Here is a 72,089-nt window from a genome sequence, read left to right as displayed (position 1 = left end):
TTTATAATTGTGTTCATATAGTTCCTGGGTTGGTCTTTGCATATAAATACCCAAATATTTTATTTTGTCTATACTTATTTTAAATGGACTTTCTTTTTTTATCTCTTTCTGCTGGACTTTGTCAGTAATATATAGAAATGATGATTTGTGTGAGTTTATTTTATATCTTGCAATTTTGCTAAAACTGTTAATTATTTCAAGTAAGTTTTGGAATAATTTTCTAAGATTCTCTAAATATATCATATCATCTGCAAAGAGTGATAGTTTTATCTCCTCATTGCATATTCTAATTCCTTTAATTTCTTTTTCTTTTCTTATTGTTAAAGCCAACATTTGTAGTACAATATTGTATAATACTGCTAGTAATGGGTACCCTCATGTTATTGGGAATGGGTCCAGTTTTTTTTCCCATTGCAAATAATCTGATGGTTTTAGATAGATACTGCTTATCATTTTTAGGAAAACTCCCTTTATTCCTATGCTCTCTAATGTTTTTAATAGCAATGGGTGCTGTATTTTGTCAAAAGCTTTTTCTGCATCTATTGAGATTATGATATGATTTCTATTAGTTTTGTTATTGATATGGTCAATGATGGCAATAATTTTCTTGATAATAAACCAGCTCTGCACTCCTGGTATAAATCCTACTTGGTCATACTATGTTATCCTGCTGACAAGTTGTTGTAATCTCTTTACTAATATTTTATTTACAGATTGGTCTGTAATTTTATTTCTCTGTTTTGGTTCTTCCTGGTTTAGATATCAGGACCATATTTGTGAATGACAATGTATCATTTAAATATATTATCTTACACATTTATCATGAGCACAGCATTATGAGATGAATAGGTGTCCTATGAAAAAATAATTTTTTATCATTGCATAAATGTGAAAATACATCCCCCTGATTCCTATACTTGCCTAAGGATAACCTGAGAGCCATCCTCCTTCCATATGGTTGTAATTTCTTTTAGTCTTTTGGATTCAATGATAACAAAAATATCATTATTGATATAATTGAGTTCCTTTATAGTAAATCATTTGTTGGCCAATGAACAAGAGCAAAGTTGTATGGTTATTTTAAATCCCCCCTCCCCCTTATGGACCATCTTGCCATTGTCACTTCAGGAGTAAAAGAGGGCTAAATAGGAGTGAGGGTCATTTTATGCTTTTTTTTTTTTTTTTTAAATTTCATGTGTTACCATGGTCAAAGCATTTGTAACGATGTGTCTGGCCTGTTTCTGAATCATGAAAACATGGTCTATTATGAAGGACAGAACTATCACAATGTAATATCACATTGTAGTCTGTGTTCTCTATGTTGTTGCCCCAGTGGGTCACATTTTTCATCTTTTGTTCCTTAAAGCTTTTTTTCCAGACCTTCCTGCTCCCCCACATGGCCCTCTTCTCCCAGGGTATCAAACTTGAGAGTTGAGCAATACTGTGCTCTCTCCAACCTTTTCAATGTTAACAGCCTCATTTGATGACTTAGGTCAAATGGGATTCCAAAGAATCAGTGTGGAATCAGAGGAAAGGCAAACTGATGCTGCTCACTGCAAACACCATTGTAAAAAGCCCTACTCTTTCCCACTATCCTCTTTTATGCTCCCTTTTAATATTCCCTTAATCTTTTCCAAGTCAGATTTCCTTCACAGGCTAATTGTACAATATTTCAGAGTCCGATTCTTTTTGTACAGCAAAATAACGGTTTGGTCATGTATACTTATTGTGTATCTAATTTATACTTTAATATATTTAACATCTACTGGTCATCCTGCCATCTAGGGGAGGGGGTGGGGGGAAGGAGGGAAAAAATTGGAACAAAAGGTTGGCAATTGTCAATGCTGTAACATTACCCATGCATAGAACTTGTAAATAAAAAGCTATTAAAAAATAAAGGATATCTCAGTGGAGGTCAGGAAATAAATGTAGTCAAGGCTGTAAAATTACCCATACATATAACTTGAAAATAAAAAGCTATTAAAAAAAAAAAGAAAAATTAAAAAAAAATCTTTTCTAAGTCATTATCCCTTCTCTGCTCCCTTTTAATTATCCTTTCAAGAATTTTTTCTTTTCAAAATTAGATTTAAAGGATCTGAATTCAAATCCTGATTGTCACTAACTACTCTGACTTGGTCGAGCACTTCACCTTTCTAGGCCTCAGTTTCTTCATTTGTGAAATAATACAATTGTGACTCCTATTTTTGGGGTTTTCTTGTCAGAGACACTAAAGTGGTTTGCTATTTCCTTCTCCAGCTTATTTTACAGAGGAGGAAACTGAGGCAAATAGGCTGAAGTGACTTGTCTAGGGTCACACAATTGGTGACTGAGGTTGGATTTGAACTCAGGAAGATGGGTTTTCCTGATTCTAAGCTCATTGCTCTAATCACTATGCCATCTAGCTGCCTTCACTGAAGCCTAGATTTCTTTTAAAGATAAAAAATCCTTTCATTGTTCCTTTTATTATACCCCTCAGCACAGTGCCTGAGAAGGAATTGTCTTATTCCTTGCTCTTCACCCTCATTTTAAGATCCCTGTCCCCTTATTTAGTAACTCTTTCTCCTTCTTTAAAGTTTTCTCTGCCTATTCCACCCTCTTGTTGTTGTTTTCTACAAACCTTCAGATCATGTCTTAATCAGTTTAAATCCTCACTCACAGTCTTCTCCCATTTTAACTCCTATTGACCCTACTAGAAACTTCCACTAGGTAACCTGGCCTTCAAATTCTTTAAACTCCCAATTCCCATTCCCTCTGGTTCTAAACTACCCCAAATCCATGCCTGAGTCAACATGACTTAGATCCTTCTTAATACTTTCCCTCAGACACGAAATCACTAAACTATTTTGCTCCAAATACCTAGTTATAGCTTGTGTTCTCTCGACTATACTGTATTCACTCAAATGGTCCAAAATCTTTAGGAATGGCCTCTGAAATCTGTCAGCTAAGAGTTGTATTGACAACTGTGGTAAGTAGTCTGAGATTTAGGTAGAGTTGGTTAGTACTTACACAGTGTGCCCAAAACATTTCTCCCTTCCCCATTCCAATAAAATGCTATTGTACCTGAAATTCCATAGATTAGGGAACAGATGCTTTCTGAAGGAAATAATTTTCCTCTCCAATTTTGAACAGAATTTTGTTGTTGAGAAATGTCCCATCGTCTAATTCATATTTACATCACATATATACGTCTATGTTCTTCAAATGTTTAGATTTTTAATGGCTTTGAGATCAAAAGGAGTAAATTGCATCTGATTCCTGGTCCCTGGGAAAATGATTAGAAAGGTAGTAGAGATCTGATCTCTCTCAAAAATTCAAAAGAAGTGGAGGAAATGTACTGGTGGTCATCTGTTTGAGGTTGCCACCCAGTATGTTATTAGATGCTTTATCATTGGGCATGGCATTTTGTGGATCTGTCTGCACTCAAGGTACATACATGTATTAGATGAGAAGCACATTTGTAGCTTTGGAAGAAAATGGACATGAAACAATATCATTTGTAGACACTTTGGATGAAGCATGAACTGTGAAGAAGGAGCATTGAGATTTATAGGTTAGCAAGGGTAAGGGAGGAGGGGAAGAACAGAGAAAAGGAAGTTTTAGTTTCTTATTTTGGTGGATTCCACCTGAATGTGATCCAGCTGCTGATGGAAAGAAGAAAGCCAGCTTATAGAATTTAGTTTTCTGTAGAACTGGTTCATTTTTCTGATATATTTTCACCTAGTAGTTAATAGTCAGCGTTGCATATTCCCTTGATTAGGTAAAAGATGGGATAGTAATTTATGTGTATGTGTATGAAAGAACTATATATAGGTTGCTATGCCATTGATATCTTTTCCCTTCGTGGGATCCCATAAATGTGAAGTGTGAACTACTTTGGATTAGATATGTAGATGTTTCTCTGGATTTTAAAAAACATCCCTTGAAAGATCTCTTGCATCTATTAAACATCTGTTACAACAATTAAGCATAAACTCCTTTAGGTCAGAGCTTGTGTCCTATCTCTCTTTATGTCCTTGGTGAATAGCACAATGTCTTACATACAGTAGGTACTCAATAAATATAAAATTGAACTGAATTATAAAATCTGACTCGTGAGGATGAAGAAGCTGAGAATAGGTTATTAAATTGTAAGAACCTAAGAAAATATTATATAGGGAATAGAATATCAATAGGGTGGGGACAAAAGATTGTTTGCAGTATTGTGGATGTGAATGAAGTAAATGAACTGGAGGTGGAGAGGATTGAATTTTAAGTCTTTCCTGCTTATGTATAAAATGTTCAATGAATTCCCATCAAACTGAGTCGGAATGATTAAAAATCCTTGGCTGAGAGAAATTGAGTATTTGTGATCTAAGCTATGTTGTTCTGAAGAATACTTTGTGTTCTTTGTACTGGTAGAAATGAAAGATCTATAAGGGATGCCAAGGAAATTGAATAAGGTTATAAATAAAGCTAAAAACCCAAACTTCAAGGAGCAGAGTAGTCCTGAGAGAACAGGAAATCCCTTTTATCTGGGTGATGCAGGAATGAGTCAGCAGTCAAATTAAGTAGAGATGGTCCAACAACAATTTTTCTCAAAATTTCTCTTTTTTCACATCTCAGAGGAGATTAATTTTGAATTACAGCATCTAGGACCCTGGAGGGGCAGCAGGTCAGCCTTTTCCCTCTGGCTTTCTCCCATGGTTCTGGTCCAGTTGGAATACTCAGCTGCTAAGGGAGTAGCAAAGCTGAAGATAAGCCAACACTATTCCTGCAGCTAAGGGAGCTCTTCACTCAGTTAAATGTTCATGTTGCCCAAAATAACAAAGCAGTGTTTTAATACATTATAAGTAGACACGTCTTATTAGCCAAAGACATAAGGGTGGGATAGAAAATCCTTGATTTAAAATGATATCTAGAAATGTCATTCTTCTGAATTTGTTAGTGACAGGATCCATCCAGTCTGAGTTCCTTCAAATATGTGACTGATTGCACACATGAAATCAACCCTTTCACCAATATAATTGATTTGACCAAGTGTCATTGAAGAAAGAATATTGATTTTAGAATTTGGAGATCCCAATTGAATTCTTGGCTCTATCCCTTACTATCATTCAATTGACAAGTATTTATAAAGTACTTTTTTATTAGTTACCCTCAACCTGGTTTAGCCTATCTAGCTAAAACTGTCCAGTTTTATTAGGTGTGGCCAATGCTCATTGATCATGCTACAGCTTCTTGGAACCACAGATAAGTGGTCAGTATTAATACTTGAACTACCAACATTTTAGACTTGTGAGAAAAATCGAATTTATAAAATACTTTTACATGCCTTGTCTCATTTGATTCTCAAAGCACCAGTTCTAAAGAAAAAGAAATCCTTTAAAGTTGTCTTCCTTGAGGTAGAAGTTATTATCCCCATTTCACAGATGAAGAAACTGAGGCTTGTACAAGGGTCATGCATCTAATAAGCGTGTGAGGCAGAAGTGAAACTTACTTATTCACCCCAAAGTACTCTGACCATCATACTCATATTCCCCTCTCATCATTACGTTATGCTTATTATTATTCATTACTTATTTCTGTGTCAAATGCTAGTCATAATGAGCATGTCAATAAAATCTTTCAAACAAAGCAAACTGAAAGAACAGGGGTGGAGTTAGGGAGTTGAATGTCTGAATCTGCTGCTCCTGCACATTCCTCTCTGTGGGCAGCTGGAAGGAATCTCAGTTTGTCTGTGTTGCCAAGACCAAGATCATCTCAGTCCCATCAGGATGAACTGATTGCCTCTGAAGAAAGCAGAGGTCTTCAGCAAAGGGAAATAGCTGTGTTAACTTAGAGAATATTTTATCTCACTTTTCCTTCTTTTGAAATGCCTCCACATTTTCCTTCCTTCCCCTTCCTTGCATTCTCTCCTTCCCTCCTCCCTCTCTTCCTTTTTACTTTCTTTCCTTCCTTTCCTCCCTCCCAGCCTCCTTTTTTCCCTTTCTCTTTTTCTTTCCCCTGTTTTTCTTTCTTCCTTCCCTTTTTCCTTTCTTCACACTCTTCATCCTTCTACCTTTCTCTCCCTTCCTTCAAATATCCCCTTGGCTTGATATTCCCTTAACTGTCAGACAGCGGCATATTCCTAGGAACTCAAAAGCCAGACCCCATAATAAATCTCATCTATTAACAAACCTCACCCTTACTTACTTTTATAGAGGGGTGTGTGTGTGTGTGTGTGTGTGTGTGTGTGTGTGTGTAGGGGAATAGGTGAAATATATATTTAATTAGCAGTCAGTCACTATTGGAAACTCCTACTAGTGATATCTTCTAGATAGCCAGATCTTTAGATAAACAAGACACAGATTAATGTGGGCTGCCTCTATGATAGTTTAAAGCTCCCAACTTCTATGGCTAGTCAGTGGTGATGAGAGAAACATTTTTATAGCATATGGTAACTTTTTAGTACTAGAATTTCAGCAGAAAGTGTGGGATCAGAATCAGACCTGCAAAGAACATGTGGTTGATATTATAATATTATAATATGCTTCCCCTGCTTCCTTCTCCACATATCCCTTCATTTGGCTCAATCATTTCTCAGACCTTTTCAAATATTGGTCCATGATTGGTTAGTGAATCCTTTCTCTGCTTTAAAAAAAAAAAAAAAAAAAAATACAGATATTATCCATGGATTCTTAGAGTCTTAAATAGTTGTGAAATTTCTTTTTTTTTTTTTTCCTGCCCATATGATTTAAAAGCAGTAGCTAAAAATTAGGATCCAAAAGAAATTAGCTTCTTGGCACAACATGAATAGCTCTTGGGTTATGAGTCAGAACAGAATTCTTTCCTTAAGTGTAACAGCTAATGCCATCCTTCAGCAAGACAACTTTCTCTAGAAGGATTTCTCTGATCCGGGAAAAAATTCTCTTTTTTCTGTATAAAACTTATTTGTATTAATTCTCAGGTCTTCCCAAATCAGAATTTATTATTCTTGTTTGTGTCCCATGTTCAAGCAGTTAGCAGATCTTATAGACTCTACCTGTAGAACATCCCTTATATTTGTCCCCCTCTCTCCCGTTATGCCTTAACTATTTTACTTCAGGTCTTCATCACTGCTTTCCAGGACTATCGCAATAGCCTCCAAACTTATCTCCTTGAATTTAATCTCTCCTCTCTCTAACAATCTGTCTTCCACAAAGCTATCTAATTAATATTCTAAGAATCACATAGATTTTTACCATGTCCTTACCCTATTCAGGAAGCTCTAGGGGTTTCCTACTGCCTTTAGAAACAACAGAAATTCCTCTTCTTGGCTTATAAAGCCTTAATAATTTGGTTGTAGCCTATCTTTACAGATTGATTACAAATTTATTTCCATCATTCACTGTATGCTTTAGCCAAATTTGCCTTCTTGCTAGTTTCTATACATGATATTATATTTCTTCCCACCTCTGCATCTTTGCATGGTATATGCCCTTTGCCTAGAAATGGGCTTTCTTCTCTTTTGTACTTCTTGGAACTTTTTTGAGATTCAGTTCAAGTGCTATATCCTTCAAGAGGTAAATGTACCCTTTCTAAAAGGGAATTACATCTGGCTGATTAATTGATTTCAACCAGTCAAACAAAGAAACATAGATAAAGTACTTATAATATTCTTTATTTTTAAAAAAAAATGGTAAAAATAGTTCCTGCCATCAAGGATCTCACATAATAATGGAAAAAAACAGGCAAAAAAAAAAATGTAATGGAAGATAACCTCAGAGAGAAGGCTCTAGAAGTGAGGATAAATCAATAGCATTAATTATTTCTGCAATGTATGCTGACTTCAGAATACTGTCATGCTAATCATAAAGAAGTAAATCCAGGCTGAGCATCAGTGGGTGGGGAGAGGCCTGTTGAATATGCCCATCAGTTGGGAATGGCTGAATTAGTGATGGTATATGAATGTAATGGAATATTCTTGTTCTATAAGAAATGATTAGCAGGATGGTCTCAGAGAGACCTTGAGAGACTTATATGAACTGATGCTGAGTGAAGTGAGTAGAACCAGGAGATCATTGTGCATGGCAACAACAAGATTATATGATTATCAATTCTGGTGGACATGACTCTTTTCTTTTTCTTTCTTTTTTTTTTATTATAGCTTTTTATTTACAAGATATATGCATGGGTAATTTTTTTAGCACTGACCCTTGCAAAACCTTCTGTTCCAACTTTTCCCCTCCTTCCCCCTACCCCTTTCCCCAGATGGCAAGTAAACCAATACATGTTAAATATGTTAAAGTATATGTTAAATAAAATATATGTATATATATATATTCATACAGTTATTTTGCTGCCCAAGAAAAATCGGATTTAGATATAAGGTAAAAATAACCTGAGAAGGAAATAAAAAATGCAAGTGGACAAAAACAGAGGGAGTGGAAATGCTATGTTGTAGTTCATACTCATTTCCCATAGTTTTTTCGCTGGGTGTAGCTGATTCTCTTCATTATTGAACAAAAGGAACTGATTTGGTTCATCTCATTGTTGAAGAGGGCCATGTCCATCAGAATTGATCATCATATAGTATTGTTGTTGAAGTATATAATGATCTCCTGGTCCTGCTCATTTCAGTCAGCATCAGTTCAGGACATGACTCTTTTTAACAGTGAAGTAATTCAGGCCAATTCCAATAGACTTGTAATGGAGACAGCCATCTACACCCAAGGAGAGGATGGTGAGGACGAAGCATGGATCACAACATAGTATTTTCACTTTTTTTTTTTTTTTTTTTTTGCTGCTGTTTGCAGCAAAAGCAGTTATCTTTTTTATTTTTTCCCTTTTGATCTGATTTTTCTTGTGCAGTATGATAATCATGGCAATATTTATAGAAAAATTGCACATATTTAATATATATTGGATTACTTGCTGTCTAGGGGAGAGAATGAGAGAAGGGAAGGAGAAAAAAATTGGAACACAAGGTTTTTGCAAGGATGAATGTTGAAAACTATTTATGCATGTATTTTGAAAATTAAAAGTTAAAAAAAAATATGAATCAGACAAGGTACATTGAAATAACAGGCAAGAGCTGATGGTTCAGGTTCATGTGGTTTTGGAACAGCCCCTGGAGTATTGGAGAAGATCCTGGAAATGAAAAGTTTAAAAGTCTGAATCTGGAACTGATATAGGACTTAGATTAGGACTGATCCAGGGTTACCAAGAAAGGGTGTTTGTGTGTGTGTGTGTGTGTGTGTGTGTGTGTGTGTGTAAACACACCAATGGGGGCTCGACTTATAGCATTAGAAAGATACTTTCCCGTCCTCCCAGGGATACCTAGACTCCTGAGGGAAAGTGTTGCTAGCCTCTAGAGACCCAGCTTATTAGTGTGTAAGTGTTTGGGATGAGGCTACTATGTGGTACATTTGGAATCAAGAAGACTCATCTTACTGAGTTCAAATCCAGTCTCAGACACTAATTAGCTATGTGAACCTGGACAAGTCACTTAAATAAGTTTGCCTCAGTATCCTCATCTGTAAAATGAGCAGAAGAAGAAAATGGCAAACCACTCCAGTACCTTTGCCAAGAAAACTCCAAATGGGATCAGGAAGAGTGGGAAATGATTGAAATGACACAACAAAAAAGTTGGGATAAAAATCCTTAGAATTTTTATATAGGCAAGTTATAAAGTCAATAAAATGCCAGTTAACATAGATAATGAAGCTATGTATGCATTTTGTGTATTGAGGAGAGATATAGGCATTTTATATTTACTATTAAAATTCTGTGATTATTTTTTCAGATTACTAAGGTATAATTAGCTCAACTCTTTAAAAGACTTTAGGATTTTCATCTGAAAAGAGTTTCTGAAACATGTTTGAATTCAAATAAGGTTCTTTTCTTTCCCTAGTTATGAGGTGAGAATATGTATCATTTGTTTTCTGTGGAGATTAACTTTTCAACACCTACCCTGTGCCCACTGGCACTCTCTATGTGAAGAAAAACATTAGTTTAACCTTAGATCTCTTGAGGGATCACATTTGTTCTGATCTTCCCCAAAGGGCAGAATCAAGAGCAACAGTGGAAATTGAAAGAGATGTTTAGGCTTAATATCAAGAAAGGGAATGTAGCAATTTGAGCTATCTCAAAATGGAATGGACCTACCACTTTAAGAGGTAGTGGAATCCTCCATTCCTTAGGTCTCAGTCAGGTACTGTCAGATCAGAGGTCCTCCAAAGTTCTTTCCAACATGGATTCTAGTAGGCAAGAATGCTAGGAGGCAAAGTGAATAGAATGCTGGGGCTGGTTTTCCTGAGTTGAAATCTGGCATTAGACACTTACTAGCTATGTGACTCTGGACAAGTCACTTCTCTCTATTGCCTCAGTTTCCTCATCTGTAAAATGAACTGCAGAAGAAAATAGCAAACCTCACTAGTGTCTTGTCTGAGAAAACATCCAAAAGTATCACAAAGAGTTGAACATGATTGAAACTTTTGAACAACCACAATAGGAGGAAGTGTTGGGTTTAATAGAAAAAATTACATTGTAGTGTCTTGTTCTTTGAGAGATACAAGGTAAATAAAAATAAAAATCTGGTGATACCACCCTTGTTTCAGACTGTTTGAGTGCTAGGAATACCTGATTTTGTCTTTTAGAAGGAAAAAAAAAACCTGAATGAGTCAAGATACATATTTCCTAGATCACTCACTGTAAAGCAGGGTTAGAGTCCACATACAGGCTTTGAACTTTAAAGAAACTATTTTATGGAGCCACCATACAAACAAAAAGCACTGGGCTCCCTCCATTTAGATGTCAGTTTCCTGCTTTTTTTCTAAATCATAAAAACCAAAGTATTTTCAAAATTTCACAAAACTTCAGTTCTAGCTCATTCAGCTTTTGAAAGCCACCTGCCAGATAGAAACCCTAACAGCTAAGGTATAATTAGCTTGACTAGTCATGAGGTTATGCTCAAGTTTCTCCCAGGACAAGATTCTATGATATAGAAATAAATGGCTAATATTCTTGATTCCCTGAATTCTTCTATTAAGACCTTATTTTAGACTCCTTACTTTTATTGGTTTGTAGTGTGTGTGTATGTACTTATATGGGAGGGAGGGGTATGATTAAAGAAGAGAGTCCTTTCTCATCACAGTTCAAAGTAGTTTTCTAGTCCTTCAGCACCATAGCTCACGTGACACTCCAAAGGCCATCTTTATAACTGCTTTCAGTGGGGTCCTTACATCATCAGAGCAACAGTGTAAGAGAAAGAACACTGATTTGGAGTAGGGAGCCCTAGACTAGTACCTTAGTTCTGGTACTTAGTAAGTCAACCTCCAGGATCAAATACAAAACCCTCTCTTTCATAACCATAACCTCTCTCCTCTATTTTTCTAGACAATATGCACACTTTACACATGTGACACCCTTTCCCCCCTCCCAACCATGTACTCTTTTAGTCAATAACACTGACAAAGAAAGGCAAAATACTCTGCTCCTTAGGAGCTCACAGTCTAAGGAGAACAGGAGGCAAATAAATGCATACAAGCAAACAAGCTATTTACAGGATAAACAGAAATAATCAGCAGAAGGAAGGCACTAGAATTAAGAGAGGTTGGGAAAAGTTTCCTATAGAAGGAACTAGAAGAAAGCCAAGGAAGCCAGGAGGTAGAGAGGAAGAGGGAGAGTATTTCAGGCATGGAAAATTGGGAGATGTTATGTGAGGAGCAGCAAGGAAGCCAATGTCATTGACTGAAAGAGTACATGGTAAGAAGGATGTGTGTGTGTGTGTGTGTAAGGTGTGCATATTGTCTAGAAAAATAGAGGAGAGAGGGAGGTTGTGAAAGAGAGGGTTTTGTATTTGATCCTGAAGGTGATAGGAAGCCACTGGAATTTATTGAGTAAGAGGGGATGACCTAGAGTTTACTAGCTATAACACATTTGGCAAATTAATATATTAAAAGGGGAATAACAATACTTAACACTACCAATTCATAGAGTTCTGGAAAACAAACAAAAACAAAATCCACAGCATTTTGTAGACTATATCAGTATGTACTTTTATCATCTGAAACTCAGGCTATCTGAAACTGAATTGTTCAAAGTACAATAATAATTTCTTAAAGGAAATTATGCTGTACATTTCTGCAGTGAGGTTGTAGCTTTTTTTTTTTTTTCTGCTGCTGTTGTTATAAATCAGAAGTAAAACCAACTCTTTAATCACTATTTTAATACAGCTGACAACTTCATCTTTCCTTATCCCACTACCAAATGACCAACACTTACCCTTGAATTCATCTTGTATATCTAAAGTAACAAGCAAATCGGGTTGGCAAGTGTTTATTTTTATTTTCAGTAGTATTTTATTTTTCCAAATACATGTAAAAATAGTTTTCAACATTAATTTTTATAAGACTTTGTGTTCTAAATTTTTCTTCCTTTCTTCCTTACCTCCCCTTCCCCAAGAGAACAAGCAATCAGATATAGATTAAATATATATAATTCTTTTAAACAAATTTCCATTTTGTCATGTTGTGCAAGAAAAATCAGCACATAATGTTGTTATTACTATGTACAATATTCTCTCGGTCCTGCTCACTTCATTCAACATTAGGTCATATAAATCTTTTCAGGCTTTTCTGAAAATCATCCTGTTTATCATTTCTTATAGAACAATAATATTCCATCATATTCATATAGCATGACTTATCCAGCCATTCCTGAATTTATACAAATCCACTCAATTTTGAGTTCCTTTGGCGAGCATTTATTAAATGCTTACTTAGTTCCAGACACTTTGCTAAGCACTAAGAATATAAATACAAGCAAAAAGAAAGACAAGTCTCTATTCTAATTGGGGATATAGTGGTGAAGTAAGAAGAGTCAAAAGTGGAGCTGGAAAAAGAATGAAAGATGATAGATTTGGGCCCTTACTGGAAATGGAGGTTCCAGGCAGAAATTATCATTGGGAAGAGAGGGCTCTAGGAATGAAGGGATTTTCCAACATAAGAAAGCCACAGGGGAAGAGGAATCTTCCAAAGTGAGAAGCCAGCTGAGACAAGGTAGCAAATTCCAGAGCATCAGAAGCAGACATGGGAGAGGCAATTAATCAATGCTATTCCCCCATAAGCCTACTCAACCCTCTGTCCCTTCTAATTCATTCTTAATTTTTACATCTATCAACCAAATAGAAATTGCTATTAACTAAAGATCTGACACAAAAATAATGACAGGAAGACTGAAGCTTAGGTGAGCCAAAGCTTTTGATGATCTTTTTAGAAAAAAAGGTGCCCTGTTGGTAGCAGAGAAAGATTAAGGAAGGGATAGTATCCCTGCTTGGATAAATAGAATAATGATAATAGTAAATGATGATAAAAAAGCAGAACTACTCTGATAAAGGCCTCATTTCTAAAATATATAGAAAATTGACTCAAATTTATAAGAATACAAATCATTCTTCAATAGATAGTCAAAGGATATGCACAATTTTCAGATGAAGACATTAAAACCATTTCTAGTCATATGAAAATACTCTAAATCATTATTGATCAGAAAAATGCAATTCAAGACAACTCTGAGGTACCACTACACACCTCTCAGATTGGCTAAAATGAGAGGAAAAGATAATGATGAATGTTGGAGGGAATGTGGGAAAACTGGGACACTAATTAATATATTGTTGGTGGAATTGTCAACTGATCCAACCATTCTGGAAAACAATATGGAATTATGCCCAAAGGGCTATCAGACTGTGCATACCCTTTGATCCAGCAATGTCTCTACTGGGTCTGTATCCCAAAGAGATCAATAAAAAGGGGAAAGGACCCATATGTGCAAAAATGTTTGTAGTCCTTTTTGTAGTGTCAAGAAACTGGAAACTGAGGGATACCCATCAGTTGGAGAATGGCTGAATGTTATGGTATGTGAATGTAATGGAATGTTATTGTTCTATTAAAAATGATGAACAAGCTAATTTTAGAAAGGCTTATAAAGACCTACATGACCTGATACTAAGTGAAGTGAATAGAACCAGAACAACATTGTACACAGCAACAGCAAGATGATCGATTCTAATGGATGTGATTCTTTTCACCAATCAGGTGATTTAGGCCACCTCAGTAGCATTATCTTAGATGATTAAATTAAATTTTACTTTGTCCTGTCTATTAGATCAATATTATCTATAAACTTGATGAATACCTATGCTTTTATCCAAGTCACTGATAAAATTAAACAGCTCAAGGCCACTCACGGATCTCAGTAAGCCAGAATGCTTGAAAAAAAAAATAAAAAAGACTTCATAGAGTTGAGACTTAAGCTGAGACTTGAAAAAAGGTAGGATTTAAATAGAATGGAATTAGGAATGGGTGGTTTGTTGACCAGTAATAGACATATCTGGCTAGAAAAAAAAAAAAAGGTTTATCATTTTTATATTCAAAGGTTCTGATAAAGACCTCATTTCCAAAATATATAGAGAATTAACTCTAATTTATAAGAAATCAAGCCATTTTCCAATTTATAAATGGTCAAAGGATATGAGAATTGTTAAGTAATCGGTAAAGAAATTGAAACTATTTCTAGCCATATGAAAAGATGCTCCAAGCCATTATTAATCAGAGAAATGCAAATTAAGACAACTCTGAGATACCACTACACACCTGTCAGATTGGCTGGATGACAGGAAAAGATAATGCTGAATGTTGGAGGGATGTGGAATAACTGAGACACTGATACATTGTTGGTGGAATTGTGAATACATCCAGCCATTCTGGAGAGCGATTTGGAACTATGCTCAAAAAGTTATCAAAATGTGCATACCCTTTGATCCAGCAGAGTTACTACTGGGCTTATATCCCAAAAAGATCTTAAAGAAGGGAAAGGGACCTGTATGTACAAAAATGTTTGTGGCCCTCTTTGTAGTGGCTAGAAACTGGAAACTGAATGGATGCCCCTCAATTGGAGAATGGCTGAATACATTGTGGTATATGAATGTTATAGAATATTATTATTCTGTAAGAAATGACCAGCAGGATGAACACAGAGAGGCTTGGAGAGGCTTACATGAATTGATGCTGAGTGAAATGAGCAGGACCAGGAGATCATTCTATACTTCAACAACAATACTATATTATGATCAATTCTGATGGACATGGCCTTCTTCAATAATGAGATGAACCAAATCAGTTCCATTTGTTCAAAAATGAAGAGAACCAGCTACACCCAGCAAAAGAACTCTGGGAAATGAGTGTGAACCACTACATAGCATTTCCAATCCCTCTGTTTTTGTCTGCTTGCATTTTTGATTTCCTTCTCAGGTTAATTTTACCTTATTTCTAGTCTGATTTTTCTTGTGCAGCAAAATAACTGTATGGATATGTATACATATATTGTATTTAACATATACTTTAACATATTTATTTATTTATTTAATAGCCTTTTATTTACAGGATATATACATGGGTAACTTTACAGCATTAACAATTGCCAAACCTCTTGTTCCAATTTTTCACCTCTTACCCCCCCCACCCCCTCCCCTAAATGGCAGGATGACCAGTAGATGTTAAATATATTAAAATATAACTTAGATACACAATAAGTATACATGACCAAACCGTTATTTTGCTGTACAAAAAGAATCAGACTCTGAATTATTGTACATACTTTAACATATTTAACATGTATTGGTTTACTTGCCATCTGGGAGAGGGGGTAGGAGGAAGGAGGGGAAAAGTTGGAACAGAAGGTTTTGCAAGGGTCAGTGCTGAAAACTTACCCATGCATATATATCTTGTAAATAAAAAGCTATAATAATTTTTAAAAAAAGAAAATTTCTAAAAAAGAAAAAAAGAAAAAAGGGTTCGTTACTATCTGTGCAAATCACTAGGATACTAGTGGGGGGAATATTAGGAATACCCATGATTCTATACTCATTATTAAAAATTTACCAAAATAGAGTCACCTAGATGGTCCAATGAATAAGAGCATTAGCTTGGAAGCCAGGAGAACCTGAGTTCAAATCCAGCCTTAAAAATAATACTTCCTATCTGCATGACTCTGAGCAAGTCACTTCATCCCAATTGCCTCAAACAAAAACAAAAAACAAAAAACAAAACCAATCCTCCCCAACTTTTCCTCCACCCCCCCCCCCCCCCCCCCCCCCCAAAAAAAAAAAGGAGAAAGTAAATGTTAAAGACAGCTAGGAAGTATCTGAGGCTGAATTTGAACTCAGGAAGCCGATTCTGCTTTATTCCAGGCCCACCCCTCTATCCACTGTGGTACCTCACTGCCCCTGAGCTTAATCTAATTTTCATACAAGGGAAAAGAATAGAGTCTAAAAATAGGCCATTCATGTTGACTATGATTCCTGGGGAAATTATAGAGTGTTCTCTTAAAGAGATGGTTGGTAAGGTTAGCAAATGTCCACAGAAGGAAGGGGTGGTCATCTAGAAAGGCTAAGAATGATCTTCACGAGGATAGTAAACAAACCCTTTTTTCTTGGCAGACATGTCTGCTACTGGTCTACAACCCATCCTTTGCTATTTATACTCTATCTACTTGAATTCTATCTTTCCTAGCTTAAGTCTTATTCTGGGGAGCCTTTTCTTATTGAGATCCATGCATGCCCCAGGATTTTTAATTTTTATCAGTGACTTGGATGAAAACATAGGTATTTATCAAACTTGTAGATAGCGTGAATCTAACAAATGGGACAAAATCAGCAGTATTTAAGATGAGCCTAATCTAATAAAATAATATTTAATAGGGATAAATGGAGCAACCAGGTAGCCCAGAGATAGAGTACATCAGACATTTTCTGAAATTCAAGTCTGGCCTTAGAACTTATGGTTTAGTAGAGGAGAAAAGACTCAACTAAGAACTCTAATTTGAGGGGAAATGTATAAATACAGCTAACTGGCACAGTGGATAGAGCACTAGGCCTGGAGTCAGGGAGACCTGAATTTGAATCCAACCTCAAATAGTAATTAGCTGTGTGATCCTGGGTAAATCACTTAATCCTGTTTGCCTCAGTTTTCTCATTTGTAAAATGAGCTGAAGAAGGAAATGGCAAACTATTTCAGTATCTTTGCCTAAATGGAGTCATGAAAAGTTGGACATGACTAAAAGAAACTGAACAAAAATGTAAAGCCTGACACTGAAGTTCAAAGAATCAAAGTTACATATATAAGATGGAGAAAGTAAAACTAAACAATCATGAAGAATATCTGGAGATTTTAGAGAACTGCTAAATTCAATTTGAGTCTTCCTTGATCTCCTGGTATAAGAACTTCCTCGATTAACCATCTGCCAATTCATCAGATAAAATGCCAGGGAATTGTCTGAGATACAAGGATCTAGTACAGCTAATAAATGTAAGCAGTAGAATTTGAACTCAGTTCTCCCTGATCCCCAAGTCCACATACTCTGTTAGCACAAAAGAAAAAAGAAGGAGAAGGAGAAGCCAAAAAAGAACCAGCAAAGCTATTGTAATAGTCCTGGCTTGTGATCCCATGATCTCTCTTCAGGGAGTTGTAGAGAGGTTTCTTGTTCAGGTACCAGTTTGATTTGATGGCTTGTGAGGTTCCTTTCAATTAGGTGATTCAGTATATTACCACTGACACTAACCAACTTATTCCTATTTGCCAAGACCTACCAGTGAGAATTAACGAAGTTTAGCGTATAGTGGACCTTAAATAAATATATGGTTCTGTGGCTAGGTTATGATGATAGATTGGGTTACCATTCATAGAACAGAATCAACTTTGTCCAGTAAAACCATGCTTTTAAAGGGTACTCAGCAAACATAAGCTGGGGGTGGCAATAGATGCCCAGGATATATTAGCAATTTGAATCTTGTGGAACTCTTTGGAGGCTAAAAAATAGAACGAGTCCTAGAGCGCCAAGTGCCCCAATTATAGTCCACCGTGTTACCAAAGGATTAGTTAGCACTCACTTTGATTAGCCAAGTACTTTATAATCATTTACTAATTGGTCTTTACCCCACACCAACAGTCACCATTGATATGTGGAAAATGGAGTATTTAAACTGGGAACAGGCCAATTGTGTGGCTTTTAAATGCAAATATAGGTGTAGTCTTAGAGACCAACATAAAACAACTAACATTGTTATGCTTTAGAAAATGTTTACATTTTACCAAAACACAGAAGTTAGATGCAATATTGATAGGTAAGCATAACCAGAAAAGTAACTCAAGGACAAAATTAATTAGGATTTAAAGAGCATTAAGGAGTACAAAGTAACTATGCGTGCAGCTGAGAATATAAATACAAATATAAATACAAAGAAATACAAAGAAAATACAAAGAAAAAGAGCAAACAGTGCCTGCCTTCAAGGGACTTACATTCAAAATGTATCTTTAATTGGTATATTCAAGATACAAAATGAGGAGAAGTAGATACAAGATTACTTTAAGTTAGAAGACAATAGCAACAGCAGGACAGGAAAGCCTCAAGAAGGAAATGGCATTTGAATCTTAAAGAAATGACTAGCTTTGGGTTTTTCCAGAAATAGGTATGTCTTTCCACCCTTAGTTTTCCACTCTTTTTACATTTTATACTGCTCTCCCATTTTGCGGTCAGGTGATCTAGGCTTCATTCCCCTATTGCAAGCATTTGCACAGGCTGTCACCCCCCATGCCTGGAGTGCTTTACCTCCTCATTTCCATCTCCTGACTTATCAGCCCAGTGACCCTGGGCAATGCACAGTCTTAGTTTTCTTCTGTATAAAGATGGGAATAATGATACTACCAACTTCAATAGGGTTGTTGTGATTCTCAGGGGACATAATATATGCAAAGGGCTTGTTATTGCTATCATTTTCTATGTTATTTTTGCCTTTATATCCCCATGTTCTAGCATAGCTTGGCACACAGGAGGTACTTAATAAATGCTTGTTGGTTGATCTATTAATGATGGTCCCCTTTATATCATACCCACCCTAACAGATCAAGAACCCTAGGAATTTGAGGGTTCTGGACTCAGAATCTCAATCCTATCCTCTGGTTTCTACACTAACCAACTTGTTTCTATTTGCCAAGACCTGCCAAAGAGGATTAATGTTTAGCATATAGTGGATCTTCAGCAAATATATGATTCTATGGCTAGGTTGTGGTGATAGAATGGATTACTATTCATAGAGTAGAATCAACTTTGTTGGGCACAAGAGGTGTGGCAATAGGCGCCCACAGCAAGCAGTAGGAGGAGTTAATCTAAAAGAGATTATCTTCTTGCCCTGAAATGTGACTTGAATTTGGGGCTTTAAGAGACCCTGGTCACCAGCTAGGAAAATGAAGAACTAGAGACCAGAAGTGCTATGGTCTCTTGTCAGATAAACATTTAAAGTAAATATTTTAATACCCTGATATGTGAAGAAAAATTCCATGCCGAATTGTAACAATTATCTTGGGTGCCTGGCAGCCTCTGCTCCCTCTGCCTTCTTCATTTGGATCCCTGTTCTGCTTTAAGCTCCATTGTCTCATCTATTACTCTTTGATTTTGTGAGTTGCTTCAAGTTTTCTTGGAAGCAGGTAGGGAATAAATCTTAAACAAATAATTTTTGTCTTTTATCTTAAAACAAGTAAACACTCAAGTACACACCATGATTCCTGTGGTGATATAATGACTTGCTGGTTTCTTCCTAGTGCTGGTACAGAGCAAAGGATAAGAACATAAAAATGGAGTCTAGATTTCAAGCTGGAAGGGACCTCAATTAATACCTTGTCCAACTCTTTCACCTTACAAATAAAGAAATTGAGGCCTAGACAGGGTGAGTGACAAGGTCACATAAGTAATAAAGGGTAGTATGTTCTCAGATTTTAAAGCCAGGGCCCTTCCCCATTTAGAATGCATTTCTCTGATGGATGGAGAGAAAGCTTTTAGCAAGCAATCAATTAATAAAAAATAAATAAGTAGTTAAGCAAATAAATAAATAGATGAATGAATGAATGAATAAACAAACAAACAAATAAATAACAGGACAGCAGATTAAACTCCAGAGGAGAAACCCTTTGGTCTTGGACAACATTTCTCCCTGGATGCAGATAGGAGAAAAGCTGGCTTTAAAGACAGTGATCTACTGAGATGTCTTCTTTCCATGCCCTTACTTCCAAATACTGTCATTACTCAGCTGACTCTTGTCTGAAATCTTCCAACTAGAACTCATCCCAAGTTTTGTCCCTTCTTCAAATGCAAACAAGTATAAAGGTGAATTCCTTTGAGAATGTGAAGAAGACAGTTAGAAGCCCAAAGTCTCAGCTCTCTCACTTCCTAAATTTGCCATATTTAGCTAACCTTTTAAACTCCTTGAAAATCAATTTCCTCATTTGTTAATGAGGATAATAATAATAATAATGATAATGATAATATAAATAAGTTTTATTGTTGTTCAATCACTTTTCATTTTATGTTCAAATCAATGATTCCATTTGGGGTTTTCTTGGCAATGACACTGTAGTGGTTTGCTATTTCCTTCTCCAGTTTATTTTACAAATGAGAAAAGTGAGGTAAATTGTTTTAAGTGACTTGCTCAGGATCATCATATAGCTAGTATCCAAGACTGCATTTAAACTCAGGTTTTCTTTACCCAGTGTTCTGTGCACTATGGTGCCATCTAGCTGCTCCTGATACTGCACTATCTACCTACCAGGGATCAGAGGAATTAATCTATCTCAAATAATTTGTAGAAAGAAGTGTCAGAAAGAGTGTGGGATTTGGAATCAGAGATTTTGGCACTTAATTGTGTGACCTTAATCAAATCTCTTAAATTCTATGGATCTTTTTCCTTACCTGTAAAATGATGGGGTTGTATTAGATGATTCTAAAGGTTTCTTTCAGTTCCAAATTTAGTATTACCATTATTTAGTCCTCAGTGTGAAGTTACTTTATTTGATTCTTTCTGGACAGCAGAGTTTTGATAGGGGAAGAATTCTGGGTATGTGCAGACACACCCTAATATATTGAACATAATTTCATGTTCCATTTTTAAAGGATGTATTTTTTTTTAAAAGTTCAGTTGTTAATTTTAAAAATTAAGTTTAATTAAGTTTTAGGACATAATAGTAATGCTTAGCCATGCAGTTTATCACAGAGTAGGCACTTTATATGTTTGTTGAATTGTTCTGTAAGCATCTATGTTAGATTTCGTTCTTCTCAGCAATACAATGACTTAAAACAATCTTAAAAAACTTGTGATGGAAAATGCCATCCACGTCCAGTTTGAATGCAGATTTTGAAGCATAACTATTTTCATTTTTTAAATTTGCGTTTTGTTTTTTCTTTCATAGAAAAGGTTTTTCCCTTATGGTCTGATTTTTCTTGTATAACATGACTAACATAGAAATATGTTTAACATGATTGTACAGGTTAGGTATAACCTGTATTGGATTGCTTGCTTTCTTGAAGAGAGGGGAAGAAAGGAAAAGAAGGAGAAAAAAATAGAACTCAAAATTTTTTTCCCCGCTAAGATTTTTTATTCTTTTCTTTTTTAATTTCCTCAGTTACATGCTTTTACATGTGTAAAAGCAACTCTTTAGGGGGTTATACATGTATATTCATTTTTAAAAACATATTTCCTTATGAATCATGTTGGGAAAGAAAAATTAAAACAAAAGGAAAAATCATGAGAGGAAAAAAAAAAACAGAAAAAAAAGAAAAAAAAGTGAACATAATGTGTTGATTTACATTCAGTCTCCATAGTTTTCTCTCTGGATGTGGATGGTATTTTCCACCCAAAGTTTAATGGGATTGCCTCGGATTACTGAACCACTGAGAAGAACCAAATATGTCATAGTTGATTTTTGCACAATCATGCTGTTACAGTGTACAGTGTTTTCCTGGTTCTGCTTATTTCCTCAGCATCATTAGTGGGTTTTTTTTTGGGGGGGGGATTGGTTAGGTAGTTGGGGTTAAGTGACTTGTTTAGGGTCACACAGCTAGTAAGTGTTAAGTGTCTAAGGCGGGATTTGAATTCAAGTTCAAATTGAGCTCAAGGCTGGTATTCTGTCCACTGTGTCATCCAGTTGCCCTAGAACTCAAAAGCTTACAAAGAGCAATGTTGAAAACTATCTTTACATATAATAGAAAATATTATAAAAAAAATTTTGTTGACCTGAAAAAAATGTTTTTATAATAGAATATTCAATAAATGTTTACCCCATAGTGAAATATGCTAACCTGTCAAGGAAGAGGAGTGGAAAGAATATCAGATGCTTATGGACCTGAGAATGAGATGAGGAAGAAGAGAGGAGAAACCAGGATAGCCAGAAAAGGCAATTCAAACGGCTGCTTCATAATTTTGGGTAGGATTCATGTTCCCCCTGGTGTGTTTAAGAGTATAGAGCAATAAAGTCAATAGTTTTATGGTGCCAAAGTGATGGGTTGACTGAGAAACCACTTATCTCTAGACCCATCTTCCAGATCTGTGAGTATTCTCTCCCCCAGTTCGGCTAAAAATGTACTTTGTATGATAATGAGTTTGCATTTCTAACTCTGGTGTGGGTAACTGATTTTCTCTTTCCTCTCCCATCTCATAAGTGTGTGTGTGTGTGTGTGTGTGTGTGTGTGAGAGAGAGAGAGAGAGAAGAGAGAGAGAGAGAGAGAGAGAGAAAGAGATCACCTAGAATAGCTTCACCTAAATAGTCTATGGGACAACATGGCAGCAGGGTAGCAGTACCTTTCTCTGCCTATTGAAGGTGCTATTGGGATGGAGAGTGATCCCTTTGTGATTAAAAAGCATTGTTAAAAACAAACCACAAAACTATTATGGTTTGTAGTTCTCCATAAAAAATAGTATCCAGGGAATAGAGTATATATAAAGTTACAATGTCAGTACAAGCCCCTTGTTCTCATTTGCTCAGAACCTTGAAAGTTTCTTTTTGGCCTCAGATGTCCCAAGGTTTCATTGTAAACCAATTGCAATTTCCCCCAGAAATTTGAATTAAATTGTACTCAGTCTCCAATATGTTCTTTTCAAAGTCTGAGAGTGGGATGAAGGTTGGGGAGGGTATACTTCTGTCGAGGTTTTTTATCATTTAGTTAAAAATTCAATCTATATCAGCTTTCCTTAAGGGCTGTGCCCCATCCTGGACAGGAACAACTACATAACTTGAGTTGAGGGGATGGAGGGAAGGAAACTACTGAACACCCTAAATTTCAGTGTCTTAGAGTTTCATCAGTTAAACTTCTAAGCAACCTCTATCAGTTTCTCATGTATCTGTCTATATTAGTAGTTCTGTGATTTCAAACTAGGTTGGCATGTGTGGGCAGTGCTGTTGGAACACCTGGGTGGCCTTGATGGAATATACTTCCATTCATGTTGCAAAAAATCCAAAGGGACTTTCAACCCAGAGTTTGAAAAATGTTAGAACTGGAGTAGCTAGGAGCTCACATTAATATAGCACTTTGCTATATACCAGCACTGTGGTAAATGTTTTACAATTATTATATATTACTTTATCCTCATAGTAACTATGAGCAGTTGGTGTTATTATTATCATCCTTGAGGAAATTGAGGGGAACAGAGGTTCCTTAAGATAAAAGGGTGCAGTAGAACAAATAGTGGTCTTGGATGGGACCCTAAAGAGAAGCAAGCAATCAAGCATTTACTAAGCACCTACTATGTGCCTCCCACTCTTGAGGTTGTATAAAGACAAAGACTAAAACAATCCCTATTCCCTGACTAATGGAGATATAACATGTACATAAGTGATGTTGTTTGGCCATTTTTCAGTCATGTGTGATTTTTCATGCCTTTTTTGGGGGGTTTCTTGCCAAAGATACTGAAATAGTTTGCTATTTCCATTTCCAATTCATTTTACAGATGAGGAACTGAGCTATGTTTAAATGACTTGCTCAGGGTCACACACTTAGTAAGTATCTGAGGGGTTATTTGAACTCATGCATATGTATCTTTTTGATTCCAAGCCTAGTGTTCTATCCATTGAGTCATATAGCTGCATAAATAATTATATTAATAATAATAATATTACATATAGTGCTTTTTATTTTTTCTTTCTTTTGTATTTATTTATTTATAGCTTTTTATTTACAAAACATATGCATGGGTAATTTTTCAACATTGACCTTGCAAAATCTTCTATTCCAAATTTTCCCCTTTCCTTCCCCCTCCCCTAGATGGCAGATAGTCCAATACATGTTAAATATGTTAAAATCATATAGTGCTTTAAAGTTTATAAAATGCTTTACAAATATCTCATTTTGTGCTCATAACAATGTTGAGAGATAAGTTCTATTATTATTCCTTTTTTTACAGATGAGGAAACTTTGAGACTTCCTCATTTTTTCCAGGATCTCACAAGCCAACATGTGTCTGAAGCTGAATTTGAACTTGGGTTTTACTTATTCTAGGTTCGGTGCTCCTCATACTGGCCATCTAACTGTAAGTGCAAAATAAGTATAAAGTGCTTTTTGAAGGAAAGCACTAGAAGTTGGCAGGGATAGAGGGGAGTTATATATGAGGACATTAAAAAGATAGCTTGGACCAAGTTGTGAAAAGCTTAAAAAGTTGAGTGGAATTGTTTATATTTGAACTTAGAAGAAATAGGGAGCCACTGAAGTTTATCAGGTTGAGAAATATCACAGTCAGATCTATGTTTAATGAAAATCATTTGGCAATGGCACATAGGAAGCACATAGAAATAAGAAAGGACTTGAGGAAGGGAGACAAATAAGGAAGCCTTTACAATAATTTAGGCAAGAAGTAAGATTAGATTGTAAAGTCCTTAAAGTCAAGGATTGTTTTTGTCTTTCATGGTAACCCTAGTGTTTAGCACAGTGACTAGAACATAGTAAGTGTTTAATAAATGCTTACTGACATTATTGGTTAACTAAGGTGATGAGGGCCAAATTAAGATGCAGCTGTGTGAATAGAAAAAAGGAGTGGAATATGAGATGCTGGGGAGGCAAGATAACTGAGGGGACCAGTTCTGACTTTTCTCAATAGTGTGATGGTTATGCAAATAATTTGTCCTTATTGTAAAATAGAAATGATAATACTTATGGTATTTAGCTAGTCAATCAATCAATAAACATTTATTAAGTACTTACTATGTGTCAGGCACTGTGCTAAGTTCACTTACTTGAACTGTGGTGTATTTATGGTAAAATGGGAATAAAAATACTTACCTCACAGATATTATTCCTTCTCACAGATCAATTATTCACCTCACCAATCAGTTGTGAAGAAGCACTTTCAAATTAAACTTTGATGGGCCTATGATCAAAATTATGATAGTCCTCCTTTTAACAATATAGATCATGACCAACATACATTTTCATCCCTTTTAATTCTTGTCCCTTCTATCCTTTTATAAAATTTAATAGAAGATCTATCAAATAGGAGGTCTTCCTCCAGGTCTTTTAATATTTCATGTATGCTAGTGCAACACATGGGTTAGTGCCTTGTTATTTCTTAATCTCTGTGCAAGAAGACCCCTCTTCTGGCCAAATATAGAATCATAAATCATTGATTTAGGGTTTGAGAGGAACTTGAAGGTCATTTAGTCTAATTCCCTAATTTTATAAATGAGGAAACAGAGGCTTAGATAAGCTATATGGTTTGTCTAAAATCAAATAGGTGTTTCTCTCTGTCTCTGTCTCTCTGTCTCTCTCTCTATCTCTGTCTCTCTGTCTTTCTCTTTCTCTTTGTCTCTGTCTCTCTCTATCTCTGACTCTTTCTCTGTGTCCCATCCTCTTTCTCTCTGTCTCTTTCTGTCTCTATCTCTCCCTTTCTCCCTCTGTCTATGCTACTTATTTCTCTTTTTACTTTATCATTCGAAACCCCCTTTTTTTTTTTTTTGGTTACATTATGACAGCTATGTTCTCCATAATGTCTTTTCTTGATGCTTTTCACATTTAAGTTCCCATTGCAAATTAATGACACTTATCTCATAGTCAGCAGTCGGACAGAGTATTAAGTTGGGAGTCAGGAAGACCTGAGTTCAAATCCAGCCTCAGATACATGCTAGTTGTATGACCCTGGGCAATATTATCACTTAACCCTATTTGCCACAGTTTCCTAATTTGTAAAATGAGCTGGAGAAGAAAATGGTAAACTATTCCAGTATCTTTGCTAAGGAAATCCCAAGAAAATCCCAAATTGGATCATGAAGAGTCAGATACAACTGAACATCAAATAATTGTTATTATACCTTGTAGTAGAAGTAATATCCTAACCCTCTTCTGCCATGCAAGTTAGGCAATTATTTATAACTATATAGAGATATATCTATTATCTCTAAATGTAGACTTATCTAGATCAATATCAGATAAGTCTATAGATATAAAGTAATATGTATCATATAATAATCTATATCTATACATAATAATCTCCCCCCACCCCACAAGTGGTACAACTTTGAGTCTTCTCTCCTCCTCTCTTCTCCCCAACTCCCCTCAGGCTTGTTTTGAATCATTCAAATGTTCTTCCGGAAAAATAAAATGTTGAAGTATTTCTTAGTAAGAAAATAGTCATCATTTAAGCCATTTTGCCTAACAATTTATAAAATAATTCTGGATGCCAGGCATTGGTGATAAGTAGACTTATTCTGCAGTATTTATCAGGGACAACTTGGATAGTTTATCTATCTAAGGCTAGATCCTCTCTCACTTCCTGGGTGCCCTGGGTGGCAACAAAAGCTAGAGGCAATCTGTTTATCTGTTTATACAGACTAATTTACAGACAATGGCTAGACCTTAGTATTTCTGAACTAAATTTAAAGTTCTGTGATGGCACAGAAAGGAATCAGGAAATCTGAATGCAGATTGCAGGTCTCAGTTTTTTCATCTGTGAATTGGGTAACAGAAGTTTGTCCATATATGGGGAGGGAATTCTTTTTCACGAATGGTCTGAACTGGGTTCAGTTAAATAAATTTAACAGATATTTTAAAGCCTCTACCATGAGTGAGACTCCATGGTTGGTGCGGAGGAATAAAAAAACAAAAATAGAAAGAGCTTCTGTTCTTCTGGACAATCTCTAAGGGCCTTTCGAGCTCCTAAATTCTGTGTTTTGACTTAGAGCTTTGCAAAACTAGAGCGTCTAGAGATCATTTAGTCAGGCCTCTGTGGGTGTTAATAATGATTAAGAAGGTGATATATAGGTTTTTAGTGTCAGTGGAAAGTGTTTATTGCTTTTTACATATCAATAGACCATGTTTTGTTTATGGACTAAAGAACTAACCTGCTTGTAGTAGAAGTCAAAAATGTTGTTGATAACAAATGATTTATTTTATATTTTTTAGATGATCAGTATAACACAATCGAATATCAGGGATCAATTTATAAATAGCTGATTTTGTTATACAGACTATCTTTTTTCACTGCTCCATTATATAGTTGTATTGCTATTATTCAGTCTTTTTCAGTCACATTTGACTCTTTGTGACCCCTATTTGTGTTTTTGTTTTGTTTTGTTTTGGTAAAGATACTAGTTTGCTATTTTTTTTTTTACTCTAGCTCATTTTATAGATGAGGAAACTGAGGTAAACAGGATTCAGTGAGTCTTCCATGATCACCCAGCTAGTAACTGTCTAAGGCCAGATTTGAGCTCAGGAAGATGTCTCCCTGACTACAGACCTGGCACACTATCCATTGTACCACCTAGTTGTTGTATCCATCTCCAACAAGTTTCCTGTGGGGATTCCAAATCAACTTTCCTATGGAGATTGACTATAAAACTATTGGTTCATTCAAAATCTGCAGAGAATTACCAACTGGTCGTATATTCTAAGCTGTGCTGAAAAAGCTATAAAAGATAAATCTGAACTCTAGAAAGCTAAGACTGCTACCAGCAAACAATCTTTCCCTGGTGACTCATTAAATTTCTTTTCCTTTTAGCTTGGAGATTCATTTTATTTGACCTCCAGTACTACAGACTTGTTAATGGGTAAGATTTTACCCATTACTTCTGGAGACAGGAGCCCAGACTCAAAACTTTCCCAACATTGTTCAGTTGTAAGGTATTCTAGCTCTGAAATTATGTGATCATCCTTGCTACAAATCATCATTGTGGCACCTAAGAATTTGAAGGTTTCACTAAAGCTTTTAAGTGCAAAGGTTTAGGCTATAGGTACGCCTCCAAATAAGACCTGTAATCTATCCATTCTTTTCTCTACAGGGAGCTACATAGTACAGGACTGAGTCTGGAATTAGGAAGGCTTGAGTTCATATCCTGCTTCAGACACATAGTAGCCATATGATCCTTATTTGCCTCAGTTTCCTCAAGCACAAAACACCTATCTCCCAGGATTGTTGTATCAAAAGAGATACTATTTGTAAAAATGTTTAGCACAGTACCTAGCACATAATAAGAGCTTGATAAATGACTAATTCTTTTCCCTTTAACTCTTTCAACCTTTTAGGCAGGCTTGAAGGGGAAAAGTGATCCTCAAAACACCTCATAAAGGAATTGTGTCTAAAGTAGAATGACATAGGGAAGAGGAAGGCTACATAATCTCCAGCCAGGGTGATTCAGATAGGTGGTGGATGTTTATGGGCTATTTTTTAATATTTAGTTTCAGGGCTTTTAAAATATCTTTTAGATGAGTCTTTTTATTTTTCCCTTCCCAAATAAATCCTTGAGGATATTTTGGTTCTAAAAAAAATGGGGCTGGGAAAAGGCCATGATAGATAGGGGAAGCAATGGTAAAACCTTGTCAGATCTGTCCAATTCAATTCAGTTCAGCTAAGGCATCATGGTACCATGAAAACAGTAGCAGATATAGAGGCAGAGGACCCCTGTACAAGACATTGGAATTCTTCCTTATTTGCAAAATGAGAGCATTAGATTATTTGCCTCTAAGACCCTTTCAGCTCTAAATTTTTTGATCTTAGATCTTGACTCTAAGTTCAACCTGACTTAATGATGTCACCTACTAGGATGTGAAACTCTTTGCTACTAAGCAAAGGGATATCACATTATAAAAGGGTTCCTTCTCCCTGGGGGCTTACAGTATATTATGTTCTGAGGATGGGATGGATATAGTTTGGATATTGTTGTTTAGTTGGTTTTTTGTTTTTTGTTTTTTTTTGGATCATATCCAACTCATTGTGACTATTGGTTTTCTTGGCAGAGATACTGAAATTATTTGCCATTTTCTTCTTCAGTTTATATATGAGGAAACTGAGGTAAACACACTTAACCCAGAGTCACACAGCTATTAAGTAAGTATCTGAGGTTGAATTTGAACTCAGTTTTTTTTTTTTACTCCAGACCCGGGGCTTTATCTACTACAGAGTTTCCTCTGTAGTATGTATACTGATAAATAAATTCAAGAAAATTAGAGGACAGAGATTTCACTAGTTACTATGGGCATCAAGAGAAGATTCCAGAAGAAACTGACCACCTGAGTTTAGAATCCTGAAAGGATGGAGTCCAGAAATGCAAAGTGATTATTGTTTCTATGTAATGCTGAGAAAATCCAGGGTGGGTCTAATAATTTTAGCATAATACTGTTGTATATGTATAAAGAACCAAATTCATAGAATCATAGAATGCTAGATCTGAATATGTAGATAAATAAGTTAGACTGGAGTGTGCTGGAGCCAGCTCCTATGGAGGTTTCAGGAAGAGCTTAGAGTTCAATTCTTCAATTAGAGCATTTTTACCTTGGAAATCCAACAACGGGGATTTGTTTTATCATTATATTGATTATCTAAACTTAAGAGAATGATAAAAAAAAAAAAAAAAAGTTCTATTACCATCTCTAGCCTGAAAGAGAGGACATTTTCAGGGTCATCCTTGATTCCTTTATTGACCTATATAGTTTAAGAGAAAGTGGGGAGGAAGGAAAAAGAAAATGTTTCTAGCACTTTTACTGGGAGCTAGGTTTATATCCTTTTGATTAAAGAGCTTAATATTTTCTGAGCATCCTACTAAGGGTGATCATTTGCTAAAAGAGTTTGACATTAATTCATTGGCTGAAGAAATGGCTTCCCCAGTAGGAGAACTAAAAGCAGAGAAGTAGTTTTGCCCAGCTATTGATCCCCCTAGTGTAGATTCTTCTTTAAAGAGACCTGAATGCCAGAATTATAGGTTGTCCCAGGTATCTATAGGTTTCCCTATGCAGGTGCTTCTCTGCTAGATTTCTGAAAGCAAGTGCCCATTCCCCCTCCCCTAGGTATGGAAGTATGGCATTGATTTATCAATTTTGATTATTATTGCTCTTGTCTTCTATACAGCAAATATTACAATTATTTGTTCTTGTCTTCTATTATTATTAAAAAACCCCCTCAACTTTCTAGCATGAATGCTAGTTAGGAATGAGTGAACCATTCCTGTGAAAGAGAAAGTGTGTATGTGGGGGAGCATCAGTGTGTGGAGAATATCACCTTGGGACCACACTTGGATTACAGAAACATAATGTCTAGGGAGAAAGGGCCCAATAGTTCTGTTGTAATCTGCCCAAGTAAATTTTCATCTAATATTATTTTCAGTTCTGGGGACAAATTTTATAAACGATTTGATGCATGTTGAAGGGACTCAAAACCATACATATAAGACATAATAGAAGGAATTTGCCAAAGAACAGATTTTGGGGAAATATGGTAGATGTTTTCAAATATGAGATGACTATTCTGCTATAACACACATTTTAGAAAATGCAAATTTATGCCAATGTGATTGATATATTAGAGAACATTTTGAACATAACTTGAATTTCAAGTTTGTTTCTGCAAAATTTATTCCTTGAAAAACTATTCCACAATATAGTAACTTGCAAGCTGTAAGTTTTCCTATGCCTATTTCCACAAGCCAACTTCAGCTCTTTGTGAAGGTAAAGTGGCATATTATTGTATATCTTTTGGGACAGGATGAGATGTGAGTACAGAAGATCTGGTTCCACCTTTAACCCCCTCACCATGGCCTTTGGTCCAGAGGTTCAGAATTTCTGTCTACCCAACTTTCTGGAACCTGGAGCAAAGGGAATAACAGACAGAGGTCAAGAAGAGAATCACTGTTTACTGTAGTATTTATGTATGTCTTAATTTTTTTTAACATGTATAAAACTGTTATATTTTTAGTAGTTTTCTGCCTTTTTATTTTTTTAATGTTGCACCTCTAATCCATTTTCTTCTATGTGCTTTATGGTTTTTATTGCATAGTATAGTACTTTTGGGAAATATGTATATAATATTTTAGCAGAACTGGTTGTATTCTACTTCCCAAAACCACAACTAATAAGGGGTAAAAGATATTAGATTAATACAAGGAATATCTCCTTGATAATTAGACCTGTTGAGATATGGAATAGAGGTAGTAAATTCCTTGTCATAAGAAGTATTCAAGATGGTCAGATGATCTCTTGTTGGAGATTTTGTAGAAAGAGTAATCTTCTGATAGGTAATTGGACTAAATTTTAGGAACATAGTGTTAGAATTGTCTGGGACCTTTGAAACTTTATGTTCTAAGTTCACTTTACAGAGGAAGAAATTGAAGCTCTGAGATGCTAAATTACTTGTGCAAGATCACCCAGGTAATGACAGGATTTGAAACCAAGTCTTCTGATTTCAAATTAAATATTCTTTATTCTACAGTACACAGTCTCCACAATCCATTCTACTCTTTGATTCCTTGATTCTCATTGTTGTTCAGTCATTTAAGTCATATCTGATTCTCCATGACCCCATTTGGGATTTTCTTTGCAAAAATACTGGAGTGGTTTGCCATTTCTGTCTTCAACTTACTTTACAATTGAGGAAACCGAAGCAAACAGGGGTAAGTAACTTGCCACTATAGCTAGTGTCTGAAGTTGGATTTAAACTCAGGAAGATGAATAGTTCTGACTTCATATACAGTGTTCACTATGGCATTCACAACTAAACTATAGCATCGCCTAGTGGGTCCCTCTATGCTCATGAATTAATCCTATTAACCTGGTAATTTTCTACCTTTCCACATATCCTATGATCCAGCAATCCCTGATCTGCTTCAATTTTTCCAACTGAAGAATTACTTTCTTGATTCCATGACTCTCTGTATTGGCCATTCTGGAATGCATCTCCTTTTTTTAGTTTCCCTGCCTTCTTTCATGCAGCCTTTAGGCTTTTCTGAATTCTATAACAGGTTCTAGTCATATGAAAAGATGCTCCAAGTCATTTTTAATCAGAGAAATGCAAATTAAGACAACTCTAAGATACCACTACATACCTGTCAGGCTAAGGTGACAGGAAAAAATAATGATGATTGTTGGAGGGGATGCGGGAAAACTGGGACATTGATGCATTGTTGGTGGAGTTGTGAACGAATCCAACCATTCTGGAGAGTAGTTTGGAACTATGCTCAAAAAGTTATCAAACTGTGCATACCTTTTGATCCTACAAAATCCAGCAGCCCTTTGGGCTTATATCCCAAAGAGATCATAAAGAAGGTAAAGGGACCTATATGTGCATGAATGTTTGTGGCAGCCCTTTTTGTAGTGGCTAGAAACTGGAAACTGAGTGGATGCCCATCAGTTGGAGAATGGCTGAATAAATTGTGGTATATGAATATTATGAAATATTATTGTTCTGTAAGAAATGACCAACAGGATGATTTCAGAAAGGCCTGGAGAGACTTACACGAACTGATGCTGAGTGAAATGAGCAGGACCAGGAGATCATTATATACTTCAACAACAATACTATATGATGACCAGTTCTGATGGACCAGGCCATCCTCAGCAACGAGATCAACCAAATCATTTCCAATGGAGCAGTAATGAACTGAACCAGCTATGCCCAGAAAAAGAACTCTGGGAGATGACTAAAAACCATTACATTGAATTCCCAATCCCTATATTTATGCACACCTGCATTTTTGATTTCCTTCACAAGCTAATTGTACAATATTTCAGAGTCTGATTCTTTTTGTACAGCAAAATAACGGTTTGGTCATGTATACTTATTGTGTATCTAATTTATATTTTAATATATTTAACATCTACTGGTCATCCTGACATCTGGGGGAAGAGGTGGGGGGTAAGAGGTGAAAAATTGGAACAAGAGGATTGGCAATTGTTAATGCTGTAAAGTTACCCATACATATAACCTGTAAATAAAAGGCTATTAAATTAAAAAAAAAAAAGAATTCTATAATAGGTACTGCCTTTCCTTTATAGATTTCTGTCCATTTACTCTACATATATCTCCTTTGTACTATTTCCCCATTATATGATGAACTTCTTGAGGGCATGGACTTATTTGCCTTTCTTTGTATCCTGAGTAATTAATTGGATCAGTACCTGGCACTCTTTTATAATTATTATTCTGTCATGTTTCAGTCATGTTTGACTATGACTCCACTTAGGGGTATTCTTGACAAAGATACTGGTGTGGTTTGCCATTTCTTTCTCTAGCTCATTTTATAGATGAGGAAACTGAGGTAAACCGAGTTAAGTGATTTGCTCAAGATTACGCAGTAAGTGTCTGAGGCAAGATTTGAATTCAGGAAGAGAAATCTTTCTGACTTCAGGTCTGGCACTCTATCTACTTCACCACCTGCCTGGCTCCTTTGTTGTTAGGGATTAATTAATATTTCTTTTTATTAACTTATTGATTCTAGAAAAAATATAATGGAGCATAATTCCATCCTAAAGTACATGAGGACATTTTAAAGAGTTTTGGGGGAGTCAGTTTTCAATTTTTTTCTGCCAACTCCAGTTGTATCTCTCTTCTTCTCTTCCCCATCCCCGAGCACTCCTTTTTAATATTTTGCCCTGAGAAGGATGGAATCCCTATGTTTGATGTGCTTTTAATACAAAGCACACCATTACTAGTTAATGATCATGAACTGTCATGGCAGTCACTTTGAAAAGGTGACAGTGATGAATGGAGTCAGCAGCTCTGAGGGAGGTGGGTCAGGGAAGAGACACAACCGTTTATTTAAGCTCAAGGCTGATAATGCTTCTGCACATTTAGGAGGGGGCTTTCTCAATCCTGATCTCTTTTAATGGGATAAATAAGGTATAGTTCTCTTCCTCCAGGGCCAGCTGAGGAAAAGCATTTCTTTTGCTCACAAACATCACTCTTTTTGTGATATAGATGCATTTTCATGGCTTCTGACTATTGGAAAATCTACTGGAGAGGGAGGGAAAGGGAGATAATCCTTGTCTCTTTTTGCTCAGTGAGCCCCAGCATCTGGAATTTTACATCTGCAATGTGTATTTACATACATACTCCTCACTTACAGAATTGGAAGAGAGAATCAGTCCCTCCTCACTTAGGAAAAAATACTCTCTGGAATTGCTATCAGGAATTGGATATAAGAACAGAGTATTTTGGATCTCTGCCCCCATTGGTTTCTAAATGGTTTGTATATCAGGGAAAAAAGATTTCCTTTCTAAAAAATAAAAGTAATTTTTGTTTGTGATTGGGTCTTGCTTATTCTCTCAGCCAGTGTTTTTTGCTGGGAAAGGAGCTGTCTTCTCTGTGAACTCAGTTGTGTGGATCCAAACCTACGTTCAATTTGATGAAGATGAAGATGTCAGAGAGAGAGCGGGGCGGTTCCTCTTCTCTTATGCTCTATTGCCTTTCTGCTATGACATCATTATAGTTTTTGTAAAAGAAATCCTTTTATGAATGATTGCCTTGAGTCTTTTGGGCAACAACAAATCAATCCCATAAACAATTTTTAATCTGGTGGGAAAGAGGCAGAGACTACTCGGCGAGAAAGACCCTGGGAAACCTTTTCTAATAAGGGGGAAAATGCTCCATGCAGAGATTTAGGAAGCTCTTCTTAGCTTCCTCTCCGTTCAGCACCCCTTGGACCCTCCTAGTTGCTGGACAGCATAAACATCGAGGTTTGGTAAATAAACCCAGCACTATCATGCACTGTCTAACATGCACTTAAGCTGTGACTGGCAGCCAGCTCCAGGAGGACTTAGGAGTTTCGAGCCAAAGCTTTTGGGTTCAGAGCCTCTGAGGACCCAAGATAAACAAATCTGTTGGTGAGAGTGACCAGAGTGTTAGGTCAGCCCAAGGGTCACCTCTGGGTCAGCCTGCCTGGGAGCTTAGGCTCTGGTTTGTGTTTACCCCTCTGTGTTCCCCTCCCCTCCCCCAGGCAAAGCTAGAGGTGTAGGGGCAGAGAAGGTTGCTGGGAAAAGAATATCGGTATATTTTTTGGAGTCCTTTGGAAATGAGTTGACAGTCATCCAGGCTCCAAGAATCTGGGTAGCTTTTGCAGTCTGGTTTTTCCCAAGTGCTAATAAACAACTCTCTTTGGAAGGGCTGACCGGCCAGATCACACTGGCTAATAATGCATGCTTGGGCAACTGAGGCAAATGAATCTTCTCCAGGGTCCAGCTATGAGTTACTAGTGTGGTCCCAATTCATGGAATCATAGATTGGAAAAGACATTCAAAATAAATTGTTCCTTACCATGTGTAGTTCTGGGTACTTTGGGATTCCAAGAATTTGTTTGGAAAATTATTCAATAAATAATTTAACTGTCAGAAGGTCATTGATACAGACCTGGAAGGATTCCTAGAGAAATTCAATTTCTCTCATATTTGAAGATGAGGGATCTGAGGTCATTAGAGATGAAGGGATTTTGCTTTAGGCCACACAGGTAGTAAGCAGTAGAATCATGTCCCACACCCACAATTTCAAGTTCAGCCATATTCTATAGCACCCTTTAAGCTTTCTAAACTTCTGTCCAATTCCATAAGGGTACATTAAGCATTTACTGTTTGCAAATGACCGATTTTCACAGTTAGGGATATAAAGATGAACAATGATACAGCTCCCTAACCTTGGAGGTACAATGTGTAAACAGGAAAATATGATTCAAAATGTAAAGTAGTACTTTAGGAATATCTGAGTAAATACTTTCATTTTGGGGGAGATAGGGATAGGGAAGGTTTCACAGAGGAAGTAAAACCTAAACTGAGGCTTTAGAGGAAAAAGAATGATTCCAAAAGATAAAGATGGGGAGTTAAGTAAGACTTTTCAATCAAAAGGCGAATTTCCACTTCAGGAGTTCATGAAATAGCTTGTAATCCTGCATGGCTGGATTCTAAAGTGTAGGAAGGAGGATAACTTACACTAAGACTAGAAAGTAAGGGCTAAAGCAAGATTGTACAATGCCTTGAATATCAAAACGGATAGATGGAATTTTATTCTATGGGCATTGGAGAGCTACGGAGAGTTTTCTAGTAGATAATGACCTGGTCACAAGAAATATTAGAAATGTTCATTAGAAACCATTAGGGATTAAAAAAGAAAAAGAAAGCGTTAGGGAAATTATTTTTGTAGAGTAAAGGATGCATTAAAGAGGAGAAAGACCATAGGCCTTAGGAATCCAGTTAGGAAGCTAATCCAATGAGACAATAAGTGTGATTATGAAGCATTTATGTAGTGCCAAGAACTTAATAGGTGTTTAATAAATGATTGTTTTATTCCTTCCTTCTAATAGTAAGGTGAGAAAGTTACACTTTCATTTTTAAAAAAGCTAGCTCTAAGAGGCAGGTAATAGTGCAATGGATAGAGACCTGACTCTGGAGTCAGGAGGACCTGAGTTCAAATTTGATTTTGGATATTAGACACTTATTATCTGTGTGATTCTTTGCAAGTCATTTAACCCAGATTGTCTCACTAAAAAAACCCCAACAAGACAATCTCCTTCCCTCCCCCCAGAAAGGTTTTTTAAGATATGGAGTTAGGAACAGGAAGTTATATTTAAATTTCTTCTTAAAATCCTGTCTTTAACTACTCTTACATGTCCCCTCTGAATTTCTTCCAGTTGAAGGAGAGCTTGAGACCAGAAATGGTGGCTTCTAGACAGGAATATGCTGATAAATGTTTAACACCCAGCTCTCTGGGGTAGAGGAAGGAAATGCTAGACACACTCTTAAATTTAATCTGCATTATTAATCTTTTCCTACCAATTTCCTAAGTCTAGATAATTAGATAAATTTCCTCAACTGAAATTTAACAATGCTTTATTGGAAAAGTCAGTAGGAGCTGGTTCCAGAGAAGGTCATTAGGAATAACCATATTTTATTCTCTATCCTCTTCTTTCTTTAACATTTTAAATGGAAATGATTGCCATTAGGAATTTATTTATTTGTTTGTTTTGGGAAATATGGGTCTTGGGAGGATTGGTGTACTTGGTTCAATCAGAAGTTGATGCAAATACTTGAGAAAAAAAGTCACACTTTAAGGAGGCATGTACATGTTATATATAAATAACATGAAAGTTATTATTTACATGAAAGATAAATTCATTGGATGGTAGATTTAGAATGGGAAATAATTTCTGAAGTCTTTTAATCCAACTCCTTATTTTATGGAAAACAGAACCAAAACCCAGATAATTAAATTGACTTACTCCAAAGAGTCACACAGATAATAAGTGTCTAATATCCAAAATCAGCTAACTAGGTAGTATAGTGAATAGATCACTGAGTTTAGAGTCAGGAAGACTCATCTTCCTGACTTCAAATCTGACCTCAGACACACTGTGTATGATTTTAGGCAAGTCATTTAAACCCTGTTTGCTTTAATTTCTTCATTTATAAGATGAATGGAGAAGGAAACATTCCAGTATCTTTGTCAAGAAAACCCTAAATGGAATCACAAAGAGTTAGACAGGACTGAACAACAATGGCAACAAAAAGATCCAATGGGGGTGGCAAGGCTGAAATTTGAATTCAGATCCTCTGCCTTTAAAATCCAGCTGTCTGGGGCAGTTAGGTGGTGCAGTGGGTAGAGCATCAGAGGACCTGTGTTCAAATCTGATCTCAGACACTTAACACTTCCTGGCTGTGTGACCTGAGTAAATCACCTAACCCCAATTGTCTCAGCAATAAATCAATAAAATAAAATAAAATCCAGCTGTTTTTTTCTTTGTACTGTTTTTCTGTCCTGGAGTCTGAATATTAATTTTCCAATAGATTCTTTTTTAGTTTACAGAAAATATTTACAATGGAACTCATTTAAGTGATGAGCCCATCTGGTGTGTTTAAAATTCTTTGACTTGTAAAAAAAATTAATTTAAGCATCATTCTTTGTGAGAAGAATCAGAAGTACATTTTATACAGTAACAACAAAGTTATGTGAGGATCAACTGTGATAGACTAGGCTCTTCTCAACAATGTAATGATTAAAGGCAATTCCAATAGACTTGGGATGGAAAATGCCAGTTGCATCCAGAGAAAGGACTATGGAGACTAAATGTGGACCCAAGCACAGTATTCTCATTTGCTTGTTTTTTCTTTCTTATGTTTTTTTTTTCTTTTTGCTTTGATTTTTCTTACACAACATGACAAATATACAAATGTGTTTGAAAGGATTGCACATATTGTACTTATATCAGATTGTTTCTTTCTTGGGAAGGGAGGAGGTAAGGAAGAGAAGGAAAAAAATCTGGTATATAAAGTTTTACAAAAATGAATGTTGAAAACTATTTTTACATGTATTAGGAAAAATAAAATACTATTTAAACAAAACAAAAACAAAACACCACATTCTGTGAACATATTGTCCTTAGTAGCTGCTTTCACCATGACCCCCCAGGTGGATCTTTTAGTAGCTTAGGCTGTCTGTTTACTGGAGGATAGTGCCTGCACCAGAACAAGGCTCATTAAACAAAACTCTCCATGCAAATTCATGACTCTTGATAACTATGTCTGAAAGGAAGTCTGTGAGGCTTATTCAGATTTAATTTTTTAAATGCGATTACAGATTTTTCTGTATTTGCATTTTCCCAAAATCTATAGAATTTGAAATTTTGGAAAGAAGTTATTGAATATCAACAAGCCCTGTTCTTTTGTTCTAAGCTTCTTAGTCTTCAGACTCAATAATATATATATATATATATATTTTTTTTTTTTAAGAGCATCATCTCTTATTTAAAGCTTTTCTATATAAGAGAAAAGATCTTTTAGCAAAAGAATGAATGAAAAGAATCAGAAGGGGTTTGTAAGCCATTATCTTTTTAATTCTCTATTATAACTTGTTCTATAAACATTTAAACATTTAACAAGATTCATTTGAGATGACAAAGATTACGGGTGAGCAGAGAAGTCCTGTTTTCTACAGTGGCCTGCTTAAGAAGATCATAAGCTGTGACCATCAAAGCCATCACTGGCTCTATAAAAGACCTTTATAGCTTACATGTATATTGTCCTTTAAGGTTTAACAAAGCCTTTGCATACATTATCTTATTTGATCCTGTTAACAACCCTTTGAAGTGGGCAACAAGTATTATTACCTCCATGTTTCTTAGCAAAGTCAGTCTCAGAAAGATTAAGCAATTTGCTTAGGATCATATACCCAGTAAATGATGAAGACTGGATTTGAACCCAGGTCTTTGAACTTCGAGTTTATGTCCTTCCACCATGCCAGTGGTGCCTCATATGAAGACTGAGGACTAGGGGTGGGTGGTGGGGAGGGTTTTTATTGCAGAGGGTCTTAAAATCCAAATGCACTCCAAACATTGTTCGTTTAGTTTTTATGAACTCCAACAAAATGTACAAGGTGATAATATGATAAGGAACAAGAATATCTTTGGGAGCCTAAATAAATAATGCCCTGAAGAGACAATTATCACTGTTTTTAAATTTTATGGAAGATGATTTGATAGTCTACATGTTTCAATAATTTCTTTTTCAGGTCATGTAAGCAAGGCTTCCAGTGTGTTAAATGGGTTCCCTATGGAAGGAGGTAATCCAGCCACCGATTGTTGGAGAGAATAACTGCATGATGAAATCATAGAAGCTTTCAAGAATATCAGTATACATAAATGGTGTTGTGGTTAATAAAATGTAGTATTGTGTTGAAGTTTAACTGAATTCTTGGCCTCTTTTGTCATATTAATAATATGGCTATATCATGTGAGGATGATATATTGTAAAGCACTGGATCTGAAATTAAAAAGAGTTGAGTTCAAATCTGACCTCAAGCACTTTACTAGTTATGTGGTCCTGGACAAGTCACTTAATCTGTTTGCCTCAGTTTCCTCATCTGTAAAATGAGCTGGAGAAGGAAATGCAAACCACTCTAGTAACTTTGCCAAGAAAACCCCCAAGTAAGGTCATGAAGAATCAGGCTGAAATAATAGAATAACAAACAATAAATTATTGGGGACAGGGGAAAGGTGAAATTTGTTAAAGAGCGGTCCTCATACTGAGAAGTTTAGAACCACTGTACCACATCATGCTTGCTATATTTAGTAGCTTAAGCATACTAGGTTGGACAGTATTTATGATTCCTAGATTCGGTCACTTCTCTTAAGTTTTAAAAGAAAATGGAGGATTCCAGGTATTATTTCAAGATTTCATACAGTGTATGATGCTTAGGATGATGTTTATTATATTCTCGTAGAATTGGGCTCAGCATTTGGATGGAGCACCAAGTGGATTTGCCAAGGCAAATCCATTAATAGAGGGAAGGGTTGGAATCAGAGAATGCTAGTTCAAATCTTGGCTCTACCACATGCTGCCTCTGGAATTTTTGACAAATCATTTCTTTCTAGACCTTTCTTCATCAATAAAATAAAGGGATTCTACAAAATCAGGAGATACACAAACTTGGGTGGGAAAAAATGTCTTTATTTTCATAATCTTTGGTTTTAGTTGTAACAATATATTTTAATTTTTGTTTTTAAAAACATTACTCTGAGAAGGGGTCCATGGGTTTCACCCAATCCACAAAGGGATCTAGGACACACAAAAAAGTAAGAACTCCTAGACTATGTGATCTTTGAGATGCCATCAAGATTTACATTTATTATCACATATGGTAAATTCGTATGATATCTTAACCAAATGACCTTATTTCACATTTACATTTACATTCATGGATGTGAGGAGAATGCAGAAGCAATTTGATTCTTGAAGGGGTGTCACTTTTTGCTAGAATTTGGCAAAACCTTAAATGTGGTATTGTTTCCAGCACTGGTAGCTGCTGCCCATTCACCACCCCCCTATCTTTCCCTTTCCCCTTTGCATTCTTGGCTCTGGGTGGGGAGGCGGGAGAGAAAAAACCCTTATCTGGGATTGTCTCCTAAACAAATGCAGCCGTGTAGAGGTATTGTCCTTTAGAAACTTGGCCTGGGACACTTTACGAAGTGTCTGCAAACATTTAGACACAGAAAACGGACTGCTGTTAAATCGGAGCCCATTGTCTCCATGGCTGACAAGTCTTCTCTGAAAGTGACTTACTGTGGGGGGGCGATAGTGATGAGTGCTGAACCTAAGAGACTCACTCAGTTGAGACCCTGGGCCCCGAGAATTGTGCTGTTGTTTGTTTAAACAACCTGAATGTAATTGTGATTATTTGGGATGCCCTGAATGTTTGGGAAAGTGGGGGAGGAGAGGGCCTGACATACATACCAGGACACCGAGTCTCACCAGCAGGGAATTTGATGACTGGATGATGGGGTAGTTGTCAGGTTCTTGATTGGAAAGCCAGTGGAGAGAATAACCCTTCAAGCTTGAGTTGAAATAAACACACATCAATGGGTAGGACCTCCTAGGATACTGAATATTCAATCTGGTAATTTAACGAGACAGCAGGGAGATGTAGCTTCATTTGGTGAATGGGACAAAGTTAATACTTTGCAATTTATTAGGGAGGTAGATCCTGTGAATTCAATTCAATGCAACAAATATTTTTTGAGCAGCTACTATGTACTATGTGCAAGACACTATGGTGAGTTTGGGGATAAACATAAAACTGTCTTTTTTCCCACAAGGATGTTACACTTTACTAGGGGAATGAAACATGTAAAGTACATACAAAGTTATTTCAAGAAGCAGAAAGTGCTGTGAGGAGGGCAGATTAGGAACCTAGGAAGCTAAAGATCCTCCCCCCCACTTAATAGTATTTTATTTTAACAGATAAATATGAAGATACTTTTCAACATTCATTTTTGTGAGATTTTGCATTATGAACTTCTTCTCTTTCCCTCCCTTACTTTCCTCCTCCCCTAGACAGAAAGCAATCTGATATAAGTTAAATGTGTGCAATTCTTTAAAACATATTTCCATATTTGTCATGTTGGGGAAGAAAAATCAGACCACAAGGGGAAAAAAACCCCACAAGAAAGAAACTAACAAAAAAGGTGATCTACATTCAATCTCCATAGTTCTCTCTCTGGATGCAGCTGGCATTTTCCATCGCAAGTCTATTGGAACTGGCTGGAATCATCACATTGTTGAGAAGAGTCAAGTCCATCACAGTTGATCATTACATAATCTTGCTGTTACTATGTATAATGTTCTTCTGGTTCTGCTCACTTCACTCAGTATCGGTTCTTGTGAGTCTTTCCAGACTTTTCTGAAATCAGCCTGCTCATCTTTTCTTATAGAACAATAATATTCCATTAAATTCATATACCATAACTTGTTCAGTTATTTCCCAATGGATAGGCATCCACTCAATTTTCAGTTCTTTGCCACCACAAAAAGAGCTGCTATAAACATTTTTGCACATGTGGGTCCTTTCCCCTTTTTTATGATCTCTTTGGGATACAGACCCAGTAGTGACACTGCTGGATCAAAGGGCATATACAGTTTTATAGCCCTTTGGGCATAGTTCCAAATTGAAGCTGGGGATCTTTATGCTGGAGGTTAGAAGGGAGTTTATTTCAGACATGTGGGGACTACTTGGACAAGGAAGATGGAGTCAGGAGGCAGAACATTGAATCTGGGGAAATATCTAGCAAGAAAGTTTGGCTAGGAGTGAGAATGATGGAAGGGAAGTAAAAATGACATAAATTTAGATAGGTATCTAAGGCAATTCCAATACATTTTGAATAAAAAATGTTATCTTCAGCCAGAAAAAGAACTGTGGAAGTTAAAGATAACACATTCTATGTTCATTTCTTTTTTCTTTCTTTTTTCTCCCATGGTTTTCCCCTTTTATTCTGATTTTTCTCTCCCAACATGATTCATAAAGGAATGTGTATTAAAAATATATTAATTAAAAATAAATTATAAATTATAAAATTATAAAGGTAGATGAAAGTCAGATTTTATAAAACTTTACATGCCAAGATGAAGATTTTTGTACTTTTATTCTAGAAGTAATAAAGATCTTTTGAAGATTTTAGAATCAACATATCTGTTGATATGTTATGATATGATATATGTTAGGGGCATCAATTTGGTAGGAGTGTAAAGGATGGATTAGAGAGCAGGGACAAAAGAAATAAGGACAATTAGTAGTTTATAATATGTATGTACAAACACATACATCTGTATAAAGATATACAGGATTACTTATGCCACTGTTAGCCCAGAGGGCCTCCTCTTGGGAAAAGGACTCCAGCTCCCAGCTAAAACCAACCCGGATTTAACCTTCAGAGAAGACTGACCACAAAAAGAGGTGTGTCAGGCTTTTCAAGTGCTCTCTGGTTTATTATACCTCTACCTCAGAGTTCTGAGGAAAACCTTTCCAATTAAAGAAATGGCTCAAGTCTTATTGTTTGTTGTGGAATTGTTTCAGTCATATTTGAGTTTTTTCTTTTTTCCTTTTTTTTGGTAAAGATACTGGGGCGTTTTCCCATTTCCTTCTTCAGCTTATTTTTCCAGATGAGGAAACTAAGGCAGGCAGGGTTAAATGATTTTCCCAGGGTCACACAGTTAATAAGTGTCTGAATCTGATTTGAACTCAGGTCTTCCTGACTCTAAACTAGGCAATTTACCTAGATCCCCTAATGTACAAAGTAGTTAACAGATATAAAGCAGTTTATTTATTTCCTCTATCACAAAGGAAATGTTTTAAACATCAAAACCCCATAACCAGGTGTTAACAAATATTTAAAAACATAAGATAAGCACCTATCACACCCATTATACTATCTCATAAGGTAAAAGCATTTTGTGGGACTCTTGAGTAACTATTTCATCTTTGCCGCTATCCTGTGCTATTTGCTCAACTTATACACACAGATCTCATGGCCAGCCAGGGAGGGCATGATGTGGGCTTTTTTAGTCCTTTTAGTTGTAACATCTTTCAGAAGATGGGTCATCTCTTTTAAGAAGTTATTTTGGAGCTCTATTCCTGCTGGGCAACTAGCACCAATTTAGGAACCCCCTAACCTCTTAAATTCATCAAGTTACCTCTATGGATCCATGTTTTAGGTCTGCTTTTCTCTACTTGAATTTAGAGACGAAATTAGAAAACAGAAAAGGGAACCAACACTTGACGTCTAGCCTCAGTCTCATATATGTAAACATGTTCATACTATGTAGGTGCCATAGAAGGTGAGAAATGGGGAGGGGAAAGGGAGTGGTAATGGTAGTGGGGGCCCATTCCCCATCCTTCCATAAGAGGGAGGAAAAGTTTTTTGACTATGCTTTCTACTATACCCTCTGCTGAGAGAGGGGCTCTTCTTTCCTCAGTCACTAATCATTTTTAACATAACATGGAGACACATAAGAACTAATCAAGAGTATTTGGTCGTCCTTATCTATTAGTGCTGAGCAAGAGCAAGGCTCCCCAAGGGCTCAATAAATTATTTTTTTAGATCCTAGTGTCTTCCTATACCCCTCCCTCACCAAGAATTTTCTTTCTTTTATTTATACAGAGCCAGGCTCTGGGTCCCAATTGAGGGAAAATAAAATAGGGTGAAGGATGCCCCAGAATGGCCAAATCTGCTTCATGCCTCTGCATGGACCCCTTCTTGGAGATACAGCTATTTACCTAAAACTTTAAAATATCCACTAGTTTTATTATTTATTTATTTATTTTTTGCTGAGGCAATTGGGATTAAGTGACTTGCCCAGGGTCATACATTAGGAAGTGTTAAGTGTCTGAGGCTATATTTGAATTCAGGTCCTCCTGACTTCAGGACTGGTGCTCTATCCACTGTGCCATCTAGCTACCCCTATCCACTAGTTTTAAGGGGGCAAACATTATATATTATGTGTTATAAGGTATGTTTCTACCTTTATTATCTCTCTGGAGACCTCTAAGTTTTTCTAAAGGAAGAATAAAAGTAAGGTCTGCTCAGGAATGGGAAAGGCTTTGGTAGGTAAAATGAGATAAGGTGAAGGGACATGGACTACAAAAAAAAAAGACTTGCACTTCAACACTCTCTTTGCTGAGACCTTTGGACCCAGGTTAATGCATCACCAGAAATACTCATATGATGATATAGGCCACACTGGTTTTTTAAGACAAAAATTTTAGAAATTCTTTAAAAAAATTTTTTAAAAAAAAAAGGTGTAATTATTATAAAGTTGTATTTGATTTTGATTTTTCATGACCCTATTTGGGATTTTCCTGGCAAAGATACTGGAGTGTTTTGATATTTCCTTCTTCAGATCATTTTATATATGAAGAAACTGAGACAAATGGGGTTAAGTGTCTTGCTTAGGATCACATGATTAGTAAGTGTCTGAGGATGAATTTGAATTCAGGTCTTCCTGAACCCTTTATCCAACCCTTTATTCCCTACTTCCACTTACGTATTTTGGGGTAAGTTCACAGTACCCATGAGAGGGTTACATACTGGAGTTTTCTCTTCTTAGTTCTTGAAATCATGCTTTTAAAAATAGACTCTTCTCCCCTCAGTAGTCTGTTATGGGCCAGAACTTGAAACAAGGTACTAAGTGGAATTGAGGAGACAATGATTAAATCTAGTTTAGCATTGATTTAATCCTACAACAAATAATGATTTCCTAGTGATATCATGATTGGTTTATACTCAGTGTGGAGCACATAAGCTAGAAGCTCTCAGGACCAGAAAGGAAAAGCACAGTAGAAGCTCTCGGAGGCTGAGACAGATTCATTCCATCATCTACCTTTGTGGTGGCTGGAGGCTGAAACACAAATCTTTGGATTTGGAGAGAGCTAGAGGCAGAATCTGGCAGAGGCAAAGGACTGACGTCAGGAGCTCAAGCTCTCGGAACCAAGGAGAGAGATATGCCTCTAAGAAAACTAACCGGGTCCCAGAAAGGAGACAAGACTTTGAAAGAGATAATAAAGGATTTGGACTTTAACCCCTGGCTATTCATGTGGTGATTACTGAACTCTCCTCCAGAGACCCCAAGAAAACTTCAAAAGAGAACATTACAGTAGTCCCTAATTTTTTGAAATTTCACTGCAAAGTTACAGTTATCATCGTGGAATTTTGCAAGAAAGGAGGAGAATCCAAGCTAATTTATAATGTATAGTTGCTTCATTCCTGTGAAGAAGTTATTAAAAGTATTATCCCCATTTTACTGTAGAGGAAACTGAGCCACTTTCTTGTGATTTGAGAACTAGTATATGTCAGGTATGATTTGAAACCAACTCTCCTGATTCCAAACTCAGTCAGAACTCTAGAGTCAAACTCTTTTTTTATGAGAAAAGTATAGTCCTAATGGCTCAACCAAGAAAAGATAAAGCAAAGAAAGAGAACTTAATATCAATATCATTAATAAATATTGTTTAAAATGATTAAATAAAAGTTTAACAATAAAACTTCATCAATTTTATTTATTTGATCAAGTTGAGTGGAAGAATAATTCAATGTTAGGAGAATAAATAGTCATCTAGAAAGCAAAAAATAGCTCAAACAAACTAGATGGAGCAGAACTCTGGCCCAGAAGTCAAGAAGACCTGAGTTCAAATTCACCCTCAAACATTTAAGATAAGTTGTGGTACCCTAGGCAAGTCATATAACCCCAATTGCCTTGCAAAACCCCTAAAAAAAAAAAAAACAGCCACAAAAAACATGATTTTATCAATGAGCAAAGAAGCTTTTAACAAAGTATAACATTTATTTATGCTAAAAACCCTAGAAAGGAGAAGCATAGGACTTTTTTTTTTTTTACTAAGATGATAAAAAGTATACTGATATCTCATTTTAGGAGGACTAACTTGTATTTCCTGTGCCTCATCAGGTTAAGTTTTCTTCTTGGTGTATTAAGGTTTACTATTTTACATTAGCATCAATCTCCTATATAATGTCTTCTAAGATGAATAGAATATTAAAGTAATTTTCTTTGCCCTAATATTTCAACTATCTTGCCTTTCCTTATTAACTTGTTTTATTGAGTGTGACAGAATTTGAAGAATTTTCAATGGTTTCTTTTGCTTTTACTTGACTTTTTTTTTTATTAAAAGTTCAATCACATAAACATTAAGTATATGATGGATATTGAATGAATGTCAATTTGGGAACTCAATATGGAACTAAAACATAAGTTCCCTCATTCTTTGCTGTAACTTGCCATAATTCTAGAATTATTAATGGTAACACTAAGAAAAGAGAAAAAAATTAAAGTTCAAATCTAGGTTGAGAAAAAAAAAACTATCTCTTTATTGATGACATGATAGTTTTCATGGAAAATCCTAAAGAATAAGCATAAAAACCCAACTAAAATAATTTTTAGATGGAAGCAACTGGGGGTAGAAGAGTAAGGGCTGGAGAAAGGTGGAGTGAATGAATATTACTCCCCACTTATTGTCTTCCTTCTCTTTAGCTCTGTCTGCAAGGGATTCACCAGAGCTTAAAATTTGGGGGGCACTTATATGTCAACAACAATGATATTTATTGTCCATGGTGACATATAAATTTGCATGTGTACATGCATATACATATACATATACACATATGCATACAGATACATAACTACTCTAATGCCACATTGCAGAGAGGAGGTAAACCTGATAACAGATTTTTAATGTTGGCCAAGAAGTAGCAACACTTGGTTTATAGCTAGCTAGCATTCAGCTTACAAAGCACTTTACATATATTATCACATTTGATCCTTTTAATAACTCTGTGAAGAAAATGCTATTATTACCCTATTTTATAGATAAGAAACATTGAGGTTCATTGATTAAGGGACTGATCCAAGGTGACTCAGTTACTAAGTGCCTGAGGTAGGATTCAGGCTCAGAGCCAGTGTTCTGTTCTATTTATTGTTTAGCTATCTAAGTTTGGTCATAGAATGTTGAAGATTTTGGCCACAACAAGTCTTGAAAAGAATCTACTAAAATGCAGGGAATTTGTGATTTGTGTTGATAGAAAGAACATCTCTGGGATGAAATCTCAAATCCCTGAAATACTGACTTAAGTACTTTTAAAATAGTTTCCTTGCTTGAAGATGCATCAAGATTCTGCATCTCAGGTTAATTTTAGTATTGTTTCTTATTTTCACGCAGAATTTAATCAAACTATGTGTCTATTTGTCTATATATAGGCATGCATATATTTATAATGAAACCACAAATGGTGTTATATATTACATTTACAACTTTATTGTAGGAAAACCTATAGCTGTGATGCTTTGAGGTATTTGCAGTATAATGTAGTGAAAAAAGATTTGGATTAGAAACCAGAAGATGTGAGTTCAAATCCTGAAATTGGGCAAATTTGTTCATCTCTCTTTATTTTCCTTTTCTTAACTATAGGAAAGGGATGATACCTGCTCCACCCGCTTCAAATGGTGTTTGTAAGAATCCAATGAAGTCATAGGTTCATACTTCAGAACCCTTGAGGATGAGGAAACTGAAGTCCATGAAAGTTAAATCAATAATCTCTAGATTCAGGATTTTTATCCAAGTTTTTTTGCTCCATTGTTATCATTCTTTCCTTCATACTTTGCCTCTTGATAGAGATCAAAATTCTATAAATATTTTGGATACTGCTATTATTACTGTGTACCTTTAATGGTAATATCCTAAAGTCTGTGCTTTCTTTTTTAAACTGAAAAAAAAAATAATGTAAGCAAGACACACTTGTACTATTTGCATTTTCTCTATCACTTTCTTTCTTTCTTTCCTTTCCTTTCCTTTCCTTTCTTTTTTCTTTCTTTCTTTCTTCCTTTCTTCTCCTTCCTTCCTTTCTTTCTGTCTTTTCTTCCTTCCTTCCTTCCTTCCTCCCTCCCTCCCTCCCTTTCTTTCTTTTTCTTTCTTTCTTTCTTTCTTTCTTTCTTTCTTTCTTTCTTTCTTTCTTTCTTTCTTTCTTTTTTCTTTCTTCCTTTCTTCCTTCCTTCCTTCCTTTCTTCCTTTCTTTCTTTCTTTCTTCCTTCCTTCCTTCCTTCCTTCCTTCCTTCCTTTCTTTCTTTCTTTCTTTCTTTCTTTCTTTCTTTCTTTCTTTCTTTCTTTCTTTCTTTCTTTCTTTTTCTTCCTTCCTTTCTTCCTTCCTTCCTTCCTTCCTTCCTTCCTTCCTTCCTTCCTTCCTTCCTTCCTTCCTGTCTTCCTTCCTGTCTTTCTTCCTTTCTTTCTTTCTTTCTTTTTTCTTTCTTCCTTTCCTTCCTTCCTTTCTTCTTTCCTTCCTTCCTTCCTTTCTTCTTTCCTTCCTTCCTTCCTTCCTGTCTTTCTTTCTTTCTTTCTTTCTTTCTTCCTTTCTTTCTTTCTTTCTTTTTTCTTTCTTCCTTCCTTCCTTCCTTCCTTCCTGTCTTTCTTTCTTTCTTTCTTTCTTTCTTTCTTTCTTTCTTTCTTTCTTTCCTTCCTTCCTTCCTTCCTTCCTTCCTTCCTTCCTTCCTTCCTTCCTTTCTTCTTTCCTTCCTTCCTTCCTGTCTTTCTTTCTTTCTTTCTTTCTTTCTTTCTTCCTTTCTTTCTTTCTTTCTTTTTTCTTTCTTCCTTCCTTCCTTCCTTTCTTCTTTCCTTCCTTCCTTCCTTCCTTCCTTTCTTTCTTTCTTTCTTTCTTTCTTTTCTTTCTTTCTTCCTTCCTTCCTTCCTTCCTTCCTTCCTTCCTTCCTTTCTTTCTTTCTTTCTTTCTTTCTTTCTTTCCTTTCTTTCTTTCTTCCTTTCTTTCTTTCTTTCTTTTTTCTTCCTTCCTTCCTTCCTTCCTTTCTTCTTTCCTTCCTTCCTTCCTTCCTGTCTTTCTTTCTTTCTTTCTTTCTTTCTTTCTTTCTTTCTTTCTTTCTTTCTTTCTTTCTTCCTTCCTTCTTCCTTCCTTCCTTCCTTCCTTCCCTTTCTTTTTTCTTTCTTTCTTTCTTTCTTTCTTTCTTTCTTTCTTTCTTTCTTCCTTCCTTCCTTCCTTCCTTCCTTCCTTCCTTCCTTCCTTTCTTTCTTTTCTTCCTTCCTTCTTTTCTTTCTTTCTTCCTTCCTTCCTTTCTTTTTTTCCCCTGAAGAATGATCTGTTTTATTCTGCCAGTCAGTGGATTGACTTGTCAAATGTAATATTCTTCTCTAAAATACAATATTTTCTGGGAGCAGGTTTTTTTGGGGGGCTTCTGGAGACAGCTTTAGTTTCAGTTCAGTAATCACAAGGTGCAGCAGGGATTACAGACAAATTTATTGTCTCTTTCCAAAGGTCTTGCTCCTTCCTTGCCCATTGGCTCTAGCCTAACCCTCTCTGGTTCAGGCTCCTGCCGCTTGTCCTTTGCCTCTTGCAGCCTCCGCAGCACAAAGGTGGAAGATAGAATGATCTTGTCTCCTCCTCCAGGAGGCTTTTGTGGGCTTTCTTTCTGGCCCCTGACAGCTTCCTCCTTTTATACCCTTTATAGGTATATACACCAATCATTCTATCACTAAGAACCATTATTTATTTGTGGATTAAATCAATGCTAAACTAGATTTAACCACTGTCTCCTCAATTCCTCAATTGTGTATACACAATTATTATGCTGCATAAGAAAAAAAAAGAGAAGCAAAATAAAATGCAAGCAAACAACAACAAAAAGAGTGAAAATGCTATGTTGTGAACCACACTCGCTTCCCTCAGTCCTCACTCTCTGGATGTAGACGGCTCTCTTCATCACAAGATCAATGGAACTGATTTGAATTATCTCAGTGTTGAAGAGAGCCACATCCATCAGAATTGATCATTGTATAATCTTCTTGTTGCCATGTATAATGATCTCCTGGTCCTGCTCATTTCACTCAGCATCACTTCATGTAAGTCTCTCCAGGCCTTTTTGAAATCCTCCTGCTGGTCATTTTGTATAGAACAATAACATTCCATAACATTCATATACCACAATTTACTCAGCCATTCTTCAACTGATTAGCATCCATTCACTTTCCAGTTTCTTGCCAGTATAAAAAAGGGCTTTGGTGTACATATTTATACAATTATTCTATCACTTTCTTAAGTCTAAACAATTTTACTAAAACAATAAATTAAACCTTGATTTGTGGTATTTGCCAATTTCTTTGGTGTCAATACTCCCAATGAAAATATAACAAAGGGCTCTCTAGTTAGAACTGGTTCTAGCACATCCTTGCCTGTACTCCTCCCTCTCTTCTCTCTAAAAGTTGTCATTTTTAACAAATAATTAAAAAGAGAAAAGAGGAATAAGAGAAGCCCTGACCCCAAGCAAAACTAATCAAAAATTTTTTTGGGGAAAAAAAGGAACCAACTGCCATTTTATGAAAGTTTTTTTTTTTTTTTTTTTTTTTTTTTTTTTGAATCGAGTGAATTGACTTTCTTCCTATTATGTCTTGCTTAGAGTGAGTTTTTAGCTTCGTTTGTTCCAGTGCCTTACACTGGTGGGTATCACATCTGCAAACAGTGAGACCTAGAGTAAACAAGCCAGCCAGGTGTATGTAATGGGTGGGCCAGAAGAGAAGGTCTGTTCCATTTGGCAGGTCTGTGCTCCCTGCCTGGCAGCAGCTCCTGAAAATGACAGAACTAAAAGGGCTTTTCACAACTAGATCATGACCACTGCTTATTTTAGTGGAAACTGGCAGCATCCTCTGATATTTTAGTCTCAAATGCCAAAAATCTGCCTCCTTCTTACTTCTTTGAAATGAGTTAAGTGAGTTAAGTAAGGGAAATATTTACCACATTGCTCAAAGTAAACAGTGGTGCTGGTGGCACTTTATTATACAAAGACATTTAAACAGTCAAAAAGCTTGCTCTTCTCAGTTGTTTATGGAGGATGAACCCTGAGAATGCAAGGGAAGGGAACAAGCATTTATATAACTCCTACTGTGTGTCAGGGCTGTGCTAAGTGCTTTCATGAATATCAACTCATTTTGATCCACGCAATGACCCTGAAAGTTGGGTGCTGTTATTTCCTCATGGGACAGTTGAGGAAACAAAGCAAACAGCTTGACTTGCTCAGGGTCTCACAGTTAGTAAGTATCTGAGGTCAGATTTGAAATCAGGTCTCTCTGACTTCAGGCCCAGTGTACCATCCATTGTGCCCCATATCCAGACTTGTAGAACTGCCCAAATCCACAGAACCAGCAGGTGTTTCTGAAGGTGACACTTCTAACAGATGGCAGTGACAAGTAGGGGAGTGTTTGAGCCTCAGACTAGGCAGGCAACAAAAGGCCCTGAATGCTAAATCAGGATTTCTGTGTTTAGTTTTTTTTTTTTTTTTTTTTCCTTTATGGGAATTTCATTGTGATAATGCTGAATCTAGGAAGACTGAAGTTTGAATCCCACTTAAAACACTCATTAGAGGGAATCAGATGGATCCCTTCAGACCTGGAGTCAGGAAGACTTGAGTTCAAATGCTGTTTAAGACACTTACTAGCTGTGAGAGTCTGCATAAATCACTTAATCCTGTTTGCTTTAATCCAGGGCAGAAGCAAATAATAAATAACTCCAGTATCTTTTCTAAAAAAATTCCGAGGGGTGTGAAAAGTATGGTCCATGAAGGAGTGGACTCAGCTGAACAAAAAGATACTCATTAGTTATGTGATCTTGGACAAATCATTGAAATTTGTTTGAATCTCAGTTTCCTGATTTGTAAGATAAGGGGGTTGACCTTGATGAGTTCTAAGGTCCCTGCCAGACCATAATTTATGAACTTCTGAAAATGGAACTGTGTGTTGCTGTTTCCATTTAGGTATATTTGGATTGCTAACATAAAGAATTTGTTTTTTAGTTTAAACTAAGGTTAATCTCTGCCTCTCTCCAATGTAAACACCCTCTCCCCCCCCCCCGCCCCCCCACCTCCAAAAATCCTATACAGCTAAAAGGATAATTGTGGATTTTAATCTTAGTAATTTATAATTTGTAAATAACTGGATCATTGGTTTTCATATTGATGAGTGATCTGTAGGTTTGCTGGTCATAAAGATTCTGTTCCAGAAAGCATTTTAATTCAAGTCAACAAATGTTTATAAAGGAGTTTTTATATTCAAACCTTATTTGATCCAGGTGTGGAGGATTTCCTTGAAGTTCTAGAGGTGTACTGGAGTCAACTCAATCCAACTCTCATTAATAATGCAAGTTAAACTTAAAAATATGTTGAGTATCTCTCCTCCCCTTTCCCCCCCAATCTGGTCGTTAAACATTTACCAGCACACCCTTGAGTCCTGAATTGAGTGAGGCAAACCCTTGTCATTGTGGAGATATGTACTTATGTTTTTGTTAGGAAAAAAAACCAAATGGTCTAATGACTATAGCAAAGAAATATAATTAACGTTTTTATGGGCCATAAAGTTCTCTCTAGCAGAACTGGTATGAACATCAAGTGAGATGAGGTATGGAAAGTGTTTTGAAAACCTCAAATCAATCCACAAGTATTTATTTAGTGCCTAAGATGATCTAAGTGGGCAGTTAGCTAATGTAGTAAATAGAGCACTGAGCCTAGTCAGTAAGACCCAAGTTCAAATCCTACCTTAGATAGTTCTTATCTGTGTGACCTTGGGCTACTTAACCCTCTTTGCCTCAGTTTCCTCATCTGTAAAATGAATCAAAAAAGAAAATGGCAAACTATTCCAACATCTTTGTCAAGAAAACTCCAAATGGAGTCACATAGAGTTGGACATGACTAAAATGACTGAACAATAACATGATCCAAGCACTGAGGGAGGCCAAAGGGATTTAAGCATAAAGAATAAAGCCATCTAAAAAGCACTGTGTATGTCAGTTGTTGTTACTATTACTAATGGCTCTCTTGTGTAAAGATGATCATTTGTTAACTGAAGAAAGACCTTGCCTGTGTTACTCCTATCAGTATGTGACTCATGGGAGATGTAGAGCATGTAAAATTTAAAGATGTAGGAACTGAGCAAATGATGATAACTGATGACTTAAGGAATGCAAAGAACTGAGTTCTTACAAATTCAAATGAGTCTACTGGACAATAAAAGTAAATATAGGACTTTAGTTAATCAATTTGTTCATTGTTCTTCCCTGAGGGTGATTTTAATCTTCTCTTGGTATATGTACACATAGAATGCTACTTTTGGTTTTCACATGTTGGATCAAATCCTAGAGTTTTTTTTTTTTGTTGTTGTTGTTGTTTTTGGTTTTTTTGAGTTCTATCCTAGGCTAGTGAAGTCTTTCATGAATGTAAAAAGAAGGAAAAACATTTTTGTAAAGGGACAAACAAAGATGTTTTAGAATCTTAGAACTTGAATCAGGAAAAGGGAAAAAGGGAAAGGGGAAAGATCTTTTCTTTTAGAAATTATTTCCTGGAGAAGATAAGATTTTAGGAATTCTAAATGATGGAAGGGACTTAATAAACTGACGGATAGAAGAGGAAAGGTTCCATGGAAGAACATATGAAGATACCAAAATCTTAAAGTCAACATGTCCAGAATAGAAATTATTTCTTCTCCCCCTACTCCATTTAATAGAATTTTACTTTTTCCAATTACATGTAAAGATAGATTTCAACATTCATTTTTGTAAGATTTTGAGGTCCAAATTTTTTTTCTCTCTTCTTCCCTCACCTTCACCTCCCCCAAACAGCAAGCAATCTGACATAGGCTACACATATACAATCATTTTAAACATATTTCCATGTTTGTCATGTTGTGAAAAAAATCAGAACAAAGGGAAAAACCATGAGAAAGAAAAAATAGCAACAAAAACAAAAATAGTATACTTTGAACTGCATTCGTTCTCTATAGTTCTTTCTCTGGATGTGGATGGCATTTCCCATCATAAGTCTTAGAATTGTCTCAGATCATTGTATTGCTGAGAAGAGCTAAGTATATCATAGTTAATCATCATGTAATTTTGCTTTTTATTGTATACAATATTTGTATTGTATTTATACAATATATTTATTGTATATATTGTATAAAAATAAAAATATTCTTTTTATTGTTTTCCTGAACCTGTTCACTTCAAAGATGTCATTTCTGGGGCAGCACTACTGGTGCAGTGGGTAGAGCACCAGTCCTGAAGTCAGGAGGACCTGAGTTCAAATCTGTTCTCAGACACTTCACACTTCTAGCTATGTAACCCTGGGCAAGTCAATTAACCCCAATTGCCTCAGGGGAAAAAATGTAGACAAAGACATCGTTTCTAACCGTGCCTCACTCCAAGTATATCCTGCTTCCAAAATTCCATATTTCTTAGGTTTCTGAGTTGTACAAAGATAGGACAAGATTAGATAATCTATAAGGTGCCTGTAAGCTCCAAATCTATGATCCCATTGCATATTCTATGGAAGACAAACTAAGACAGGGATCTGGATGCAAATCCTTGAATAGTTCTGAAACAGAGATGAGAACTTTTAAAAATCTAAGATGTTTTAAAGGAGAAAATTTAAAAAAAAAAAATAAAAACAATCCCTGAAAACATAGGCCTGAAAATAGCATCTATCTGTGATAAATGATTCCTTTATAAAACAATGAAGTTTAGTCTATGCCTTGCTTATGTTCAGGGTTTGTGCCAACTTGTGTATGCATTCTGTCGATGAAGGGGAATGTATCTGAACTGCAAATCTTCCTCAGAGTAGGACCATAGACCTGTTGACCAAATAATCTCTAGTTCTGATTTCTTTGGGAATGAGGAAACCCCCTGATACCTTTTCTCCAGATCTTTTGCAGTCAGACCTTTTCTCTTGTCCACTGTCCCAGGAGAACTGGTATTATTTATTTGTCTGATATATAGCAAAAAGGTCTCTGACTCATTTCCTATAAAAATATGGAATAGTAAAATCTCTTTGTTGGAAGGATGACTAGGTATTAATTCAAACTTGCATATTATATAACAATAAATAATTTATGAGACTGGTCCTTGCTTTTCTATACCTTTAACCCTTTCCCAGCCTTATTTTCTTTCCTTTGCATCCTTGACCAAATCTCTCAAAACTTTGCATATATTTCTTACTTACTTATCTGTGTACCTATTGTTCCCTGCTCTCTTCCTGTAGAATGTAAGCTACTTAAGGGTAACAAAAATTCATCTTTGTCTTTATATCCCCAGTCTCTAGTACAGTGCTTTGTGTAAAGTAGACATTTAATCAATGTATTGAATTGAATTGTTTAAGGCTGCTTGAATTTTGTGACTAGAACATAAGTCTTAGATTCTGAAGACTTCTCTTTGATCCCCAGCTTTGCCATTTACTAGTTATATGGTTTTGAACAAGTTGTACATCTTTCTGTGTCTCTATTTCCTCACCTGTAGAGCAAGGGAATTGGATTAAATGATGTCTAAAGTCTCTTTTCACTATAATTGGATTATATGATTCTTGATCATATTTTGATAAATGTAAGATGCTGTGTTTCTAATACATGATTCTATGACTCATGGTCACTTGGCTGGGATGAGAGCTGAGAGGTCTTGCCAAGTCTTCCATGGCATTCCCTTTCTCTTCCCTCTAACCTTCCTTCAAATTTTACTTAAATGGTTGAGGTCACTTCTGAGAACTATGTCTTCTTCCCTCATATCATATTTCTCAGATGTTTCTCTCCTTTCCCTTTCCCATTTCTTTTATGGGGCTCAATTTCTTGATTTCCAAAATGAGACAATTAGACCAGATAATATCCAAGTGGCTTTTAGCTCTACATCACTAATTTAAGTTAGTTATATGTTATGTATTGTTCACTGATATGTATATGAACACATATGCATGTGTGTGTGTGTTTGTATTTCTTGAGAAATACAAACTAATCTACTCCCAGCTTTGCTGCATACCAGTTCAGGACAAACTCGGTTGGTTCCTTGGTTCTGATTTCTTTGGAGAAGTAGAAACTTTTTCTCTGTAATTGATGGTCTGACAACATCACAAGGATCTGTGAAATGTGTTGTTTTTGCAAGAGCTCTCTGTGGGACTAGATTACTGGAAAAGCTGAACTAATTAATGGCTATAATTAGTGGTCTAAATCTAAATTTTGATTCTCAAAGGAAAAATTGCAGGAAGGGACCCTCCTAAACTGTTAATTACAAATAAACAGATTTGACCCAGAACAAAGTGGCCCTCATCATTTCTGGACTAGATTCTAAGGAATTACTAACATCAATAGATTAAATTTTTTTTTTTCAGTACTGGTAATAAAGAGATATATTTTATCTCAGCCTTCTTTTTAGGATTTTTTCTGAAACTGAAATAAAATGAACAATCATGTCTTCAAATTGACTTTTAAGATTATCATTTATTTGTGTAATTTATCAAAAATGCAGTTGGAGAAAAATAGGAAGTCTTGGATGAAGCAATGCATATTTGTGGAAGTAGATGCAAAAGAACAATATGCACAGCATCAGCAGCAATATAAGGAAAGTCATAATGGAGATGCCACAGTGTTAGGATATTATTGACAAAGTTAAAGAACATATCTCTCACTTCTTTTAATTATAAATAATCAAACATCTTTTTATTAGGGAATGAACTTTGTTTACTGGGGGAATATCTGCTGTACCAAAAAATTATCTTAAAAACAATTAATTTTTTAAATGAAAAATGAACTTTTATGAATATTTTATGAACAAATAGAGGTGATGGTGTATAGTGGGTATGGAGTTTGTTTCAGAGACCTTCTCCTTAGGAAAGTCTCAGTTCAAGTTCCATCAGTGACACAAACTAATTGCATGACACTGATCAACTCACTTAAATCTCTTAGAGCTCTAGGTAACTTTTGGTTTTATGTTTTTTAGAAAATTGGAAAAATTAGATTTGTAAGACACACATCTTCTAAATAGAAATTTTAAAGAATATAAATTTTTTATATCATATATTTTTTTAAAAAGTTGAGTTCCAAATTTTTCTACCTTCCTCTCTCCCTCCCTCCTCGATCCCTCCCCTTTTCTTCCTTTCTTCACTCTTCTCTTCCCTCCCTTCCTTCCTCCCTAAAACAGAAAGCAACTTTTTATAGGTTATGTAATTTGCAATCATGTAAAACATTTTCATATTAGTCATGCTATGGAAGAAGATATAAACCAAAAAGAAAAAAATAAAATGAAAATAGTTTGCTTTGATCTATGTTCAGAATCTATTACTTATTAGTTCCTTCTCTGCTTGTGGATAGCATTTTCCATCATGGTTCCTTTGGAATTGTCTGGAATCACTACATTACTGAAATGAGATAAGTAATTCTTAATTGATTATTATAAAATGATGCTGTTACTGTGCATAATGTTCTTTTGATTCTTCTCATTTTACTTACTCATTTTACTGTAATTCTTTACAGAATTTTCTGAACTTCAGCTGCTCATCAATTCTTATAACACAAAAGAATTCCATCATATCCATATACTACAACTTGTTCAGCCATTCCCCAAATGATAGTAATCACCTCAATTTCCAATATTTTTCCAACACAATAAGAGCTGTTATAAATATTTTTGTACATTTAGGCCTTTTAAATCATCTTTTTTGGGATACAGACCTAGTAGGGGCATTGTTGGATCAAAAGCTATTTACAGTTGGTTGCCCTTTGGGCACAATTCCAAATCTAATTAACTTTCTAAGATTGTAAGAGCCAGAAAAGATTCTAATCTGCATTGGTAGAAGAAGTTTCTTCATCCACTTCTCAATATTAATAAAATCATATGTCCATCCTTATTCCTATCTCAATCAATAAATTAAATCAATCAATAATTTTATTTAACTTTTTACTAATACTTAATATTAACCTAATAAATATTATTTATTTAATATAATATTGATTAATATTTGATCAATTTAATAATATTAATTATTATTAATCTACTTAAGTCAGCTAACTGTTAAACAGTTATTTCTGGATGTTAGATAATGAAAGAAAATTAATCATGTCTGTCATATTTAGGTCTTGAAGTTCATTTCCTACTTACTTGTTGGAGATCAAGAAGATGTAATTTAGGTTCTGAGACTTATTAAGTCATTTACTCCGGTATCTTGGTCCCTGGTAACAGGTAACTTGCTTGCTGCACAGACTCTGAGGCTCAATCATGAGTGTTTCTCATACTTATTCTCACCTGACATCCCACAATTGAAGACAAACTCAGTTTTTAAGAAAAAGACATTTTTTGACAGGAATATCTTTTTTTTTTTTTTTTAATTTAATTTTTCCAGATCCTATTTCAGATATTTATACTTTGGAAAATTCATTGTTATGAGGAAACAAAATATTTTGTCATAGCTCATAGCCTAAACCTTCTCTTCTTTCCTTTCACAGGATAGTATATAGGTATGTCCATGTAGTGCTTGGTGCTTCCTACCTGTCCTTATTTTCTCTAGACCAAACCATGGAAAAAACATTTTTGGAAGGAGTGGACTAAGGTGGAGACTGAAAAGCTGCCTCAGAGTTTGTCATTTTAGAATTCCTTTGCTGTATGGTTCCCCTGAATGACTAGGCCCAGTTTCTGTGGAGCTTCAGTGACATGGTAAAATATTGGTGGCAAAACCATAGGGTTTAGACTACCAAACAATGTGACTGATGAGTTAATCAACTATGGCTGTTTGGAGGTTAGACTCAAGTAGGGGGGTGGGGAGGAGAGGTGATTAGACAGATTATAAGTAATAGAAAAAGTCAGAGGCAAGTGTGGAAGAAGAGATCAAAGAAGAGGAATTGGACAGCAAATGAGAAGGAAATAAAGGCAGGTATGATCTGTTAGAGAGCCTTAAAATTCAAGAGAAGATAGAAAGGAAGGGGGGTGGTGATACTTAAAGTCATAAACAGAAAGCTCTAAGGTCATCAGTGGCCCTAAGGGATTATTGGACAGGATAAAGATTTGGGTGAAGAAACAGTGAAGACAAGAAGGTATTCAATCAGTCAACACATATTTAACAAATACTTACCTTGGAAGCTTATCACAAGGAAAGTATTTTAGCAATTTTAATGTGCTAAATAAATATGTTATGAAAGTCTTTCTGTGATATTTAGAGAAATATCTCTTTCTCATAAAGTATAAATATCACAAAGTATTGTGATATTTAGATTAATAAAAAGTAACAAATAATCCTAATATTAGTATAAGATCTAGAAAGTTAAATCTACTAGTTTCCAGATCCAAATAGCTGTCTAAATTCCAACAGGCAATTAAATCACTTAAGGAGAGAGTTGAAGCAATAGATGTTGACTGCATAAAAGAACAACATATCTGAGAAAGGAGAGTTCTGGGCCAACTTAGGTCAACACTCAAGGACCATCCAACACTTAAAAAAAAGCAAAGTTATATAACAATAGCATGGTAAGAATACAAAGATACAATGATTCAGTTGAATACAGCTCTGTTTCTCTTCAGGATATTTAGGCAGGAGGATATATTGTTGGATTTTTGTCAAAATAGAGGAGCCTTGAATGTTTTATGCCTAAGGTGGCAAGAAAGCTGCATTAATGGTTTAAGCCTTAGTTTTTTGGACTAGTTTCATTGTCTTTTAAAGGAAAACTGGAATGCCCTGTGTGGAGTTGATTTTAGTAGATGTTGCAAAGCTAACTTATCCAATCTGGAGTAGATATTGTTCTGACCACAGTAGTTATCAGAAAGGAATCATAAATTTGGAGCTGGAAGTAACTTAGGGCTCATCAAGTTCAGCTCTTCTATTTTGTAGATAAGTGAACTGATTCCGAGAGAGGTTAAATAATACAACTAAAGTCATATAGATGATGAAGATTTGAACCCAAGTTTATTTTTTTCCAGATTCAGAGCTTTTCCTTCTTCACCATACCGTTACCACATACAATACGGGAGAAAAGGAGAAAGAGCTGGAAATCATGAACTAAGTAACAGTAAACCTTCTAGATGGAAGTTTTTTCTCCTTCATTCATTCATTTGTTCGTTTCTTCCTTTCTTCCTTCCTCCCTTTCTTTCCTTCCTTCCTTTTTCCTTCTTTATTTCCATCTTTCCTTTCTTTTTTCTTCTTTTCTTTCCTTCCTTCTTTCCATCCTTCCTTCTTCTTTATCCTTCCTTTCTTTTTTTCCTTCCTTATCTTTCTTTCATTCTTTTCTTCCTTCCTTTTTTTTAATCCTTCTTTAGAAAAGAAGGATAAAAGGATGGTGTGATGACTGCATGGAAAGGATAAAAGGATAAAAAGGATAAAAGGAAAGAAGGATGCTTCTTTTCTTTTTATCCTTCTTCCCTCTCTTTTTTCCTTTTTTCTTTCCTCCCCCCTTCTTTTCTTGCTTCCTTCTTATCTTTGATTTCTTCTTTCCTTATCCTTTCCTTCCTTCTTATCTTTGATTTCTTCCTTTCCCCTTCCTTCCTTCCTTCCTTCTTTCCTTCCTTCCTTTTTCCCTTCTTTATTTCCATCTTTCCTTTTTATTTTTCTTCCCATCCTTCCTTCCTCTTTTTTCTTCCTTTCTTTTCTTTTTTCCTTCATTTTTCCTTTCTTTCTTCCTTTTTTATCCTTCTTTCCTTGTTTCTTCCCTCTCCTTTTCCTTCTTTCCTTCCTTTCTTTTCCCCTTCTTTTCTTCTTTCATTTCTTCTTTCCTAATGCTTCCTTCCTTCCTTTCCTTTTTTTCTTTTCTGTCTGCCTGCCTTCTTTCCTTCATCACTTCCTTCTTTCCTTCCTTCCTTCCTTCTTCCCTCCCTTTCTTCCTTTTCCCCTTCCTTCCTTCCTCTCTTTTTTCTTCTTTCCTTCTTTTCTTCCTCCCTTCTTTCCATCCTTCCTTCCTCTTTATCCTTCCTTTCTTTTTTCCTTCCTTCTTTTCTTTTCTTCCTTATCTCTTTCCTTTATCCCTTCCTTTTTATCCTTCTTTCCTTGCTTCTTTTCTTTTTTCCTTCTTCCCTTCTTTCTTCCCTCTCTTTTTTCCTCTTTCCTTTCTTCCTTTCCCCTTCTTTTCTTTCTTCCTTATCTTTCCATTCTTCTTTCCTTATTCTTCTTTCTTTTTTCCTTCCTTACTTTTCTTCCTGCCTTCTTTCTTTTCTTCCTTTCTTCCTTTGTTCTTTCCTTTCTTCCTCCTTCCCTTCCTCCCACCCTTCCTTTCTTCTCTCATAACTTTTTGAAGTCATTAAAACTACTTGGGGAATGTTTTTTATAAAAACCTTGATAAGAATTCATTTTAATTAGATATTTACATATATGAAAAAATAATAATGTAAACTGTATATCACTTTAAAATAATAGAATTTCAAAATTGGAAAGAGCTTAGAAAACTTGTTCTACTCTCTTATTTTGCTGATAAGTTAACTAAGACTCTAAAAAAGATAAATGACTTCCATTATTATTACTTATTACTCTATGAAAGTCACACAAATTGAAAATGCAAACAGATTTTTAAAAAAGGTTTTGTGAAATTCCTGGCTGATGAGACTCATGACTAAGCAAAATTAGGAGGTGTTAAAGTCTGTCCTGCCTGGGTAAAGTTGTCAAGGAGGAGCAGCTATATTTTGGCTGTGAAAAGAATACTAGATTCCAAGACTAAGGACCTTTGTTCAAAATAACCCTACCCCTACTACTTCCTGAATGACTTTCCATTTCTGGACCTACCTTAATTTCCTCATCTAAAAAGTGAAGGGATTGAACTATACCTCTAAATCCCATGGTTTCTTGGGGAAAATAAGAACACAAAGCTAGATAAGCCACTGGTTTGAACTATTATGGAAATATTTATTATCTTTTGTAATTTCCTCTCTGATTCTTTTTGTTTCATTATTAGAATAGAATTTCCATGATGACAGACTGATTTTGCTTTCCTTGGTATCCCAAGTGCCTAGCACATAGTAAGAGACAGGTAGAGTAGCTTAGGGATGATATTAGATTTGAAGTCAAGAGAACCCAAGTTTCTGGACCCTTTAGTTTCTCTATCTCAGTTTCCTCATCTATAAAAATAGAGATGATAGCATCTATTTCATGGATTTGTCATAAGGATCAAATGAGATACCACAGAAGAGACTTTCCAAATTATGTGCAAGTCAGGATGTCATCTATGATGTTATTGGTCCTCTTAGAAAATAAAGGATGAACAACAACAATATAGCACCATATAAATGTTAGCTATTATTATGATTGATTGTTGACTATTAAGCTGTTTTCATCCATTTTATGTGACACTATTACTAGGGAAATAGTTCCTTCTATTGTAGGCTCATCAACATTGAATAAATACTATGGGAAGCCCAGTTTTTCCTGAGATTCTCAAAGCCTCCATTTTCAGAAAGATGGAGGTGTGGTCTGCTGGACAAAGAGATCAGAAATGTTCTCCTGATTTATGGCTATCAGAAAAAAAAATAGGGCAAGAATCTACCTTTATCACAATAACCTGGAACTCCACCCTGTGTCAATAGCTCGTACAAACAGAGGGACAACATAGTGCTCTTTTACACTGCCTGGTACTGTACACTGGGACTAGTTCACAGGCTGATCAGAAAGAAAAACAGTTTGACGGCCTATTCTGATGGCAAGTAGATAAAGCCCATTCTGCTTAGGTGGTCATTGTTCTCTTCATCCCCTTCCTGTTCCCTTCTCCACCACCAACCAGCACTAATAAATCTAAGATTTCTGAAGGGTTCCATTTGAGCTGGTGTTCTTGTCAACTCCATTACTCAAAGAGAGGATGTGGATTTGCTTGATGAAGGGTGAACTCTGGTCTTAAGCAATAGGAAAGAAGAAAAATGATTTATTATTAACCAAGAAATCTCATTGACAGCTGCTTAGGGCATCTCAATTTTGGCTTCTAAAAGTCACATAATAGCTGACATTCATATATCACCTTATTGTTGACAAAATGCTTTGCCTCCATAATCTCATTTGATCTTCAAGAAAGCTGTAGGAGGTAGGATCTATCACTGTCTTCATCTTATATATGACGAAAGAGAGGCAAAGTTACTTGTTTAGGGTCACACAGCTAGTAACTGGATGAAGATTTACACACAGGTTTTACAACTCCAAATTCAGCCTTTTTTCCAGTAGATCCTGCATAGATCAGAATTTCTTGGTTTTTTTTTTTTTTTTTTTTTTTTGTCTCTTAATCTTTTGTCAGGTGAAGCCTATGTATCCCTTCTCAAAATAATGTTTTTAAATGCCTAAAATAAAATACAGAGGACTGCAAAGAAAACAAAGTATTGAAATTGTTAAAATGTTAAAAAAAAAAAATTCACACACTCTGGATTAAGAAGCCCTGGGTATAAACAGTTTAGCACAAAGAAGATGAGATAGAAAACCATTACTAATAGTACTTTTTGGAACTTTGCAAAAAGCCATTTGTCCAAGTGTATCAGTTGGTTATGCCAGGCTGAGTGATGGATGGTGATTTAATTTTGTATTTGAAACCTCTGGGGACAGAGCTTAATGACAGGGTTTTTAAAAGTGTATTTCTAAAGTAGTCTGAATAATGAGAAAGACTGCTTAGCTTTTTTGGGTGTCTTTATGATGCTAGCTATGTATTTTTTCCCCTTCCCTCAAGCTTGTCTGAAGAAGCCTCTTTTCTTTTTTTTTTCCTCCCTTCCTTTCTCCCTTTTTCCCTCCCTCCCTCCCTCCCTCCGTCCCTCCCTCCCTCCCTCTCTTCCTTTCTCTCTTCCTTCCTTCCTTCCTTCCTTCCTTCCTTCTTTCCTTCCTTCCTTCCCTCCCTCTTTTCTTCTCTCCATCTCTCTTTCTCTTTTTTTCTCTCTCCTGTCCCTCCCCAACTCTCTCTGCGTCTCTCTCTTTCTTTTCTTTCTCTTTCTCTCTCTTTCTTAGGAGGCCATTGAGATTAAGTGACTTGCCAAGGATCTGAGGCTGGATTTCCTCCTGACTCCAGGGTCACCTGGACTCACTGTACTACCCAACTACCCCTAACAGTGATACTTTTGACACTAGTGGTAACAGTATCTGGGCAACCACAGAGGAGATGGGAAGGTGCAATGATAGACCATGGGCATCTTGTGATGGACAAATAGGATTTCTCTACTGATCTGAATCTAGCAGAATAAGTAAAGCTTTGACAATGGGTCTGATACTATTGCAGTTTGGAATTTGGGGCTTCCATGAAAATATATTGAGGAAAAAAATGGGTTGTATTGAATTTTTCTTTGCTGGAAGTATCCATTTGAGAGATGTACAGTTATTCCTTAGTTATGAACCACCAGCTCAGGACTATTCCATAAACATGCACCTTTCCCTGGAGAACAAGTGTTTTCTGAATTGCTACTTCCTGTTCCTGTTGAATAATTGGTTGTTTGTATAGAGTAAAGATGTTTTGCCCACACTCAAAACTCTATTTAATTTAAAATACATTTCCCCATGGAAACAATGTGGGGAAGAAAAAAAAAGGACAGTTAGTTTTCCAGGCTTGCTCATAAAACTTTACTTTACTCATAATGAAGCAGAAGTACTAGACATTTGCAATAGTGTGGTTTTTCATACTATGATTTCCAATGCAAAATTCCATACTCCAGCTACATCCTAGATTAAATAGGTATTATGGGCTATACTAACTACTATGTCTAACCTTAATTTTTTCTTCAAGAAGGAACATTTTGGTTTGCAAACAACAAAATTAAAAAATACTTTTTTGGGGAACAAAATCCATCTGCAAATCAGGAACCTTCTGTATCCAACTGTACTAACTTTACTCTTTTAGAATTAAAAAAAAATTACAACCTTCTCTTCTATTTCTAATTTATCTATTGTATTAAGTTGTTGCATTTGATTTATCAGATAGATAATTTATGCTACAATAACAAATATAAAAAGATAGTGAACAGGAAAGGAATATACAAAGTAGTAAGATAAATAGATTTCAAAACTTTTTATATTCCCCCTCCTTGTTCTGATAAAATTTCCTATTCTCTCTATTCATCTAAATTTCTTTGTTTATCTCCCCTGGTCTACATTTGAACGGAAGTAGAGAAAAAGCAGAGATAGTTCTACATTTTAACACTTAAATGAGCTGAGGAACTAATTAGTGCTCAACTGACATTAAATACTTGTTTGAATCTTGACTGCAGTGTGTTCCAGCTATATGCACGTGTGTTTAGTCAATTCACTGAAACTCTCTGTGCCTGAGTTTCTTAATCTATAAAGTGAGAACAATAATACTTGCATTATCTCATGGGGCTATTATGAGGAAAGTAAGTTGCAAATTGCCAAGTACTACATAAATGTGATTTATTATTTATTATTACTTTCTTGTCATTACCATTCTCCCCTTTTGTTTTATGGAGTTTAGACAGAGATATCTATGGGCAAGTTACTGTTTTCAATGATAGCATGAAATGACTACTTTTTATAACTGAATAAAAGTGTTGGGATATAAACCTGTGATAGAATCAATACACGCAGTTTTAGGACATTCCTAGTATCAGCCAAGGTAACAAGATTGACTCATACTGTGCACTGTTTCCACACAATTGTAATTTCTTTTTCTAGGTCTCTATATTTTCAAAACTTTTCATTCCATGTTGTTTGGAGATTATGTGTTCTTGGTATGAAAAAGTCTATTAGGAATTTAGTTCATGTGATCCAACTATTCTGGGGAGCAATTTGCAACCATGCCCAAAGGGCTATCAATCATACTGTTTGATTCAATAGTGTCTCTACTGGGTCTGTATCTCAAAGAGATCATAAAAAAAGGAAAAGAAACCACAAAAACAAAAATGTTTGTGGCAGCCATTTTATCACGACAAGGAACTGGAAGCTGAGTGGATGCCCATCAGTTGAGGAATGGCTGAATGAATTATGGTATATAAATGTAATGGAATATTATTGTTCTTTAAGAAACAGTCAGCAAACTGATTTCAGAAAGGCCTGGAGAGACTTACATAAACTGATGCTAAGTGAAGTGAGCAGAACCAGGAGATCATTGTTCACAGCAACAACAAGATTATATGATGATCAGCTGTTTTGGACTTGGCTCTATTCAACACTGTGGTGATTCAAAGTAATTCCAATTAAGATGGAGAATGCCATCCAGAGAAAGACTAAATGTGGATCATATTTTTGCATAGTATTTTCACATTTTTTGATTTGATTGTCTATGAAGTATTAAAACTGTGAGTCACCCAAAAGTCAATAGAGAGGTACATGGTGTGCACAAAAAGCCTGCCAGTTCATGGACAGAGAATTTTGTGGAAGGGGTACGCTATAATACCAACTCAAGTCTTTTTATTTACATCTCTTTCTGATGGCAGCTGATGGAACACTGTAGATAGTTCTGGGCTTAAAATAAGAAAGATGTTTAAAGCTAGCTTCAGACACTTACTGTGTGACCATGCACAGGTCACTTCACTGAGTTTGTCTCAGTTTCCTCAATTGTAAAATGGAAGGTAATAATAGCACATGCCTTGCAGGGTAGTTTTGAGGATCAAGTGAGATAACATTTGTAAGATGCGCTTTGTTCAGTGCCTGATACATAGTAGTTGCTATATAAATGCTATTCCCTCCCTCCTCCTGATGGCATCTTTTAAGAAAAGAGGAGTTGATAGTACAGAAACAACACAAGATAACTTGCATATTCTATAGCAATCAATTCAATGTCCAGAGATCTATTGGAAAGTCTCTATCACATTGGGCTGATCCTCACTGGGAGTTTTTGAAGGCAATGCACAAGAACTGCACAGAATGACACAGCATGCATGAGTTATGATCATTGTCTTCAGCAGGAGAGAACCTATATTGAAAAGTCCATAGATCCATGGAAGAATTGAAGTATTCATCTTACCTATCATTTTGTCTACTTCATTCATTCAAATTTATATATTACTTATTTTCATCTTCACATTATAAATATTTTATTATTATTTTTGAGTAAGGGAACATCTTTTTTGAGCACAGTAATAATAACTGACATGTGGATTGCTTTTGAGTTGAGATTCTTCTATTTTTAAAATTTGTATTCCCAATTCCAAGCACAGTGCTTAGCATATAGAGGCACTTAATAAGTTCTTGGCTGTTTGATTATATTGAATTATTAATCACTTTCTTAGAACAAACAATTGTGATAGTTCTAAGGACAGGTGCGATCATCTCTATAGACAAAGAATGCTGATATTCAAAGTATTTAGTGATTTGCTTAAGATAATATTAGTATCAGGGCTCTAAATGGTGCAGTAGATAGAGCACTAGCCCTGCAGTTAAGAGGACCTGAGTTCAAATCCCATCTCAGCCACTTAACACTTCCTAGCTGTGTGACTCTAGGCAATCACTTAACCCCAATTGCTTCACACAAAAAAAGATGATATTGCCACCAATTGGTAGAAATGGGATTCAAATGTAGGTCTTTCTACTCCAATTTTATTTCTCTTTCCATTGTACCAAGGACCTTAACTAGATAATGAATATATTTTGGCACTTATTGGCTTGATTGGTTAGTCCAAACTCATAGAGGATAATTCTCATTGATTATTTATTGACCTGAAGCCAATTACTTGTCTTTAATAGTTTCTTCAGAAATAAAATTATGTTTGGAATTGGTAGATAATTTTGGCTAATCTTGTATGATCTTGTAAACCTTTTAAGCTAACGAATGAAATAATTCAGTAGCCTAAGCTTAGACCTGGAAGCCAGATATTTGAATTCTAGTTCTATTGCAATGTGGCTTTGCTAAAAATGTCTGGTCTTAGATAGATATTGTAAAATGGAAAATAACATATTTATCATCATACTTCCTGGGAAATTGAATCAATAAATATCTTATTTTGAGCATCCCCTCTCTTCCTAGAATTATGTTCATATTCATGAAGTTATTTCACTGATTTCATTACAAATGTCTTAAGCTGGTTTCAAGCTGTCTTTTTTTACTCCCTTACAGGTATAATGAGCTTGCTGTCTGGAGGAGGGGGGAAGAAGGGAGAAAGAAAAATTGGAGTGTGGGATTTTATAGGTGTAAATGTTAAAGGCTAACTTTGCATGTGTTTTAAAAGTAAAAGGCTACCAAAAAAAAAAAAAAGGGATCAATTCTAAGGAAGTTAACATGGACAAATTGTTTATGTTTTTTTACATGGAAATATATACCATATATTTAAGATTGATATCAGCAATTGGGTAGCTCAAAAGAAAGATTGAGGCAGAGTTGCATATGATCTGACTCTAAAAAACAAAATTGCCTAGGAAAAAACAAAAATAGTAATTATGCTATACAAATAAGGTGCAGAGGAAGAATAAAGGTATTAGAGGGAGGAAGAAGCTCATAGTTCTGAAACCCTACTCATATCAGGAATGGGTTAAATAGACAACTCTATATATATACCATGAAGAGTATAACACCTTCCAAAATCTATAAAGAAATAAGAGGAGAAGTTTGGGTGAAGAGGTGAAGAGGGATACAAAGGGTGGAGGAAGAAGACAAAGGAGGGAACTATAGATGGGGGCGAGGTTAAGTAATAGCAAAGCAAATTAAGGAACAGAAATAAATCAAAAGAGCAGGAATAGGAGAGAATGAGAAACACTAATAGGAGAGAAGGAAAAAGTATAGCTAGTAATAATTGATCATGGACAAAGTCAAACTTAAAGATTCGATCAGGAGAAAAATCTACATTATATATCAACCATACTAATATTGTTTTAGATGCATGTTACATATGGGTAAATATGTGTATACATATAGGTGTCTGGGTATATGTAGATATGTATGCATGTTGTTCTATATGTGTGTATATGGGTTTGTGGGTAAGTGTGAATGTATATGTGTGTGTGCATGTGTATTTATAAATATATCTGTACTTAACTATAGCTTTTTTTTTTTTTTTTTTTTTTTTTTTAATTTAATAGCCTTTTAATTTACAGGATATATATATGGGTAACTTTTACAGCATTAACAATTGCCAAACCTCTTGTTCCAATTTTTCACCTCTTACCCCACTCCCCCACCCCTCCCCTAAATGGCAGGATGACCAGTAGATGTTAAATATATTAAAATATAACTTAGATACACAATAAGTATACATGACACAACATTATTTTGCTGTACAAAAAGAATCAGACTCTGAATTATTGTACAATTAGCTTGTGAAGGAAAATCAAAGATGCAGGTGTCATAAATATAGGGACTGGGAATTCAATGTAGTGGTTTTTAGTCATCTCCCAGAGTTCTTTTTCTGGGCATAGCTAGTTCAGTTCATTACTGCTCCATTAGAAATGATTTGGTTGATCTCGTTGCTGAGGATGGCCTGATCCATCAGGACTGGTCATCATCTAGTATTGTTGTTGAAGTATATAATGATCTCCTGGTCCTGCTCATTTCACTTAGCATCATTAACTATAGCTTATTAAGGAAAATTGGGGGATTTGAAAGGGGGGAAAAAGAATAAAGCAAAAAAAAGTATGTAGCAGAAAACAAAAGAACAAGTTACAAAGATGCAAAAAAAAAAAAAGATGGACACTCATGAATATAATTTTCTTCTACTATTATATAACCTTTCTTGAACTGATAGCTTATTAATATTTTTTTAAAATCCTTCCTGATATTCTTCTGGGCACATGACAATGGTCTGTTTTGTTCTGTTTTATTTTCCTTTTTTCTATTTTTTTAAAATAAAAAAAAATAGATGATCTGTAACTGAGTCCAGTTGACTGACTAAATAATTGGAAGGAACTATTGATTACTCACTTGTGCCAGAAATCATGTTTGGCCCTCAATGTATAGGATAGAACATGGTGATTCGAACATACTAGAGTGGTTTGTCATTTCCTTCTCCAGCTTATTTTACAAATGAGGAAACTGAGGCAAATAGGTGAAGTGACTTGCCCAGGGTCACACAGCTGTGCCATCTAGCTTCCCCTTCATAAGTTTATGGATCTGAGTAGTTAAGATCCCTGTCTTAGTTGAAAGTTATCCTACTCTTTCCTCAAATCTCCTTTATCCTACAGTAAAATAATCACACCTAATACTTTTTGCTCTATATGCCTACACATGTTTATTCTCCTCAGATAGACCGTAAGCTTCTTTTTTTATTATTATTATAGCTTTTTATTTACAACATATATGCATAGGTAATTTTTCAGCATTGACAGTTGCAAATCCTTCTGTTCCAACTTTTTCCCGCTTTTCCCCCACCCCTTCCCCCAGATGGCAGATTGACCAATATATGTTAAATATGTTAAAGTATAAGTTAAATACAATATATGTATACATGTCCAAACAGTTAATTTGCTGTATAAAAAGAGTCAGACTTTGAAATAGTGTACAATTAGCCTGTGAAGGAAATAAAAAATGCAAGTGGACAAAAATAGAGGGATTGGGAATTCCATATAGTGGTCATAGATTGTAAGTTTCTTGAAAGCAGGGCCCATGTCATAAATATATTTGTATTCACCTTTGTCATTTTAGGTCATTGCCCTGATCATAAGGGATAATCAGTAACGAGTGTTGTATAAACAAACTAATTATTTTGTTTTATTGTAAAGAAAATATTCTTTTCATTTAAAAAAAAAATATTTAGTATTCTGTTTCCCCAGTTACATATAAAAACAATTTTAAACATTTGTTTTTAAAACTTTGAGTTCCAAATTTTCTCTTTCTCACTTGTCATCCTCCCTCATTGAGAAGACAAGCAATTTGACATAGGTTATACATGTATAGTCATGCAAATGCCATGGTATCATGATGTGAAAGAAAACAGACTTGAAAAAAATGCTCAAGAAAAATATTTTTTTAAAGTATGCTTCAATCTATATTCAGATACCATCAGATTACTTCATCGGATAACTGTTCATATCTTTTGATCATTTATCATTTGGGAATGATATTTTTATCAATTTGATTTGGTTCTCTATATGTTTGAGAAATGATGCCTTTATCAGAGAAACTTGCTTGAAAAATTTTTTTTCCATGGTTATTGTTGCTAATAGTATTTTCCTCCATTCTGTTTTCCCCACTTTATTCTACTCTTTCTGTTTGTTCTCAAAAGTATTTTGCTTCTGATTACTCCCTCCCTCAATCTGCCCTCCTTTCTATTACCACCTCCTCTCTTTTATTCCCTTCTCCTATTTTCCTATAAGATAAAATAGATTTCTTTACCCAATTGAGTATGTATGTTATTCCCCCAAAATCATATTCTTTAGGTTGTCTCCAGGCTGCAAATCTATCACTATTATCCTAAGAAACATCCTACCTTATTTATCATGGTGTGTCTGAAAACAAGAGAAAAAAAGGGTAGGGCAGGGTCTTTGAAAGCATGAACCAGTGGATATTTGTTGAGTATTTTGGGTGGGCAGGTCAGATCAAGGATGAAGATAAAAATGGCTCTCTGGCAAACACCAATAAGTGGAGAAATCAATG

This window comes from Sarcophilus harrisii, chromosome 1, assembly GCF_902635505.1.
Source record: "Sarcophilus harrisii chromosome 1, mSarHar1.11, whole genome shotgun sequence".
Classification (NCBI taxonomy): Eukaryota; Metazoa; Chordata; class Mammalia; order Dasyuromorphia; family Dasyuridae; genus Sarcophilus; species Sarcophilus harrisii.
The sequence above is the reverse complement of the archived record's forward strand: the minus strand, read 5'-3'. Positions refer to the sequence as shown.